At 49.1% G+C, this 61,448-nt stretch overlaps 2 protein-coding genes across 3 annotated transcripts; one reads left to right on the top strand and one right to left on the bottom strand.

The window, feature by feature from the left end:
* Positions 1-15,947: 15,947 nt before the first annotated feature.
* On the bottom strand, positions 15,948-21,638 carry LOC114790163 (prostaglandin reductase 3-like). 2 transcript variants are annotated; one of them, XM_028979956.1, is made up of 3 exons: positions 20,016-21,638; positions 17,796-18,678; positions 15,948-16,475 (listed from the first exon to the last, which is right to left on the bottom strand). In XM_028979956.1, exons 1-3 carry the CDS (start codon positions 20,255-20,257, stop codon positions 16,470-16,472), a joined length of 1,131 nt encoding a protein of 376 aa, XP_028835789.1. In that variant the 5' UTR covers positions 20,258-21,638; the 3' UTR covers positions 15,948-16,469. The 2 variants fall into 2 exon arrangements, with proteins under 2 accessions (XP_028835789.1, XP_028835788.1); XM_028979955.1 differs by lacking the exon at positions 15,948-16,475 and having other exon boundaries at positions 17,571-18,678; positions 20,016-21,637.
* A 206-nt stretch (positions 21,639-21,844) lies between these two features.
* tshz1 (teashirt zinc finger homeobox 1) lies at positions 21,845-48,791 on the top strand. The gene is made up of 2 exons (XM_028979954.1): positions 21,845-21,972; positions 44,052-48,791. Exons 1-2 carry the CDS (start codon positions 21,933-21,935, stop codon positions 47,456-47,458), a joined length of 3,447 nt encoding a protein of 1,148 aa, XP_028835787.1. The 5' UTR covers positions 21,845-21,932; the 3' UTR covers positions 47,459-48,791.
* Positions 48,792-61,448: the final 12,657 nt, after the last annotated feature.

Here is a 61,448-nt window from a genome sequence, read left to right as displayed (position 1 = left end):
ACACGTTCGGCGGCTAATCAAGGAGAAGACTCCTCTCGCTCTCGCCCTCCACAATCCCCGCGCTTTTCACCCAAACAGCATTGTGCGCGTTCCTCTCCTTCTTCCACGGAGCAGGTGAGAAGGAGGAAGGGGGGGCGGGAGGTGGCATGATTAAAGTTGTCCGGTGAAGGACGCCACCGGTGTCACGCCACCTTTCGGGACTTCTTTAAGTGGTCTTAAATAAGATAATAAGGGTGGCGGGCGAAGACGAGAGGACGGTGTCTGCTCACATTAGCGGCGTTGCCGTTTGAGTGGTGATATCTTTGAGGGTGCTGGCCTGGCAGTAATGAGACAGGGTTGCCTCTTCCGTACCGGCCTCATTAATCCCATATTTTCACAGAGCATAATCACCGAGCCAACAAAGCCCTCGGTGGTGGCTTTAATGCCGAGAGTTGCCACGTTCGCTCCCACAACCACCCCCCCGAAATACAATTTATTACACCGGCATCCAGTCTCCACCGAAACCTCCCAGTATGGAACTATCTGTCATCTCTACATTATCAGTGGAGCACACCGCCTTCCATATTGTGCTACAAGGGCCCCGGCAAATTACTATTTTTATGGGACATGATAAAGGAAATGCAGCCTTATGTTCAAATATTTTACTGTCGGGTGTGGCGCCAGGATGGAGTGCTCTGCCTGCGAACGGCGCCGTACGGAGACGTACAGCAATATCTGCTCCGTGGGGGCCACCAGCAAGGTGTTAATTTCTGTAATTCGGCTTTATTTATTTACTTTCTTCTGGGACATGGGACACACCCTGGACGTTTATTGATTGGTATCACGCGGGGTTATAATAAACGGCGCATTCCGGTCGAATGCGTTGGTGCGGCGTGAAATGGCGGCGTTGTCATGTCGCGTTACGTGATAGTCAGCGTTTGCGCGGGAACAACCTCGAACCCGCTGTTCTAGGTTACGTCGTTCGGGCGCTCTTGGCGCGGCGAGACATCCGCGGCCATTAGCCCTCTCGCTGGCGCACGGAGAGCGCGCCAAACCGGGTATTTATTACCCTTGTGTTGTGTCTGACAATAGCGTATGAAGATAAATGATTGCCACGAACCCATTACACTAATTTCTCGCATATTCTGTCACATCCACGCACTCATTAACAAAAGCTAGAAAAGCGCTCGGCAGCGGAGAGCATAATCGCGCCGGAATGGATGACAAAATGGTGGGGGGAAATGGAAATCTGGCGGGGAGTGTGTATCTCCGTGTCCTTGTCTTCCTCGCTCTTTCTCGCCTCCTCGTTTCACTCTCCATCCCGGCTGGCTGACAGATACCACAGACCTGAAGTGACAGCCCCTCAAACGGCGGGCGAGGGAGCCGAGCATTAATTAAGTCATTGCCGGACTGTAATTTCCTTGAGAAGTTAAAAAAAAAAAAAAAAAAAAAAAAACGCACAAGAAAAGGTTACTGAGACCTTTTCTGTGTCAAAATTACCATTCGTCATGAATATTAATGCTCCTAATGAAGACAACCTTTGCTTCATCAAGAATGTTCTGGAGCAGGTGCCAAGCTGATAGACTCGTGGTCTGTTTTCCTGCCTCAGTCCACAGAAAAACTGGCACACGGAGAGATTTACCCATTTATGTCAACCCCCCATCACCACCCTCAGCACACACACACACACACACACACACACACACCTTCCCGTTTCAACACCTTTCTTTCTCTCTAAGGAATGTCATGTCTGTTGGAATGTAGCTGCTAAACGTTTCCTTGTGTGGCGCAATATGACTCTTTGTATTAGTACCGGATGGGTGTTATAATTGACCTTCAGGGGGACGGAAACCTTTTTCTGTGACCCAGTCTGCGTTCCTGCTCGCTGGCGTTTGTTCCCCTCGCCGCCATTGGTCAAGCGCGAGCGTCTGACTGCGGCAAAGTCACGTGATCTGACAAGTTTTAAAATTAACCTGAAAATAAGAGACGGGGAGCCTTTTCTCGCCTTCTTTCTATATTTTGCTTCTCCTAATTGGCTCATTTTTCAACTTAGCCCATCAGCTGTCGGAAATGATGGGCACGCCGGCTCCTCCCAGAGAAAGGGAGCTCAACCCCGCACCCAAAATAAAGTCACCGCGCCTCACGCAAACAGACCTCACCCGAGACAGCCATGGCGCGGGCCTCCGTCTTCCCCACCCGAGACAAAAGTCCCTTCCCCGCCGCATCTCCCCACCTTTTCTCCTCGACATCTCTCTCCGGCTGTCACATGCCTCTCATTAATGCAGCCCTGTCATGCCGAACCCCTCGCCAGCCGCCACCCCGCCCTCCGCCCCCACCTGAGGTGTCGCACCAGAAGGGTGACAGCCTTCCTGCTGACTGACAGCGGCCCTTTTGTGGTACAGGAGATCCTTTGCTGCCAACACTTTTGTAACGTGCCCCTCACCTGTCACTTTTGGCAACGGTGAAAGACCTTCTGTGTGTTGGCGTGCCGCTTCCCACATGATTCCGTTTCGCGGGGAGGGGCACTTTCCAAGTCGCACTCGTACGTATGGCACATATGCACCTGCCGGTGTTCGCCGAGCGTCTATACCGCGCTCCATGCATCCGTCCATGCATCCACGCATCCATAAATCCATCCATCCATCCATCCATCCATCCGGCAGCTGTAGTACGGTAGGTGAACAGCGGGTTTCTTTAGCAGTATGTCTACCGTACTACAATATTTCCAAAACTACATTATGCCAAACCTGTTCTTTTTCTTTAAAATGACTTAATTACGTAAATACCCAAAAATATATACATACAAATTCAGATAATAGGTCCAAGTTTTTGTTGAAGGCTGTTTTCCAAGCTGCCTTATTTCATCTGTTCCACTTGATGCTAAATTTCAGCCTATTATTTGTGCTCATAATCATTTTATAATAATCAGTGTCGGATTCATTAACAACATTATCTTTTGTGTACAAAAATTGACATTATAGTCAATAATGTCCTGTTACAAAAAAAAGCTAATATAAGAACCATAATAAATCAAAGTGCTTTTGATATGCAAGTACGTTTGACCGCCAATGATCTTGCCCTTGTTTTTACTCCGGCGGACTCCTGGTTTTACTGGAGTAAAAGTCGGCTTGAACTCGGGTACGTGGCTTGTGTACCTCGTCCACCGCTGGTAACAACCCCTGAACATCCGGCTGAAACAGAAAGGCCACAACAGAGACCCGCGTAAGTCACGTAGCGCTAACGTTCGCTTTCACGCAGCCAGCGACGATTTAACCAGGAAATAATGGCGTATTTACGGTGGGGAAGGAAGAACGTTTTGTCGTCTACATAAAATGTATAGAAAAATGCACCCTGTAAATCGCGGGGCCAGTGGTGGCCTAGCGGTTAAGGAAGTGGCCCCGTAATCAAAAGGTTGCCAGTTCGAATCCCGAGCTGCCAGGGTGCCACTGAGCAAAGCACCGTCCCCACACACTGCCCCCCGGGCGCCTGTCATGGCCGCCCACTGCTCACTCAGGGTGATGGGTTAAATGCAGAGGACACATTTCACTGTGTGCACCGTGTGCTGTGCTGCTGTGTATCACATGTGACAATCACTTCACTTTATATAAATCACAGGTGGCTGTGGGTTGTGATGTCCCCGGCGTGATGATCTGTTGCACTTCTGGATGAAGAACCACCCCCCCGGTTCCATCGCGCGACTTTCTCTGTTCAGCCCGTATTGTGTTGCAACCCGGCGCTGCCCCGCATAATCGCAGTCAAACTGAACGTATGCCTCTACCTCATTAACACGAGACACACACTGAGAGTCAAACGAAAGCCGCGAAAAGGGGCGGCGCCGCCGTCGGCGGGGAACAAAGCCACCCCCCCCATCACCGCGGCTTAGGATCAAAAATATACATTAAACCTACTAACTACAGCGAGGCGGCCCCCGCATTGGCTGGGCTGCGGTGCACCGGGGACGAGGCCGGGCCGACGCCGCTCTCTCCTGGTTGGGCCTCTGGGAGCCCGCGCCCGTCGTATCCACTGGATTGTGTTAATTTAACGAGGGTAACGCGTCCACCGTCCTTTTACTTTTGGTAATTAGAGTAAGGTAGGTGCCCGCAGAGTTGGGTGGTTTGTTGGAGCAGGACGCAAGCTGCGTGCGGCTGTATTCCTCCCTCATTGTTCCACTAAGAGAGGCAAATGAATAATTGGATTGGGCCTTTGCTCCCTAAAAGGCACGATTTGTAATTCAGAAACTTTTTAATCCACATTGAGATGCAAGAGAGACTCACACACACACACACACAATTTGCTGCTAGTGACTTTATTTGTTTGATTGCTGGAATAATTGCACATTCGTGATTTTGGGATATGGAGTGGCCGTTGTTTTTTTTTTTTTGCTGTTCTGTTTAGGGGCGGGGCTAGTTTTGAATAGTACCTCCCAGTGCGGTAAAACTTTGTCTTTTTACAATTACAGAGGCCAGAGGCTAGCTCTCGGTTAGAATGTCACCTAGTGTACAAGTCAATACTGCAACGTTTTATTGCAATAAGTTCTCAGATTCTAAATACAACCATTTGTGTGTTTGGAACATAGAACACACAGAATAAGTGTTAAGTGACATCATGCAATGGCCATGTTGAATTCAAAACCAATTATCACCCGCACGAAGGTGGGGTACCTCCAGTTCGTGCCCAACAGAATCACTTTTACAGAAGTAAAGACACTCCGTTTGGCGTTATAAACGTGAGAAATTCTGACCGAAAAACGTGTCACCGCATCTCCTGACACTGGAGCTGCGTAATCATCTATCACAATGGCCATGGAGGACCAATCATGACACCAGCCAGGGACTTCGCCGCACCGTTGCCATAAACAAACAACAAGGGCGTTGCGTTTCATGGAAAGCGTAAACGGGGAATAATCGCGGGTCCTGACAGGTTGAGAGAGGGAGACGGAGGGAGAAATAAAGCGAGGGAGCTGCAGACGGAGAGGAAAGGTGAAGTGCAAAGTAATAGCGATAAAGAGAACAGACAGGGGAGGGGGGGGGGGCGCAATCAATGTCATGTCATTGTCTCTGAACTCCGTTTCCCCTTTCCCATGCAACTGACCTCCCCTGCCGCTTATGGTCCGTGTTGCCATGGAGACAAATGAAAACAAGTTTGCGCCTCCTCTGCCTCCGCAGTTCTGAGGGATGGAAATGAACGCAGCGCCTTGGGCTCCCACCGAAACCGTATTGGCAAGAAATCAATCACGGATGGTCCCGGCATCGCACCGGACCACTAGGCTGTAACATATCAATTCATATGTGCACACATTTCAGTTTAATCTTCCCCCGGCACACAGGGAGAAGGCATAAAATAAAAGAAGAACCAGTCCTTTTTTCCCCATTTGCTTTTTTTTATTCTGCATTTAATTTTTTTTGTGAATCCAGCCCTTAAAAGCACATTTTATTTTTTTGCATTCATACAGATACCCATGCACACACACACACACACACACACACACACACACACACACACTAGTGTCATCTCTGAGTGTGTCTTGTTCTGTTCTGTAAATTATGATTAGCATTATTCCTGCAAAGCCCCGAGCGCTGAGGGAATGGCACTGTGTTATGGCCCACAGGCCTGCTGGAGCCATGGGGGGTATTCACTTTGATGGAGGCCTGAACATCATTAAAGCAGCTACACGCCACGGGTCAGAGGCAGCACCGTCTTCAGAAAGCGAGGGAACAGAGGAGAGGCTCACAGACAGATAGATAGATAGATAGATAGATAGATAGATAGATAGATAGATAGATAGATAGATAGATAGATAGATAGATAGATAGATAGATAGATAGCTCTTTCTCCTAAATTAATTATTTTCCATTAATTACGCAACCCATTACAGTTATCTTCTAAAGTTCATTCTTCATTAAAAAAAAATAGTGTGAACTACCTCTTCCTTTATGGGCCCCATAAAACTATACCGTTGTACTTAAATAGCTTAATAAAGAGGCCTGGAACATTTAGGAAGACTGGCATATGTTATTAGCTGCGTGAGCTACTGCCTGTCCAGAAGCCCACCCCACCCCTGCTAAAAGTCCACCCCTCTACCGACATACCCCCGTCTCCCAAAGGTCAGTAATATTTTTATATACGGCCATAATGACCCCCTTTAGATCTGCCTCAGATCAGAGAGGATGGACATTAGGAGAAGGGAAACTGTGTCCGGCTCTTCAGAGATGGATCACGTCCACCAGGCACAAAGAATCCTCTGGAAAGGATTTTTGCATATTTCTCTCGTTGTGTGTTTTAATAATAGTTATAGTAAATATAGTAATTTTTTTCCCCTTTTTTAGGTGATGCTTACGATGGTAATGTGGTGATAAAGATCTATTTAAATTCCGAGTATTTTATGGGTTAGATTATTTAAAATTCATATTTCTAGGACTAAGCCTCAAAATACAATTCGTGAATTCGCCATGTGGCCTCAGCATATGGCCGCGATCGGCTGTGATTGGCAGGAAAAGCCGGCGTGGAGATTGCATCAGGGATCCCGCGCCAATTTCCCTGATCCCGGGATCTGGGGGAGGGATTGTGCGCGTGTTTCCGGGCGAAGCCCCCTGAAGGACTTGCCTTTGTACCTCCGGTCACGATAAGGCCGCCACTCTTTTGCTCCGACAAGATCCCACACAGTTAAGGTCGAGGCCTACAGAATGTCAGGAACGACGACACGTTCCCTCCCAGGATGCACCGGCGCACTCAAAAAGACTCCGGTTGTACAAACACTGACGTTTTCAACACGTTATCAAGGGACATGATGAAGGAATTAATAAAAAAGCGCCAAGGCGCATGAAAACTTCCCGGTTCCAGACCGTCCGGGCTGCTTTTTTTACACAGTTAGCGGGATATTTTAAATTGCGTTACATTCAAATGGCACAAATGAATCGAATTACGGCGCCGCGAGACGGAACGTTATTTACACGCGGTGAAATTACCTGGGCCGGGCGTCCCGGGGTTGCGAATAATTGACAAACAGCGTGTGAGTTCTAAGTCGGGCGGGCCCCGTATTACGGCGCCCGCGACGACGGGTTCGCCCCCTCTCAACGTTAACGCGGCCCGGCGTCGCCGTCAGTAAACAGCCTGCCGCCGCCACGCGGCTAATTAAACATCCAAGTTTTGTCGCAAATTCGCAGCCCCGGCGCGTCGGGAACGGCATTTTGGCGGGAAAACCTCAACGCCGTCCTCACGTTAACCCAAGTCAGGCGCGCCACCTGAAGGAGGGAGGAGGCGGAGGAAGGTAAAAAACGCGGCGGTGGCGAGATGATAACGAGGGAAGAGGAAGACGGTGCCGGGAAGTGCAGCGCTTGACAGTAACGGCTTGAGATTAGTGCCGTGGGGGTACAGCAGCGACTCTGATTTGGCTGCGGTGCCCCCAGCTAAATGCTGAAGGCCTTGTTGCCTGAAGGAGCCGGCTTTCACCCGCGGGCGCCGAAAGATTGTTTTCCCGCTGCCGCTGCAGCCCCCCCCCGACCCAACCGGCTCCGCCCTGCCGACACCTGACGTGTCCTCTGTCAAAACCAGAGAGAAAGGAGGGAAAAAACAACCGCCTGGTGACGGAGAGGAAGAAAAAAGCAGCAATCCTCAAAAATCATACAGTGCACACAGTGAAATGTGTCCTCTGCATTTAACCATCACCCTGAATGAGCAGTGGGCACCATGACAGGCGCCCGGGGAGCAGTGTGGGGGGACGGTGCTTTGCTCGGTGGCACCTCAGTGGCGCCTTGGCAGATCGGGATTCGAACCGGAATCCTTCCACTTCCTTAACCGCCCCAAGTCGCCACAACACTGATGATTTCCCGGTTAAAGGGAGGTTAAAAGTCGGCCTTTTCCACATCCTTGTGCACCTTTACCAAGCCCTTATGAAGCATCTGACGGCATCGTGCCCGCATCCTCGATGGTTTCATTCCCCGGAAGGGAAGCGCACGTTGCGTGAATTGTTATCTTTTATTGGGAGGGCGAAGCCATTTGCATGAAGCGCGGAGGAAACCTCCGCCGTTCCAATCCCAATTAAGAGCGGCTCAGTAATGAGCGTAATGTATTCTGGGCTCCGCGGCGGAAACGGCATCAGACGGGTGCTTCGGTTGAGGCATGGCGGAGATAATGTTGACCTCCTGACGTTTATCTGCGCGGCTCAGGGGGAGGTGGCGGAGTCAATGGGGGGGAGAGGACATTACGGCGAGGAGGAGAAAACCTGCTTCATGCCATCGGGCTCCAGATGAGGCATTTCGCCGTTTCCCCCCCTTTTGTCTCCGCGCCCGTGTTTTTTTTTTCACCCTCAAATTCATTTTTTTGTTTGTTTGTCGACCTTGCCCTGTCAGCTGACCTTCCTACACGCCGGACAAAATGGAAAAGGAACGGGGGAAAAAAGGAAAAGGGAAGTGCCTGACAATTCAGTCATGCCAGAGAAAGGAGGAGGGGGAGAGGAAAAGAGAGAGAGAGAAAGAACATTGCAGATAAACGTATTAAAGTATAAGTGTGCGTGTGGAACGTCAGCTCTTCTCCGGGACTTTGGCCGCCATTGCCAAGGAAGTGTCAGCGTGTCGTGACAACTTCAGCGACTGTAGCGTGAGATGTGACCCCCGGCCAGGGAGGGGGGGCCGGGCACTTCTCCTCCGCCCCGGATTCTGACAGATGTCATATACCTCCTCCATGGGCGCCTTCTGTTTCCCGCTCACCTTTCTCCATCCTGCGGTGTGAGGGCTCCTGTCGCCCGGGCATCAAACCCGCTCGGCGCTCGGCAGACGCGGGGAGGTGCGCTGGACTTCTAAGGTTAAACAAACGAGCCGCGAGAATGATAAAATCCCGCTGCCTTAAGAATATGCGTTTGTGGGGGGATGAAAGCGGAAGCCTGGAGGAAGGCCGAAGCACCGTCCCGGTGCCGAGAAAACTAAGCGTTGTGTTAAAAGATCAGAATTATTAACGGTATTGACCGAGGCAGCGATGAGCTGGAGTGATCTGACAACGAGGAGACAGCCACGGGGTAAATCCGCCTGGCGCCGGACCAGCTTCAATAGGCCTGCTGGCTATTAATCAAAAGTAAGAAAATATCGCATCTTTCATTTCACATCTCAGCAGGAATATTCTCCCGATCCGCGTCCCGGGATGGACGTGCAAACGCGCCGCGCCCTCGGGACAGGAGAAGGAGACACGGGTGTGGGGGGGTGGAGTGGAGGGGTGTCATCTGACGGTGTATTGGCAGGAATCTGACGATACAATACGCAGCTTCTATCAATGCATCACGATACGTTCCAATGCGTACGGTGTTCCGTTCTTTCTGATTGTACGTTATGAGAGCCTTTCGTGGAGCGTGCACAGAGACTGACTGACTGAGCGGGTTCCTAGCACGTTCTACGTGTAGAACTTGTCCACTAGTGTAAGGTGAGGGGACCTCGGGATGAGCAGATCCACTTGGAAGTCATCTGTATCTTGATGTTACTCGGAAAACGACCTTTTAATGTGTTTTTAAAAGCGGTTTGAAATGGGAGGAGCCAAGCGATTGACAGCGTTCACACACGCTACTTCCTGATTCTGCATTATCTAAACCTCTGCCAATATGTCACTTGCACATAATTAAAGATCGTCTTTCTTTCTAATTTTTTATCTATTTATGTCCTGAGGACCTAGCACTAACCGTCAAGCCACATGGTTAGCTCATAACGCTTAGCTCAATGGCAGTTCAGCAATAGTGTGTAATGTGTGTATATTTACATGTACGCCATTCATCAGACGCCCTTATCCAGAGAGACTTAAAGGGACAGTCCCCCCCCTGGAGACACTTGCTCAGGGACACAATGGTAGTAAGTGGGATTTGAACCTGGTTCACAGGCGAGTGTGTTACCCACTAGGCTACTATCACCCTATATACAATCTATACACTACATATATGTTATATTCATTTACATTTACATTTTACATTTACAGCATTTGGCAGACAACTATGAATCCATCTATTTTATTCGCTCTGTTGTAGATTCTGTACACAAAGTTCGACAACAAGAAAATTACAATTTAATCTAAATATTCTTTAAAGAGGAAGGTCTTGAGCTGCTGTTTGAAGGTGCTCAGTGACTGAGCTGTTCTGACCTCGAGGGGAAGTTCATTCCACCACCGAGGGGCCAAGACGGAGAAGAGTCTAGATGAGCGTCTTCCTTTTACCTTCAGAGATGGAGGGACCAGGCGAGCAGTACTATTCAAATTTTATTTGTCACATACATAGTCATACACGGTGTGATATGCAGTGAAATGCTTTTTGCGACTACTACAGACCACAGTATTGCAAATGTTGCAAGTATACAGTGAAACCCAATATGCAAATATTGCAAACATAACCAAATATTACACTTTTACGTCTTTAACATAAAATATGTGTAACTGGTAGGGTGAAGGTGTGCAAATGAGTGAAAGACAATGTTTAAAAACAAGAGCAGTAAAGTAAAAAGCGCAAAGATTTTGTGCAAAGTGATTGTGCATAGAGTCCAGAGTGAAACATAGTCATATATTGTATGTTATCATGCTTTAAAGGTTCTTATTCTGATACAGCATGACATAATGGAATATTTTTTATTTCACCATGTATTGTGGAAGTTTCTGGCTGCGAAGCTCTGTTGTAAAATGGGGGCGTGTACAGGCGGCAGAACATACGTAACGTTTTTGGGGCTCTTGCATGTTGGCGTGCTGCTTTCTTTTCATCCTCAGTCAAACATGCCGTACACCAGACGCACCCTTTGACCCGCTTTGGCCACGGTGGGGGAAGAGATGTTGTTGCTGCAAGCCTGTAATCTTCCACGTTGCCTAATATTTTCCTCCCACACCTACTGCACGGTGCGAGGGAAACAATTCCACTCAAATTCCATCAACCACGCTGACAGTCAAACACAGACCACTGTACAATTCTGCATGATTCCTCTGCAGGAAGGACAGGCATGAAGAATCAATGGATTATATTAAAATACAGTGAATTATAAGAGCATTTCTGTGGAAGAGAGTAAAAAAAAAAAAAAAAGAAAACTGGCATTCATGTTTACAGCTTTGAATAGATTAAACGTTGCATTATTAATGAGGTAAACAGGATTCACATCAATAAGGAGTGAGGCAGGTACGTGGGTGAGGGCGAGTGTATGCTCGGATTTTTACTCGCGTGCCTGGGAAAGTGAAGCGATTACAGCCGTCCAATTTTCAGTGACATTTCCAGTTCGCGGGGATAATTCGGCAAAACTTTGTTTCGTTTGAACAAACTGAATAACGGGAGTGAGAGAGCCATTAGAATAATGTGAATTAATGTTGTCAGGCTACAATAAAAGAGCAGGAATTGTTCCAAGACTGCGGATGCTCCCTTCTTCTTTTCTCCCCCCATTCAGAATTCCAACTCACGGTCCCTTATTGGGTTCATTATTATACCACATCTTACGGGGCAGTGGTGGCCTAGCGGTTAAGGAAGCGGCCCCGTATTCAGAAGGTTGTCGGTTCGAATCCCGATCTGCCAAGGTACCACTGAGGTGCCACTGAGCAAAACACCGTCCCCACACACTGCTCCCCGGGCGCCTGTCATGGCTGCCCACTGCTCACTCAGGGTGATGGGTTAAATGCAGAGGACAAATTTCACTGTGTGCATTGTGTGCTGTGTATCACTTCACTTTATTTATTATTAAAACATTTTACTCTTCTCATTTGCATTTTGTGTATTTCGACAGAAGGCCTACTTGTCAATCGGTCTTCAGACGTGTACCGTCTCTGGTTTTCTGAAGGCCCACGCCCGCCCCGGAGTAACAGGAGCCTCCGAGTTCCACTCGTGCTCCGCGAGTACCCGGGATCCGGCTACGATGCCCATTACCACTGTTTTTCAAACAGCGGCGGGCTTTAAATAAACATCCCAATCATTCCCGCCGCCAGTCGCCGGCTGCCACTTTGCGGAGGTTAAACTATTTCGCTGTACTAATTGGCCAGTGTCGGGCCTGACATGAGGGTAAACAAACAGAGGAGTGGAAAAGTGAAAGAAACGCGGGCTCATTAATAAAAGCGATGAGAGGGACGGGGACGGGGGGGTAAATCCCTGTGATGAAAATCGTCTCCTCCCGTTTAGAAATTTTCAGGCTTCTAATTGGGCTTAATTTAGTGTGAATCAGGAGACGGTGACTCCAGTGAGCCTGGAGCCGAGCGGATAGCAACTCGGAATCTGTTCGCCCTATTTAGAAAGAAGATACGCAGCACAGCACACGGTGCACACAGTGAAATGTGTCCTCTGCATTTAACCCATCGCCCTGAGTGAGCAGTGGGCAGCCATGACAGGCGCCCGGGGAGCAGTGTGTGGGGACTTGGCGGATCGGGATTCGAACCGGCAACCTTCTGATTACTGGGGCCGCTCCTTTGACCACTAGGCAGTTTTTGTAGCCCATCTCGTTGTTATTTGTGAAGAGGCCTCTGATGACGGAGAGCCGTTATTTACGAGGCGTCTGGCCACGTTCGGAGATCCGGCCTGAGCTTGTAACGTGTTATATGGCTCTCCGGCGGGTCCCACCTTTACGGGGCTGTGGAGAGAAAGCCGCTGATTAATACCGGCACTCACGCTGGACACACAATGCCACGCTGTCCGCTGTCCAGCAGCTTTTACCGCAGATATGATGTCCGCAGGAGGGGCCCTGACAGCGTCCGGCCCTTCCTCCCTCTCGCACTCAATCTCGTGCACTCGTCCCCCTCGCTCTCTTTCTCTCCCTCTGTCTGTTTATTCTCTCGCCCCCTTTTTTCCTCCCCCTGTCTCTGCTTGTCCTCCCGGCCATCTGTCATGTAATGTTTATGGGGCCTTTTGCTTTCGAGTCCTGATGACCACTGTCACCGGGAGGTTCCCATTACGATACGCCCTGATGAACGATGTCTCCCCGACGTCTCGCTGACACCACTGTGTCCTTGGCCGTGATGGCATCTACTAGGGGAGAGGAAAGGGGGGAAAAATAGGTACGGGGGGATTTGAGTGAGGACCCGTCCGTCACTGCTGGGAAGGAGAGCCTCTACGTCTCAAGTCAGCAACTGCTATGAAGAAGAAAGGCGTCTCTCGCTGTGTTATACGTGCGTCCATCGTGCGACTTGACTCACATCGGCCAACGCTGGCGCCATCGAGGGAACTTTTCGAAAGGGAAGCATTAACAAAGATGGGTGCCTCGCTGGACTTCCACAAGGTGGAGGGACCCAAGCTGCATTTACCACGCGGAGACGAGAGGAAAGGCCGAGAGACGAATTCACTCCCAGTGGCCACAGGAGTGGGCGCCGCCTCGCCATTACGCCAGAGCTCCTTGGCTTCGACGTGTCAGCTCGGATTCTGCGCTTTGTCACACTTCCCACCTCCTCCGCCGCAGTCTCGGCGCGAACGCACGGCGGGCGCGGGGCTGCGCACTCGCTGCTGAATCCTTAAGCAGATCAGACGGATAATTGTATATCATAACTGTCAGCTTTGTGATGACTGTCTGTGGAGGCTGTCTGTTCTTTGCGGACCTATTTATGTCAGCGTGTCTCCCTGCAACATCCCCCTCAATAAAAGACCAATCACCAGAGATGTGTTTCAAGTCGATTGCCAAGATTATTAAATTGAGAGGGAGAATTTATTGATAACACCTTTATAAGAATTAATCAAACGTACTTCATTAATAAAGTTATTTCCTCTCTTCCAGGGCCTCTGCCGCATTTGTGTCATCATTCTTTTTGATCAATGTCAAATTAAGGTCTATTTTGGAAGATTTTTCCTGTTAGTCTGAGCTGTGCTGAATGACCTCCAAATGCTGCAGTAATCTGAGCGCTGACGCAGTAAAGTGGTATTAAGAGGAAGGAACCGAGCAAAAAATAAATAAAAAAAATACAGAATATAGAAACAACTTTGTGAAAGAGGAGCAGTCAATCAAATACCCATCATGAAATAATAAAAACCAACCTCGTCTTTGACTTACTGTGACTGTAATATTACGCGCGTATGTCTCTGGAGCAGAATATAAAATGTGCAGGAATAATTACATTACTATATTCCATGTCTACAACCAGAGTAACGTAGGCTATCACAAGCAATGCACAACGTGTTAAGCTTTTATTTTGAAATATAACTGCGGTTTTCATTAAAGGGACTCAGGAAGAGAAATAATATATAACTCTATGTGAACATGTATTTCTGAGACCTTTAACTCATTTTGACACGCTTTAGTGGTGACACAGATAATTAAAGTGAAAGAAAAATGGATTTCTTAATTATAAGGCTTTGGTTTAATTAATTAGTTCATTAGCACAAATTCTTCAGTACAAAAAAAAAATTCAAAAAAACAAAATGATCAGATGTGGTTTATTGTAATCTGTTCATAAAGCAGAATTTTTTTTATATTTTATGATGCTATATTATTTATGTTTTATACATAAGTATTTGGGAGTGCCATGCTACGATATGCTAGTTGCTTCACCTTTAAAAATGTCATCACATGAACGTTCACTTCTGTCACCATTTACTGGGCACTCAGACACTCAGGTGCCACACGGACACACGATACATTATTGATCTTCGTGAAAGAAACCAGGTTGTCCATTCAGCCTTGACATGTAATATAATTGGGGACATAAAAGGCCGCCGGAAACCCTCTGTAAGTGTGTATGAAGAACAGACGACCAAATCACCGAATCTAACTAAATCCTCTTCCCCACCATTGCCAGAGCGGGGACAATAAAGTCGTGTGAAGTTCACAGTAGTTTGCTCAAAGGTTGTTTTGGCTCGTTCTGGCAGGATATGACAAGACAGAAAGAGTTATTAATAAATTTTGTATGTATTCTTAGGTCATACCCACCCCTACACAGTTATAAACTAAACCACGTGTCTAGACACCCACATACATGGACGTTCAGAGCAGGTTAGAATCTCAGAATTCTAAAGTCTGCTTCCATGCGGCCATGGCATTAATAACAAGTAATTAATCAACAATTAAGAGGAGATTGCCCGTTATCTTTGGGGGTGCTATAATTACCTGAATGACTACACAGCAGAGGTTTTTATTAACATACTCTGAAACCGCCATCCAAAACAGAGCAGATATTTTCGACTGGTAACAATGTAAATCACTGTGTACTTGTACATAACAAGGGTTAAAACATGAATACGCGTGACACTTTATTTTACTTACTGGATGTCTCTGTGTATCAGGTTATAATAGTTATACAGCTGGCCATAATAGCTAGAATGGAGGACAGCGGTTTCATTTTACAATAAAATTATGTTGTTGTTTGTCTTATTTTATTCAGAGCATGGATAGGATATCAGGCATCACCCAGTTCGCACTGTCATCGAGTTCACATTTGGCATCGGCAATGATCTCACTTCGCACTGAACAATAATGAAAACTGTACACTCATGCATCTGAAGTGACTGGATGTCCGTATTTGTGTAATTTCAACAGAAGTGTTTGCTTGTTTGCAAACCAAATGTGTCTCATTGCCAATTAGCATATTTCATTAGCCAGCTAACCATAACTACACCTGACTGTGTGGCGAACAAACACTCTAATACCATGAAACAGAAGACCGCATCATAACATAATGCAACGTAATGCAGGTGTAAAATGTGGCAAGTGGGTAATTAGAGTTGCCATCCATCCATGACTGATCCTTTAAACTTCCAAATATAGTCTGGATATATAGGGGCCCTTAAATCAAGGCTTACGGAAATAAGAAGCTCATTTCCTTTACAAGAGTCTTTATGTATATTTTACTCTGCACGTGCTTTTTAGGGGCGTTTTAGGGGCATCTTGGCACACTTGCCAATTGCCAACCCACAAAGAAAGGCTACACGCCTTTATCTGTCGTCTTTGGTCACACTGGCCAGTCAGGGGGATCTTCCAGCTGACCCCTGACCTTGCAAAAAAAAACAAAAAAAAAACAAGTATATGGTGACGCATTAACAGCAGTGGATGGATGGATGTATGGACAGATGGAAAGTCTTAAGACAATGCCTGTAAATAAAGTGTAAAATAATCCGAATATGTTAGGTTTTCATTCATGAGACCAACTTGATAATGGAGACGCCGTAAGTTGCTCCCTTTGAAAATAATGTAACTGTGCACGCAAAAAAGATTCTTCACCCGCTTGTAAAACTCCATCTTTACGTATGCATTGTCTCCGGCTACGATGAATACGTTTAACGTCGCTAACCTTAAAAGAACAGGACAGGATGAAGCGTTGCCTTTCTTTTCGGGTGGGGGTGGGGGGTGTTTTTATGCGGGTTCGTTTGCGCTTTAATTGGCTCGTGACTGCGCGCTAGTCAGCAGGTACAGGTGCACCCAGGGGAGCAGGGCGAGGTCTCGGCTGTTAATTGAAGAGAGACACACATTGGCAGGTACGGTACACAGGCCTTCATTTCACTTCTCGTGCACTGTTCATGTGAGCGGAGATGCTCGCAGTGATGATACTAACAGCAAGTGGGGGGTTGCACCCCGTCACACTCGCGTTCAGGCCTTCGTAGAGAGAGAGAGAGAGAGAGAGAGAGAGAGAGAGAGAACAAGTCTTAAATTAGGAAAAAGTGACAGGATTCAACAGGCCACGCTACCGTCGGAGCTGGTGGCAGCGGTGCCACGGGTTCAAATGGCTTTTTCCGCGGGCCATGTCGCGTTCCTCCCGCTTTTTCATGCTGGGGTCACACCTGTAACTCGTTTCACACTGGGACATTTTTTCGAGTGGCCACCTGGAGGAGGAAGTGACATGTTCACAGTGAATGAACGTGCGGCCCTGCCTACCACGTGGAAACAGGTTTTTTTTTTTTTTTAAATAAATCAGCATATTGTCTTACCTTGAATGATTTAGTAAAATGTCCTCGCCGTACTTCACAGCAGAAAATAACCCCCATTAGATAACGCCCCGTCTCCCCAGAACCCGACAAAAATACCTGCAGTCATGCTGGGAATATTTTCAGAGAACAAATGATGTGTGCAGGTCTAACACTGCTGTGCGATTATTTAAGTTCTAAATTATTAATTCATATCTGAGTGCGACCGGCCTTACAATGATAATGTGGCTGGAATTAAAATGTGTCGTGTCATTCATAATTTTTATTACTTGTGCCAGCAAATTATTTGTTCGTTGGCACTTCGTGTTTTCTTTTGTCCGCATTTCATTACATTTTGATGCAGCCACAGCCAAAAACTAGCTTTACTATGCAGCGTTACACCTATAACGTCCACCAAATAAATGATCTGAGCACAAATGCACGCAGCTTCCTGATCTGGTTGTATTTAAAACAGAAATCTCCACCGCCAATTATGAATAAAGCAGTGGTCTGTGAAAAAGTCCAATTCTGCTGGGAAATGTGTGTGTGTGTGTGTGTGTGTGTGTGTGTGTGTAAGAGTGTGTAAGAGGAAAAGGCTTCACTCAAGCTGTGTCCAGTGTCGGCTTTAGGCTTTATTCTGCTGCTTTAGGTGATAAAGACAGGACATGCGGGGACGGGGGGGGGACGACAACAATGATTCGGTTACTGTTTGAACCAAGTGGGCATCTGAGTGCATCAGGGTGTAAAGATTTCTCACAAATGTCACATATGCAAATGACATCTAGAATTATGCAAATATTTGACTTTAATATGCAATAAAAATACATTCTTGTTAGACGCGCAATACAAAAACAGCGAGAATAGAATTCAATGATTAGCTTTTGAGAATATTATTGCTGTAGAATTTTAATCGGATTGTATTTTCTGGCCCGCGAGAGATGCTCGTACGGGAAAATCATCTTGAGTTAAGTCACAGTTTACTCTCTGCTGACGGGGTCAGCTCAGCCACTACCTTTCCGAGGTTCCTGCCGGCGTACATGTGGTCCACCGCGCGGAACACGGACTCCAGCCCCACGAACCTGCCCTCCGGGTGCCCGTCCCCTCGGTCCACCTCGCACGTCAGCTTGCCTTCCAGGAACATCCGCATCATGCCGGCTAGCGACTCGCGGTAGTCCGGCAGGAAGTGGGGCAGGAAGAAGCCGCGCACGCTCGCCGACTTCTTCAGCAGCTTGGCGGGGAGGGTCCGGCCCGCCACCGGCGGCAGCCCCGACGCCGACCGGTACCCCGAGATGAAGCCGATCACTATGAGGCGCCCCTTGGTGGCCAAGCAGTCGACGGCCAGGTCGAAGACGCTGCCGCCGACGGACTCGTACACCACGTCCACGCCCCGCGGGTACTCTTTACGCAGCGTGGCGGCCAGGTCTTCCGCCTTGTAGTTAATGGGCCGATCGCAGCCGATGGTCCTCAGGAAGCCGGCCTTCTCGTCCGAGGAGCAGGTCCCGATCACATGGCAGCCGGCCATCTTGGCAAACTGCACGGCGAACTGTCCCGTGCCCCCGGCGGCGGCGGTCACCAGGACGGTCTCTCCTTCCGCCAGGTCGCCGAGCCGGCGCAGGGCGATGTGGGCCGTGGCCCCGCTCACGAGGAGGGTCAGGAACTCGGGCTTCACCTCGGGCACGGCCACGCTCCTCTCGGCAGGCACCACCGTGTACTCAGCAAAAGCCCCTTCGCCAAAGTAGGCCACGGTGTCGCCCACCGTGAAGCGGGAGCTGGCGCTCAGGCCGAGGCCGACCACCTCGCCCACACCCTCGAACCCCGCACCAAAGGGAGGCTTCACCGACGGGTCGTAGCGGCCTGCTGAGTAGTTGATGTCAGATGCGTTAATTCCGACAAATCTGAATAGACAAGAAAGTAGATATGAGCCTCAACTCACAGAAATCTGCAAATTAGATTTCCCTGTATTATTAGATGATCTCTTCAGCTTGTGAAAGATATTAATAGAAGCATTTATGACAGTGCCCCATCGTAAACGTAATGCTTTAGCGTGTGTTTAATCACGAGCGCTTTAATATGTTTTCATCTTACAGGAGAACGGTCTGGGCATAAGGCAAACATAAAAACGTTCATTCATATGTACCACACATGTACCACACACAGTGTAATTCTTCAGATTTTAGCATCACTGCTATGGTATTCCAACAGAAAGCAACACGAATAAATTATTTTCCACCATTTGCGCGTCCACATGCAGCTCAACCTTAGTCACCTATACACTACACTCAATGGCATATATGTATATAAAATTTGGGAGAGATGAAGGGGGAAATTGTGATGCTATCTGAACTGTCCTTTTGTTGCATTATTAATGCAAATGGTTGAGATTATAGAAATATAAGAATTGCAGCTACACAAAAACACACATGATAAAAGATCACCAACATTACACTGATATTAAGCCTTGACTCATTGGTTGACAGTAGAACATTGTATTTCCCTAAACCTGCTGCAGCAAAGCCAAACAATTGCACCAAATTCAAAAAGAAAAAGTGAACGAGAAGCCACTGCCCAAGTGGGTGGGGAGAGGGTGTAAAATAGGCTTATAAGTCGTGGCATGGGTGTAAAACCAGAGTAAATCACTTTCACTCATACTACTAGAGATAAAACAGTAAAGTTTCATAGGAGCAAATGTTACTGTATAAATCTGTAGAGTGAAGAGGAGATAAAATCTGATAAAACACTGAGCACATGAGGGGTTATTTTAGCCTGCGACGCAAAATTGTTGCATGCAATTACTGCATGCAAAATATTATTACAGAATTAACACAATTCAAATTACAATAAAGCAAGTTGGCCCTCGTGCAAAAAATAATGATAATAATAATAATAAAAATTCGCAAAGCGTCAGAAATTCAGACTGCAGGGCTGGTGACGTCAGCGCCCTGGAGATGAAGATGCTGAGATGATGGACTGATGAAGACGACGGACCGCTGGCGGAAGTAGATTTGTTGTTGGTTTTTTTTTTTTTTTTTTTTTTTTTGCGCAATCAGCCCACGGTCCCGGCGTGTAAACAGGAAGAGGTGTCGCCGGGTTCGAGTCCAGTCCGCGGTCGCATGTGACCAGTGAGTTGCAATGACAGCGACGCGCACATATACATACATACATATATATATGTGTGTGTGTGTGTGTGTGTGCGTGTGTAAATAAACATGAATATATTTGAATGTCGCCTCACCGGTTCCGGATCAGCAGGTCCCCGTCGTCGGGCGTGGGCACCGGGACTCTCTGCACCGTCACGGCGCTCCTGAAGTCCTGGCTGAGCCTCGTCACCACCAGCTTGCGCATGGCGCTCGGTATGCGCGACCCGCCGAAGTCCATGAAGCAGGCGGAGTAGGACAGGTCGACGATGGTGCGCCGCCAAACTTCGCCGAGAAGAACGGCCCCCCCGCCCTTTGGCCCCAGCGCCGAGCGAATCATCGCTTATCGGCCGAGGGGGGGACGCGAAGTTCACTGTCACCGCCGCCTGTCGCCTAAAAAAAAAACAACCACGAAACGAACGAGCCGCCCCGAGAACCGAGCGAGCGGCATTAATGTGAAATAATACCAAAAAAAAAGACGGGTCGGAGGGCGGCGAGTCCCTCCCCTTCCCGGCCGGAGCGCTTCCTTCCGAACAAGGTGAAACAAATCAATCTTTGAGCCGCCAGCCGGGATCCTGGCCGAAACGCGGAAGGAATCGGGCGTCCGAACGCGAGCCGAGTCGAGCCGAGTCGATCCGAGTCGAGCCGAGTCGATCCGAGCCGAGCCGAGTCGGGCCGCGTGCGCGCGCGCGCGTTCACGCGACATAAACACTTTCTTTTCCTCTTTATGTCGCCGCGAACGCGCCGCCGGCCACGGCGACCGGCTCGCAACTTGTTCTTCACTTTCGTTGCGGCGAGGAGTCGGTCGTTAATGTCTCCCCTCCTCCCCCTTCTTCTTCTTCTCTCCCTCTTTGTTTTGGCTACGTTTTACTTGTAGGCTTTCAATCCACTTCGTCGTGGTCCAAAGCGGGAGGAGGAGGAGGAGGAGGAGGAAGAAGAAGGGGGGAGAGAGAGAGAGAGAAAAAAAAAAAAACAGGACAATTAAAGAGATTGACAGCGGGGTTTGAGTGTCAGAGTGACGCTCGGAGGAGGAGGAGGAGTAAAAGTGGAGCAGGAAAGCCACTCGATGCGTCTGTCTATCAGTTGAGGCTGCCTGAGACGCGGCTGGATCCGTCAGGCGGCAGCCCGGCTCACTCCCCGGAGTTTACGGCGAGAGAAATTAGTCCGTGTCGATCTTCCGGCGAGGGCGGATGCTCCCACCGCCTCCAGCGCCGCGCGACATCGCACCCACGGCCGGCGACCGAGGAGACGAGCCGTCGTCGTCGTCGTCACCGTCGTCGTCGTCGTCGTCGCTCACGCCCGTAATGTAGCGCGGAGCGGGCGGCCGAGTCGCGGAGAAGAGGGGGGGGAGAAAAAGAGAAGAAAAAGTCTCCGCCGACGGGGGAGGCTCGACCTGACGTTAACCATCTCACGTCCCGGTCCCGGACAGCGGGGACGCCGCGGCTCCGCGTCGGGAATACCGCCCGCAAGGTGTGCGCCTGTAGCCCTGCCGGCCGGACGGACGGACGCGGACGTGCTCCGCTCCTGCTTCCTTCCGTCTTTCTTTCTTTCTTTTTTTTTAACGTGCGATCTTTCTTTCTTTCTTTTCTTTTTTCCTCCTTTTTTTTGGGAAGGGAGCGAAGAAGTAGCCGCGCGCGACCGCGATTCCCATTTTTCCCGACGGCAGAAGGGGAGTGACTGAGGACAAACGCAACAGCAAGAACACACAAACTTGTGAATCTTAAAAAAAAGAAAAAAAAACCCAGAACATTTTCCAGAAAGCGATGAAGGAAGGTCCCGAAGTTCACGCGTGTATCCCGCCACGCGTGTAAACGACGCGATCAGACATATTGTTCCAGCGGCTGCAGCATCCAGAACATCAAGCCTTTTCCCCCCGTCCCTCGGATAGTTGTGTGTGTGTGTGTGCGTGTTATTATTTTTATTTTAGTTTTTATTTTTTTTCGTTTTTTTTTTTTTTTGATCGACATTCATCGCGCTTCCTGCATGAAAAGTGCTGTGGAAAGTGACGGGTCACTATGCCGAGGAGAAAGCAGCAAGAGCCGCGGCGATCTGCAGGTAAGAGCGCCCCGAGACGCGTCCCACTCCGCGCCGCCCAAAGCCGCCTGTCACGCCGAGGGACGACGCGGGCCGGGGAGAGAGAGAGAGACGATGAATAATTGAACCCTAAAGAGTCAAAGAAAGAAAAGAAAAGAGAGTGAGAGAGTGAGGGAGGGAGGGAGGGAGACTGGCGCTGGACCGGCCCTCTGCTCTTGTTTCGGGTTTTATTAGAGGATTGCCATCCTCGATTTGATGCGTGATTGATCGCCTGTCACGTGGCACCCTTTGATCTATTCATCCCTGATAAACATCAATAAATCTCCCCGCGGAGACGCGCATGCTCCTGACAGCTTTGGCCACTCAAAAGGACAACCCCCCCCCCCACCCCACCCCACCCCACCCCACCCCACCCACCCAGGAAAAAGTTGCTCCGAGGAGGAATCCTCACATCCCTGGTATTTTAAGGAAAATGATAGCAGGAGACAGACAGAGAGTTGTTTTTTTTTTTTTTTGTTTAATAGACGACTAGCAGACCTTTGGGGGTACACTCCCCAAAACCGGCCGTCTGACCCCTTCGCAGAACCCATGTCAGGAACGCCACTCAGAGGCACTTGACTCGCATTCTCACGGTCATGGGACCCGAAAGTGTTTACTTGCCTGCACGACGTTAACAAGCCAGGCTGCGACTGCGGACGATCGAGCCTGAGCTTCAGTGATTTGGTCTCTCTCTCTCTCTCTCTCCCCCCTCTCGTTTTTTTTTTTTTTTTTGAACAAATGTAAATGAGTGACGGGGATTTCTACCTCTGTGCTAATGAGGGCCTGCCTTTGAAGTTGGGCATTAACGACCGGAGTGAACAAAAGGCGGTTATAGAATTTTAAAGGGATTCTGAAATATGAGGCGTAAAAGCAGGCCGGGCGGGAGGCCGGGCCGCCGAGACTTTGAACTCCGCAGGTTTATCATTTTAAAATATGTGACCGTGATGACTGAGAAGGGAATCCGCGAGTGCTGCCGAGTGTGTGTGTGTGTGTGTGTTCTCATCTCATTTTTAAAAATGTTTTTTTCAAGAACTTTTAGAGCTAAACTACAATTCCTATTTACGCCGGCCTTCATATTCAACAATTATTCTGCATTCCGACCAGAAGGAAAGATGGCTGAAGTGTGACTCGGGGCTGCTGGCTCTGCCCCCACCTTCTTTCTTTCTTTCTTTCTTTCTTTCTTTTTTTCTCTCTTAAACGGGCTTTAGTTTCCCCATAAGCTTGGAAAGGTTTATAGGTTGACAGCGATGAGACGGGGCACGGTAATCCGCCCTGGCAGCTCCTGCACAGAAACACGCCGTCACCGCGACCCCCCTCCGCACGCTCGTATCGATCCATTTGTCTCACTTTTGACAGGCTTATACATCATTGGCCTTAATGGTCAATCAAAAGTTGGCGGCCGAGTGTGTTGGTGCACTCGCGTTGCCGCGACGGTTAGCGCCCCCCGAAACGGGAACCTCGGTGAGGAGGAGTACCGGGGAGGGGCGGGCAGGGCCAGCCACCCCTGGTGGAGGGTCTCGTGGCTCCGGCCCCAGCGTGTAATGAGAAGGCTTTACGTTCTCTGAGACCCGTTAACCCCCCAAAACCTGCTTACTACACGGTGTTAAGCCGTTATAGCGCATTAATAAGGCCGCTCAACGCATTGAGTTACGTTGAAATGTAATATAGTTTATAATATGTTTTATTGTCAGACTGGTGTGTTTTTATTCCTCGCGCGGGAATAAAACCGAAGAAAAGGATTTTTAATTATTAGCGATAGCCGAGGTCGCGTCCCCGGGCTTCATTAGACGGGGTCCCTAATTACCCCCAAAGCTGACGGATTTGTGACGGGGGCCCTGGCGATTAATGCCGACAAACTCGGTACGGCGTCAAGTCCGCGGCCGCCTTGATGTAATCAAGTTGATATTATACAGTCCCGTCCCCCCCCGGCCCACGGCGCGGCATCAACTCCACTCTCCCGGCGCAGGTGACAAATGGACTTCGCTACCTGACTAATCATGTCAGAGAGAGACAATGGCGGCTAATGACCCCGCTAATCCTGCGCCTTTAACGGCGCAATAAAAGGCCCCCGCCAAATTCAGCCGCGTCGTCGGTTCTGCCGCTCGGCTGCAAACGCCCCCCCCGCCCCCCCCCCCTCTTTTTTATTCCTCACGTTTTACCTTTTCATCTTTTTTTTTTTTTTTTTCCCATCCTTCCGCCATCCCTCAGTTCTTTTGCTCTTCAAATGAGCCGTGTAGAACGAGGAGTTATAGTTTTTTTTTTTTTTTCTGCAAAATTGCGATTTTTTTTGTGTTATTTAGGGCTATAAAAAGCAGGTGGGAATTCTCAAAAGTCGGAAGTTTTTTTTTTTTTTTTTTTTTTTTTTTAAAGTTGCGCCTGTGTGGGGGGGGGGTTTATATTCCGAGCGGTCGAGCGCACCACCGGCCCGCGATTAATAGGCTCGCTCGGCCGGGGTGGCTAGGATTACACGGCGACCTTTGTGCAGCTAGCCGCTGATGCCGCCATGCGATATTCCGCACTGTAAATAATCGGCACGCTCTGATTTATGCGCAAGGCTTTAAATCAACAGCAATAGCCAGACTCACATGTGACAGGAAGCGTTTCCAGCCATTTTTTATTTTTATTTTTTTTTGGTGAGGGGGGGGGCCTTCTGGCTACCTACCAAGCAAGTGCGCTCCATCTGCATTTAACATTCAATACCTGTTACTTTTACGCCGCAGATCATGCCGGTGAAAGCGGTGATGCCGTTTTCTCGCCGCAACGTCCACTTTGGGACCCGGCACCTTTTTTTTTTTTGTTTTTTTTTTTCTTGGTATTTTTGCTTTTTCGCGCCGTGGCCTTTCAGCCATTTTCCTTCTTGTGTTATTGAGGCCGAAGTTGATCCGGCCTCCACGCCGGAGGATCCTCCTGCGGCGCCGCCGCTCAGAGTTGTTGCACGATCGGCTGCTCTGGCGGCGCGGCGCACGCTGGCCTTCTCCGCGCGTTTAGCAGCCGGGGACCCGCGTCCCTCCGCCTCGCCAGAGGTTACACTAATTGGAGCGCTTGTGTCGTTAGCAGGTGACATCGATCCATTCCGTCGATAGCCGGTTTTGCTCGTGCGCCACACTTTGTGACTAATAGTTAAATTTGCATCTGGGAGTTGAGCCAGTCAAAGGTCGAACGCTCCCTCTCTCTCTCTCTCTCTCTCTCTCTCTCTCCTTTTTCACATAGCTACAGTCCTCTTTCCACTTATTGTCTCACCCTGTGTGTGTGTGTGTGTGTGTGTGTGTGTGTGAGGTCATGCGTGGGCTTGAATGCGTAATACTCACCTGTGTTTCTATGCGTACGAGAAGTAAGCATTATTATTTTTATTTCTTTTTTTTTTGCACCTTGAGGCATAAATCTGCGTTCAGCAGTTAAATGACAAATGTTCTCCGTCCCCCTCCATGAAACCGTCCTGAGGACATGTTATTGCCATCACCTCTTCTCGCTCTATCTCTCTCTCTCTCTCCCTTTCTCACACACACACACACACACACACACACACACACACACACACACAGATAGATAGAGATAGTCATTTAAGCGAGTACATCTGGACACACACACACAGATAGATAGAGATAGTCATTTAAGCGAGTACATCTGGACACACACACACAGATAGAGATAGTTATTTAGGCGAGTACATCTAGACACACACTCAAACACACACACACACACACACACACAGATAGAGATAGTCATTTAGGCGAGTACATCTAGACACACACTCAAACACACACACACACACACACACACACAGATAGAGATAGTTATTTAGGCGAGTACATCTAGACACACACTCAAACACACACACACACACACACACACACACACACACAGATAGAGATAGTCATTTAGGCGAGTACATCTAGACACACACTCAAACACACACACACACACACACACAGATAGAGATAGTTATTTAGGCGAGTACATCTAGACACACACACACACACACACACTCACACACACACACAGTGAGTAATGGTTCGCAGAGTACAGAGGAAAATAATAGTTATGTTATTAAACAGTAATAAATTGTTCTCTAGGCTCCATACAAATGTAGGCTGTCAAATGTTGAATGTTTTAGTTGCCTTTGTTCTTTTTATGTTTTTTGTATTTAATTTAAATTTTATTCTGATGAATGAGATGACGCGTGCAAATGGCAGAAATGCCCTTCATTAGTACCTGAAGCGTGCGCATACTAAATTGATAGCAGTTTGCGAAAATAATTTAAGTGGTATATATATATATATATATATTTTTTTTTTTATGGAATTATTTTATCATGATGCTCTTTTATGAGATTAAAAAACAAAGCAAAAAAAAAAGCAGGATGTTTTCATCACCTCGATTTAATGACTGAAGCCTTTTATCGTATCAAGTATTCAATCTCCAATGCGATTAGCCTGCCTTAAACTGCTAGGATTTTTAAGCGCACCCCATAGTGTTGAAGCGCGTCTCCCCGACCTAAATTTAACATGTTCCTTTCATTAATAAAAGATGAGCAATTACGGAATATTTTGTCTAATAAGTATTTGAATTCCTTGGCGCAGAAAAGCACACAGCTTACCCACTCATTACATCAGTTAGTACGGGCAGAACACGGAACGCCAGGCATTCCTTTGATGCCAACAAACAAACAGACAAACGAGACGGGCCTTCTCCAGAGAAGCCGTGCCATACCCAGGGACCCCTGCCTGCTCCTCCTCCTCCTCCTCATCATCCTCACCTCCTCCCCTCCGCTCGCTCGCCCGACGCCGTCCACGCAACGCGAAACGAGGGGAAAACGTCGCCTTATGAAAAGGCGAATTCTTTCGACTCGAAAGCGCCCCCTTTTTACCCCGTTAAACAAAAGGGCCGGCGTGGACGAGGGCCGGCGAGGAGAGAGAGAGAGAGAGAGAGAGAGAGAGGGAGGGGGGGCAGTTTGCAGGAAGGGTATTAAAGCTGACAGATGAACAGGACGACGGACAAATTCTCCCGCCGCAGCTGTGACTGCGGCCATTATCTTGACAGGTGTCAATTAAGAATTACTGCCCGGCGGAGTGGTGCGCCTCGCCCTCCCCCTCGCCCAGCTGTCTGCGTGCGGAAGAAATAACACTTTACCCTTGCCACTCTGTTAGCCCCCCCACACCCGGCCGTACACCAAACCCCCCCCAGAAATGAGCGGCGCGCCGCGCTGATCGATAGAAGCCGCGTAACGGTGATTATTTCTGCCTGTTGATCTATGGAGGCGGAGATTAGGGCGCGCGTACGTTGTAATTTTGCGGTTTCGGACGCCGCCCGTCGCGGCCCCACCTGTAGCGTGACGTTGTCGTTCGCTAAATTCCGTCCCCGCGTCCTAAAGCGGAAAATCGGGCCGAAACGTCTCTCCTCTCTCACGTTCATTCATTATCTGTTTCCTGTCTTGCCCCCCCCCTCGATTTTTTTTTTTGTACCTTTTTTGTTCCTTTCAGGACAGTTAATCGTCCACAACGGGAAAGCGGATAGTTCTGTTAAATGAGTGGGAAAATGAACAGTTTGGGCGAATGCTTATTACCTCCCGAGCCCGGCGCGTTAGCACCGCACATCTGCGGGTTCGGACTCCTCCCGGCTTTGTTTGCGGGGCCCCGTCCCGACGCGGGCCCGCTTTAATGAAAGGAGGAAAGGGAGGGGCGCGGATGTTCGTCGTCTCTGCTTTCGCGGTGGCGTTTAACGCAGCAGTCAGACGCGGGATCCTGCGAGTCGAGCGCCGGGGAGGCCTCGCTGTGCCACTGACGGCTCTGACTTTATCTTTACTGCACAGCGGGCTCCTGTACCACAGAGAAATGACTGGAAAATGCTGCTATTGGCATGAGTCGTGCGGGGAAAACACACACACACACACACACACACTTTGACTGTGCTTTTGAATTAGGCCTGGTCAGTGTGCCCTACAGTATATTCATGATAATGATCTCCATCACGATATATCATGAGAATATCGCGAAACATTCCCTCTGCCTTTCTGACACATCTTCTCCTTATTTTTCCTTATTTACATCTGAATGACTAAGATGACTTTATTAGTTATTCCTGAGAAGGTATCGTGGAAAAAAACGTGGAATGCTCCAAAATATCATAGTTCCCACGGTATTTAAATAGTGAATGGAATGTTCATTTTGTGAACAGTTGCTGAAATGTCGTGTAGATCAATTACTAAACACGCACGGAGAATTGATCACTGATTAGCAATTCACTGTGTGTGTGTGTGTGTGTGTGTGATAAGCAAAACCACGTGGAATTTTATTCTGGAAAAAATAAATGCATAACTGCTCCCTGATGTATGAATCTGCGCGTGCAGTATATATTTCATAGCGCTGTGCATTTCGCCGTCGACAGACCTGTCAGTGTTGCAGGTAAAACCGGGGACTGAGAATTCGGAATGCCGCCGAGGTTATTATTGCAGAAATGCTGGTGCGTGACCTCGTCTGCGGTGGAAGAGCGGACTCGCAGCTCTCATCTCGTCACCCCGGTTTGTTTAGCGTACTTGCCTTGTGTTGAGAGACCTGCTCAAAGATATTATTAATACAGATGCGTTTTGGTCAGGCACAGAGGCCTTTAGAAATCATTGCGGATTCCTCTTCCATAAATGATCTCTCTGAACTCAAATTTTTATCTTTTTTCTTTTCTTTTCAAATATATATATCTCCCACATTCTTACCCGGTCCATCTGTCTTTCCATCCCTCCTGTTCACTCTGTCTTCCCAACACTAGATGCCTCTGGCTATTGTCTGACCGTAGAATATGATACACTCATGCAAATCAAACCTACCCTACAGACGTCGTGCTCTCCACAAACCTTTGTGCGTTGGCAAACCAAATAGCAGTGGAGGGTGAGGAATAATGATCTTTGTGAAGATGGATGGATGGATGGATGGATGGAGATTAAATATTAAACTTCATACGTTTGTGTCTGACATTACACCTGACTGCACCACCCTGATTTGTTTTTTTGTGCGGAGCAGCTCTTCGCCACCACCACTTTGACCTCCAGCATGTGGGTGGGAGTCAGGGTCAGTTTTTCATTTCATAAAATATCATGCATACTTTGATACATATTTAGCTTGAACTCGGTAGCAATTTTCCAACAACACAAAATACCACTCTATATTTTTTCCATTATCATATCATCACAGGAAATGGTCTAAGAAATTAGTAAATAGTTTATTCTAAATATTGTAAAATGTCTGTAGTTAAACAGATGAAGCATGTGGAAAATACCCACAAAGCCTTTGCAGAATGCATTTTTGTCATGATTACTGTCTTACTTTCTTCCCAGTGCAACAGTTAGAATTAGCCTTAGCATGTTACAAGTTGCTTTATACAACTTTTATATATTTGTTGTTTAACAAAATTTCACTTTATGTAGTTTTGTCAGCGCAATTTGTAGTTTTTACATCTTATTCAGAAGCTATTTCATTAGCTTGTCTGTGGCAGCAGTTAGCACAATGCTAGTTAGCCACACTGTCACGAAGAACAGGCTTATTCTACTACGGACAACATTAGTCATACACTTTAACTAATTTCTTTGTCAGTGCACATTTTGTAAAAGTTGGCCTGTCTGCTAAAAGACACTTCGGCACACCGCAGATGGTAACAAAAGGCTGTAGGTATGAGTGGTGTGGTGAAATGTTTATGGCTACTCTAGCTTCTCACATCTAAGCTGGGCTAATGCCAGCTGTTGCTGTTAGCGGTTTAGCGTGGGATCTGCACTGCCAGATATATAACTTAATATATAGCATTTTATTTAACTTGTTTGGCTGCATTCTCTTGCATTCTTCTAAGTATGAGTCAATTTAGCCTAGCTGGCAAGTCAATAAAAACTACTGTGATATTAACCTTCCTAATATACATTTTTTTTTCATGCAGCAAAAATGTTTGGAGTTTTATTCAAATTCCATGACCACTTAATTATATAGATGTGAAATTTTGTTTTAAATTGTCGTAAAGCAGACTTTTAGAATTTTTTTCTATTTAACCACATGCCAATTACTGATGGTTGTTTATTACAGGTAGCGACAGCGCTGAAATATATGATCAGAGTTTTAACTTTCAGATTTATGTTATGTATGTCAGTGCACCAGAAGAACGAGGGTGAATGGTCTCGGGGCTTGCACATTGTGGAATTTCTATTCGCGATTGATGATGCGTAATTGTGAGTTGTGGTGCAGTTTTTTTCCTTCTACAGACCCACTTGGCCTTGTCTGTGAGAGTCTTAACCAGTTCTTGACACCTTCAGCCTTTTGTATTCTTCTTATCGACCACTTCCTCATATGTGATTTAACACCAAAATGCCATGACTGGATAAAGCACAACAGAAAAAAGCCCAAATGAAGGAATAAGCCTCTCACCGTGATGGCAAACATCCGGAATATTCATAAATTTGCTTCAGCAAAGTGTTTGAAGTACGGCAAAGTCACTTTAGCAAGAGGGAGGAACAAGGGGGTTTTAAAAGAGCTTAATTTAAAAGAATGTTCTTTCATCCTGGTTCACCTGAAGACAGCGCTGTTGTTGAGCGTTAGTGAGGTGAAGTCTAAAGCCGCCGCTTCGCTCATCGGCTGGCGAAGGCAGGCGGGCACAAAAGCAAGGGGTCAAACATGGCCGACGCTCATCACTCAGCCCTAATGATGTCTCGTTTTCCCGCCCTCTCCCGGCCGGCCCGGAGTGCGATCGCACATCTGACGGGGTCACCGGCGGGTCGCGCCCCCCCAGGTGGCTTGGCCGTTCTCTCCGGCGCCCCCCCCCCCCCCCTCCTCCCCTCCATTAGCAGCATATTGTGGTAGAGCCTCGGTGGACCTTCCTGTTGTTCAAACCGGCGAAGCCTCGCATCCGTAACTAAACACGGTCTGCATGTGGCGGGCGTTTTTTTTTTTGGTCCCGTCACTTCCCTCATGCACGGGACGCAGGAACGACACCCGTCAGTCAGAGGCGCCACACCCCGCTCCACCGGCGTTGCCCTGGTAGGGCGACGTTCCCACAAAAGTTCCTGTCACAGCCGATCCACACACGAGTGTGTTTTTAGGCCTTCCATCTCCAGGCCACAGATAAGAGGGTGGTAGTAGCCTAGCTTCGAACCCCAGAAGACCCGGGTTCGAATCCCACTAACTACCATTGTGTCCCTGAGCAAAACACCTAACCCTAAATTGCTCCGGGGGGGGGACTGTCCCTGTAACTACTGACTGTAAGTCACTCTGGATAAGGGCGTCTGATAAATGCTGTAAATGTAAATAAGAGCCTTGTGCTTTAGGAGAGGAGGAGCGAGGGATGGGAAGACAGAGAGAGAGAGAGAGAGAGAGGTGGGCCTGACAGTGAGGTGCTTGTTGTCCAAGCTCAGCCATCCCTGTATGTTCTTGTGTTTGGGCGGAGCCTCCTCTGCCGGGCCGGCTCCGATTGGCTCGGCGATGCAGTGCACGCCGGATCTGCAAAATGTCAGGGATCTCGCTCTAAAATGAAGCCTCCTCGCCGCTTTGCTTTCTCTCCTTCTCGGTGAACAGCCGCGTGGCGTTGGCCTCGGCATTCGTCTCCTGCCGATTGTTCGAATCGGGCGAATCAGAGCAGTGACACCGAATCGTCTGGAAAAACCGGAAACCCGTCCCCTACCACCATCTTCGCTCTTTATTCACCTCGTGGCGTCGTCATAAATCTTAGATTTATCTGCGACGCGGTGCTCAGGTTACAGGTCCGTACACGACGCGGAAACGCGGAAAGCCCGGCTCTCGGCCCGGGCGTCTTCTCTGCAGGGAGGGCAGGAGGAGTAGGAGGAGGGGGACGAGGCTCGGAGGGCTGAAGGGAAACCTAAATCCTCATCTAAAAAGGCCAACGCTCTCAGTCCAGGCCAAGAAAGAGAGTGGGAGAGTGAGAGAGAGAGAGAGAGAGGAGGAGAGGGAAAAAAAAAAAAAAAAAGTTGATTTCCTTTTTCAGCCGAGCCATACATCACAGGGCCTCCCAGCTGCACTGTCACCGGCTGACAGAATGACATGTGTCATTTATCAAAGGGGCCAGGCGGGGGCCTTGGGAAACGTGCACCACAAAGCCTGAGAGAGTTCATTCCACTGCACGGCTCCTCCCCCCTCCCCTGCACACACACTCTCTCTCTCTCTCTCTCTCTCTCTCTCTCTCTCTCTCTCTCTCTCTCTCTCTCTCTCTCTCTCTCTCTCTCTCTCTCTCACACACACACACACACAACACCCCCCCCCCCTTCTCTTCTACTCGCCTCGCTTTGCCTGTTGCCAAAAAAAGGGCCCTGTAATGTTTTCTGTCTTCCCAACACCAACGTGCGCGCACAGCCTGAACCCTCCACTGTGCCGTGTAGGTTTGTGTAGCGCCTCCGGCTCATTTTTTTTTCTTCTTCTTGTTGCTTCGGTTATTTATTTATTTATTTGTTTGTGTTGTTTTTTTTTTTCCTTTTTTTTTTTCTTTTTTATGCCGTAACCAACTTTTTACATTTATATGTGTATGTATTTTATTAGATTTATATATTTTTGTCCCACTCGTATTGCGAACGGGTCCCCGGTCTGGCCGTGGGAGCTCACGTGAGGTCTTTGGGCAAGGGGGGGGTAAAAACAACACCTTGCCAGGAGCAAGGAGTAACGCGGCAACGGCCGCCCCCCACCGGAATCAATAAACGCATCTCACCTGGGCGGGGCCGCCGCGGCCTCCTCCCCTCGCGCTCGGCCCGGAGAGCCGGGCGTCGAGCCGCTAATGACATTACGTGTAATGAGATATCGGGCCGGCGATACGCCGGCAACCCACGGCTCAGATGAGATAATGTGAACAGATGTGGTCCGCGGCGAGTCTCGTCCAACTCGCCCCTCAGTTTACCGGCACCCCGAGTCGACCGAGAGCTGGTTTTCTACGTTCTTTTTCTCCGCCGATGCATTGAGCTGTGCCGAAATATTTGAACATAGAGAGGTGACGATCAAATGGCCGCTAAAGAACGGTGGAAATCCACTCCAAATCTAAAACACGGTGGAGGCACACGTATATGTTTAATAATTAAGAGCCTGAGTCGGGCGGGGCGGGGCGGGGCGGGGCGGGAGAGCCGGAGCCATTCATTTTGCTCCGTTAAAGGCCTCTGTAAATCATTAAGGGAAATATCCACCCCCCCCCAGACAGGTCAGAGATAGTTCAGCCCGACTCCCACCTCCACTTTAACCCAAACGGCCACACACACTTTCACACAAACACACATTTTATACACACGCACACACACACACACACACACACACACACTAACTCACTCATGTATACAGTCTAATATACCCACATGCACAACGTGACACACACGCAAACACAGAGAAATGGCTTTCTCACGGCAACTGAATGCACACACACCACACACACACACACACACACACACCACCTGTGCTTGGTGACTTTTTTTTCCCAAGCAGGTGATTTTAGGAACATAAAGAATTAAAGAAAGGGAAGCGAGGGAGTGAAAGAGGTTTTAAAAAAAAGTGTGATCAGGCCTGTGCGATGTGACTACATCAAAAGCCTCTCTCTCCCTTTCTCTCTCTCTCTCCCCCCCCCTCCGTCTCCCTCTCTCCACCTCTTTGTCTGGGCCGTTCTCGGTGGTTTGTCAGAATGGCCCTTTTCATTTGTCTTCATGAGCCTAATTTATTTTCGTAGCCCAGATGTGAGTTGACAGACATCACTCAGTGCTCTACACCCACTCCCACTCCCACACACACCCACCCCTCCTGCGACGAGGTCAGGAAAACAGTCACGTCACCCCCCCCCCTTCTCCTGTTCCACTGAATCCCCCCATCAACATTACCGAAGATGGATGTGTCTTTAAAGCAGAGATTGATTGTGGATATCAGAGTTATGGTGTCATTTATCATGGCCAATATTATTTAGACTAGAAGGATAGAAGACGGGGGAGGAGGACCTCCTGGGCCTCCCGGGTAGGGGACAATCGGAGGGAAGTTTAATAGATTACACTAAAGTGTGTGTGTGTGTGTGTGTGTGTGTGTGTGTGTGTGTGTGTGTGTGTGTGTGCGCTGGGTGTCTTTGTGTCCATTTATGTATATCTGTGGAGGACTTTAACTGTGGGTGAGGACACACACACACTCACGCATTACACACACTGTCTCGGTGGGCATGTTCGCAATCTGTGAACTCAGGTCTCAAGAACTCAGGTCTTTTGTGTGTGTGTGTGTGTGTGTGTCTCTCTCTCCGTTCCTATTAGACGTCTCCATTGATCCCCGGTCACGTGTTTCTCTTTGGGAGTCTTTTCCCGTCGGACGCTTGATTTACGGATTCATTAGGATCCTTTGCTCTCTTCTCTCCTTTGTCCCTCACCCATGACTGAGGAGAGGACGTCCTCTCGGAGACGACGGCCCATTCTGTCCACAGCTCAAGGACGTGGCGGCTCTCTTCACCGTCCGTCCGTCTTTCTCTTCCTTTCTTGCCGAACCTGAAAATGTTACTGAAGCTTTTTTTTTTTTTTTTTTTTTAGTCTTTCACCCGAACACTTTGGCTTCAGAGAGTTTTATCTTCCAGCTCTCCAAGAGTTTAGTGGGAGAGTCTCCTGTCCCCTCCCACTTTCTCTCCCCACTGAAGGAAGCCATTGTTGTCTTTTATGGTACACTTTTGGAAAGAAGATGGACGTTCCCCATCTGACGTTCAAATGCAGCCAATGCGGGTTTTCCGCCTGGCACTTGTGTTAAACTTTTCCTGAATGTCCGCCGTCTCCCACCTCACCCATAATGCCGCTATTATCTGCGGTGAAGTCGTGCAGAAATATATAAAAACAGGACGATAATCACACATCGTCACCAGACGATGGAAATGGTTGTAAATACGAGATTAAGAGCTGCCACCGACTGATGCTGTTAGCTAGATATGCCGTACACGCCACTATCTCCCAGCCGGGGATTATGGCAAATTATACAGGGAGACAGACTTGCGTCTTCCTTCTTCTTCTCTCCCCTCTTTCCTGTGTAGATGTGGGCATCCGAGTCTCCCTAAGTTGACGCCGCCTGTCTCGTCTTGGTTCCCCGAGACAGGTTGGGTGACGCTTGACGCCTGGCTGGGGTTTAAACTGCGCGAGGCCGCGGCGAATTTTCTTCCCTCCGACGAACGCCCGCCCCGTAGCGGCTGGTTTTCGCCAAGTAACTGGCGTTAATGCGACTTCAAAGACGAGAGTGTAAAGTCAGTCCGGTAGAACCTGTTAAATATTGATTGGCCATAAACTGGGCATGAGTGGGCCAGGTGGGATGCTGGGAAACGTTACAACACTCATGTTTACACTGAGAGTCGTTATGTTCTCACCAAAAATATATATTTGGCTGTGCGAGTCACAAATACAGTCACTTACAGTACTGTGCAAATGTCTTGTAAACGTCCCACTTGTTGGGCTAGTAAAGGATCCTCTTGCTGAATATCTCTTGCAACAGTATAGAACAATAAAGCAATTGCTGTTCAAGCAATTTCAGAAACGAAACTAATCAAAGCCTCCCAGATTTGCGTCAAAAATTTATTCACTTAAACAAATGACATTTGTTTTGAAATGGAAAAAAGAGTGAATGTATTTTCCATCTGCGGACTTTTATTTGCAGAATGTCACGAAAAAGATTTGATAGTTCAAACTCGTATTAAATGAATGTTTCTTTTGGTTTTGGGTCATTATGATTTGTGTGTTTTACCGTCAGGACGTAACTGGATGTTTTCACGACTGCCGACAGCGTTTGCATCGTACTGTAAAATACGCCAGACAATTGAATATACAGATACCGATAGCTCATCTGGAATAGCGTAACTCAGTAAAACGTACTCATTTGGCAGATAAAACAATAAATATGTCCTGTACATGCTTGGCACTACAGTTTTTGGCTCTCATTACGGCTGCCAAATACGAGAATAATTTTTACTTTCCGAATTTCAGTAATTCGTCTGTGCTGTCGTTGCATCATGCCGAGGGCGTCCCCAGCGAATAAGGCGCGTTTCTGCGCTGGAACACGCGGCCCGCGGACCTCTGCTTGTTTGGGTTATGATTTGGCGTTGCTATGACGCTGTCCGGCGCTCGGGGAGACACCGGGCCATGCGGGGGGGGGACCCGGCAGTGCGCCCGCCGGGCCTTTTTGATTTGTGTCACACGCGCGGCGTTTAACGCGCCGCTGTAAAACTTTGTAGGGGATTTTTTTTGCGAGTAAGGCCCTGTTTCTCGCAGTGCAAACACTCCCGCTGGATCACATGACAACTTTAGTTACAGCTCCAGTCGGGGTTATTTACTGTCAGCTGACTTTGAATTCGTCTCTTCCCTTCTCGCCCGGCCTCTCTCTCTCTCTCTCTCTCTCTCTCTCCCTCCCTCTCTCTCTCGTTAACGCCTCCTCGCTCCCTCTCTCTTTATGTACACGGTTGCACCGGCTCCTCTTCTCTTCCTCCCCTTTTCCCACTTTTCTATTTGATCCCCTCTCGCGCAGTGTGTGTGTGTGTGTGTGTGTGTGTGTGTGTGTGTGTGTGAGGGAGAGAGAGGGAGACGCTGAGACCGCGTGAGCGAGCGAGTGAAGTACGTGGCAGCCTCACACTGAGCCACACAGGCTGTGGACAACACCTGCTCCTGTCTCCAAAGGCCCTTCACTCTTCTCATTACCTGTCAGTCTATCACAGGCACACGTATCAGATGTCTTGGAGCGAGGGAAGGAAAAAAGAGAGAGAAAGAAAGGCAGGGGGAGGGACGGAAGAACAGCTAAGCTGTTGATGAGTAAAATGCAACTTGATTTAGAAAAAAAAAAAAAAAAATATATATATATATATGTATATGTTTATTCATTTACATAGTTTCCATAGGATGAATGTTCAGATGTGTGTGTGTGTGTGTTTGTGAGAGAGCTTTACTTTAGTTAAATAGTTAATATCGTTGTGTCGTTTTTTTATTCTTTTGCATCCACCCCCCCATCCCATCTGGCTTTTGGGACGGTCCGGTCCCTCCCTCCCTCCCTCCCCCCGCCACTGCTGGATTTGAGATCGCCTGTCTAGCCTTTGATTGGCGCCTCTGTGTGAAGAGGTGAGGCTCTTGACGAGCCGCCGGCTCTCTGGTTGGGCGGGGCCTCGGTGTCGGATTACAGAGGCAGGGCCGTTGTTGCCGTGGCCCTGGCGAGTGGGGGTCCCGCCGCTCATCAAGGTGCATTAATGTATGCCCGCTCTCTCCCTCTCTCTCTCTCTCTCTCTCTCTCTCCCTTCCCCTCCATTCTTTTCCTCCCCCTTCCCCGCACCGCCTCTTAGTGTCTGAGCTGGTGTGATTTACGGTAATTATCCATCTTCGGGGTCATCTATCAGCCCGGCCGTTGCTAGGTGATGGAGCCGGCTGCTGCTGGCTGTTGTCTTACTGGGGCCCGTGTACAGGTGAGAGGTAAAGCCGCGTAAAGTTTACCACATGGGGAGATTTCAACCGCTGGGTTTTTAGCGCGACTTCGTTTTTTTTTTGATTTGCGTTGTTGTTATTGCAGTAAAAAGTAAACTTACGTTTTATACTAATCTCTAATGGTGACAAAAAACACATTCACTCTAATATATATTTCAGCAGTTGCATCAAAGTGTAGGCGTCCCTTTTAAAGTGAATACACAGTGATACACAGCAGCACAGCAAACGGTGCACACAGTGAAATTTGTCCTCTGCATTTAACCCATCACCCTGAGTGAGCAGTGGGCAGCCATGACAGGTGCCCGGGGAGCAGTGTGTGGGGACGGTGCTTTGCTCAGTGGCACCTTGGCGGATCGGGATTCGAACCGGCAACCTTCTGATTACGGGGCCGCTTCCTTAACCGCTAGGCCACCGCTGCCCCAGTCGTTAATTTATTTTATTTTGCATTTTTTTTCCAACTGTTAATGATAGTTAACACAACATCCAAAATGCTCGCATTGTAAAATATGAAAATAAGCCCTTTTGAGGTGTTTGGACGAATTAGTTTTAATAAAATTGATTGATCGCGTGACAGGCACTGTGTCAGATTTATATACGTGGCGTGTCAAGACAAGCTCACCGGCGAATCGCATTGTTTCACATTTACAGCGACGAGTTGTCTCTGACGTGCTGGAAGTTCTTCACATGACAGAAGTACAGACAGCTGCCAGATCTGCTGGGTGTTTCGTAAACGTCACGTTCTGCTCTCCGCATGCAGCGGCCTGCACCCACTTCTATAATGCGGGTGTTTTACTACAAACTCCTCAAAAACAAAAGGCCTGTGTTCCGCCTCAACACCCGTGATGTTCCGATTGATGAATACGCGTGTTCCTCATCAGAAGTGAAGAGCCAAGTTCGGGCCCCCGGCCTTGCTTTGCTCTTCTGATCTTCAAACCCTAGCGCGGTGTAGCGCCCCAACCTTTATTTTACTTTACTTTACTTTACTTTACTTTATTTAGCAGGCGCTTTTATCCAAAGCGACTTACAAGAGGAAGACACCAGCAATTCTCGTTCGGTTTCTATAGAATATCGAGTCTACAAACTAAGAGCCCCGATAAGGCTCAACTTGTCAGCGAGGAGCATGCTCAGAGATTGTTAGGTGCTAGATGAAGAAAAAATTATAATGTATTTATACATTCTTGTATTGTTTGTGCAATGTGTACCCCCAAGGAAGCCAGAAAGGCACCCCGCTCTCGGTCCTCGTGTGGCAAAGCTAATTACCTACCAGCACTTAACTGCATGTCATCGAGTCGAGGAGAACCATCTAAAAAAAAAAAAAAAAAAAACCCCACACCTCTTCCGATTAGTCCTTCATCTCCAGTTCGTTAATAAGCCGACCTGTGTGCAGGCGCCGTTCAATTAGGCCCGCCGCTCCGGAAGGGTCCGGCCCGCAGCGCTCCGAGTCCGGACCTCCCGCCGGGGGGGGGCAACGAATCAATTACGTCTCGGGCACAGGAGAACCAGATCGGTCCTGGAGAGTGCCCTCTCTCTCTCCGTTTCTCCTTCCTTTATCCTTCCCTCCTTTAGGCCTCTCGCGACGTCTGTCTGTCCCCCCCAACCCCCCCTTTTTATAAGTATTCACTTCAAAGGCATTTGTTTATCCTCCCGCCGCCCGGCATTGTGTGGCGTAATTAAACGAGCGCGTTGAAATTTACGGTTTAATTATAACGGACCAGTTGTGCCAAGGAGGGACGGGTACGAGCCGACGTGCACCCTGAGAATGAACAAATCCCGTATGGTTTTATTGGACTCGCCGACTGTCCTGGTTGTGTTTGTTGTGTGCACGGTTATTTGTGTCTTTTTTTTTTTTTAGCGTTCGCCGCGTCGGATCCCGCTTACCGTAGGAGGGACTAAAACAAACAAGGCAACAAAAAAAAAGAAAAAGAAAGAAAGAAAGAACGAGTACAGAAATGAATTGCAATCGATCTCTGCTGGTTCAGCCTATTGATCCGGCAGCGCGTTAAAGCTCGCTGCGAAGCACGAAGTGCGAACAGCCGAATCTCCTCCCTCACACCGGCGCGGATTTTCACTCTTATTTCCTGATTTTGTTTTTTTTATTTTCCACCGAAAAAAAAAAAAGCCCGAATCGATACAATGGCTGCATATTCCCCATTTTTATTTGTGCGTATGTGTGTGTGTGTGTGTGTGTGTGTGTGTGTTTCATGCTGAATATAAAGCCTTTTGTAATGGGAGTCAGTGTAAATGTGTGTGTGTGTGAAAGATCGATTGAAGCATCTTCTCCTCTTGATGGTGACCGTTTCTCTGAACTGATCTTTGAGTTCTTTGGTATAAATAAACCCGACTCTATAAATAAAACACAAGCTTCTCTCTCTCTCTCTCTCTCACACACACCCACCACGCTCGAGGCAGTGAGAGAGCGAGAAAGACACCACCCTTTGTCTTCCCCGGGCCTCGGTGTGGTGGAGAACGGCCGGCCGCGTGCCGGCGTCGAGGACGGAGACGCTCGCTCCGACCGGCCTTCGTTTTACTTGCGTAGCGAGGGACTCGCGGCGCGGGTTTATTCTCTCAGCTCGACGTGGATTATTATTTTACTTTTTTTTTCCTGCGTCGTTGATACTCGATAACTCTCCATCTTGCCGTCCGATGCCACCTTCGGGAGTGTCGCCGTGTCCCTGTAGGGAACCCTGAACCCTCCGGAAGCCTCCACTGGCCACTTGGTGCAATCGGCACATCTTTTAGAAAGTGAAGGGATTGTCACTGTCATTGTGATACACGGCAGCACAGCACACGGTGCACACGGTGAAATGTGTCCTCTGCATTTAGCCCATCACCCTTGGTGAGCAGTGGGCGGCCATGACAGGCGCCCGGGGAGCAGTGTGTGGGGACGGTGCTTTGCTCGGTGGCACCTTGGCGGATCGGGATTCGAACCGGCAACCTTCTGATCACGGGGCCGCTTCCTTTAAGCGCTAGGCCACGGACACGCGACTGGGCCTGCGGGGAAGTAATACTTTACGCTCGGAGGGCCCGCCCGCAGCCCGCTGCCTGTTGGCACATCGTGGCGCGTTAACACGAGTCCGATCCATTGATAAATGTGAACACCGGCGAGGGAGGAGCGCTTGGGTTACTGCGCACACGTTTCCGCCGCAATAGGGTGCCGAACCGGCCGCGCCGTTTAAAAAAAACAAAACAAAAAAAAAACACCTTTTGGCAGGATGTATTTTATTGATAATCCTCAGCGCATATCAAAATGTAGCTTCATACGACGCTGCAGCCTGGCATTCGCTCTCCTGAATCCTATCGCGAAATTACCGGTTTGGCACGATGCGGGGACGCAAATATGGAGAAGCATAAGCTGCAGCGTGAGAAGAAAGAGCAGCCATCAAGCATATCAGATCTGTCTTCGGCAGCTTTTTTTTTTATTTCATTTTTTTTGTACATATCTACTTTACAAATGTACTATCTTCCTGCGCGTGTGTGTGTGTCTTCTCCTTCCTGCTGTTGATTGATAATAGGATGGCGAGGGCCTTCTGTTGCCTGCTCGTGTTATCCGTCCACAGGCTTGTGTGGGTAGGGCCCCCACGCTGGCGTATCACACTCACTTACGCCGCTTCGGGGGAACACATCCCAGCATTCCCTCTGACACGCCGGCAGCTACATTACCATAATTGGCTTTTCTACATGACGGGACAGGGGAAATAATAATGTCATTTTATTTACAGCCCCCGTGTCCCGGTCCTAGAAAGCCCCCTAACCCCCCCCCCCCTCCCCTTCTCATCCCCACTTTCTCTCCGTCTCTCACTCGGACTCTTTTTTTTTTTTTTTTTTTCCCCCCTTCTCCCCGGTTCTGCCACGCCGCACAGGTCAAGCAATGGCTTTTTGATCAGCTGCTGTCCAAAGCCATCAGCGCCAAGAGGCTTGTAATGGAGACCCGGGTGACAAACGGAATCTGGAGGAGGAATAAGGCTGCCAGTTTCCCATTAAAATGTCCCCTAAACGGCCCCGGGATCCCTCCCGCTCTGGACCTGCCCCCCACCATCTAAATCACATGACTGAAAGGGGCCAGGATTGGGCATTAGTGCTGCAAATGACTGCTGTGATTGCCCCCACTTCCCGAAATCACATCAAATAAATAAAGAAATGTGGGTAAATAAATAGGAAGGGGAGGGGCCCGGGGAGGAGGGCCCGCTTCGCTCTCGTCTCGTTGCCTGCACGGATATCTTATCTGGTTTGTTTGGGTTTGACAGCAGCCAAATGGTACGGCACCGGGAGCTTGACAGAGAGGCTTATTGATTTTACAACCAGCTGACTCGTGCAGAAAAGAAGCATGGAGGGACAGCAAGGTGGCGCCCGATAAACTTCCTGGTTCCTTTTAAACATGTATTACCTGCGTTCCAACAGAGGGAAAATAGTCTGTCTTTTACCGAGACACTAAGAAGATTATGACTCGCCCGAGACGTCTTCTCAAAAAAAACAAACAAAAAGACAAAATGACGGTGGCCCCACCCACTTTTTTATTTTAGCGGGTTAGTGTGGAAACGTCGGGGTCTCTACATCTGCCCGCTAATGGAACAGGGCTGCAGACATTTGTCGGTGTGGCGCGACCTGGCACGGCCGCTGGTTTAATCCCCGCTGTTCGTGACAGCCAGCCGCGGGTCGCGTCTCGGCGGCGGCGTCCCCTGTCTCGTTGAGCGCCGGGTGTCCAGGAGCGGAAGTGACAGGCGCTTCTTTCGCCCGCTCTCAGCCATGGCGTCCCCCCGTCCCCCCCCCGCAGAAAATGGAGCGGTGACGGACAGCACACGACTTGTGCCTGGCTGCGTTGTCCCTGCCCCCCGCCCTCCTCCACAAACAGTTTGTTGCTTGTTGAGGTGTTTTCCTCAGGCCACCCAACTACTGGTTCAGTCCCTGGTAATCTCACGACTGGACTACTGTAACTCCCTTCTAGCTGGTCTACCTCTATATACCATCCGACCTCTACAACTCATACAAAATGCAGCAGCACGACTGATCTTCAACCATCCCAACTTCTCCACACCACCCCTCTGCTACGTTCCCTCCACTGGCTCCCAGTAGCTGCACGCATCAGGTTCAAAATACTGATGCTGGCCTACAAAGCCAAACATGGAGTAGCCCCATCCTACCTCACAGCCCTTATTACACCTCGCACTGCACCTGGTATACTCCGAGCCTCCAGTACTGCTCGCCTGGTCCCTCCATCTCTGAAGGTAAAAGGAAAACATTCATCTAGACTCTTCTCCGTCTTGGCCCCTCGGTGGTGGAATGAACTTCCCCTCGAGGTCAGAACAGCTCAGTCACTGAGCACCTTCACACGGCAGCTCAAGACCTTCCTCTTTAGAGAATATTTAGATTAAATTGTAATTTTCTTGTTGTCGAACTTTGTGTACAGAATCTACAACAGAGTGAATAAATAGATGTATTCATAGTTGGGGTCCTAGTGAACCGGAATTGATCTCTTCATCGATGGTAACTTGAAAGCGCGTTGTAAGTCGCTCTGGATAAATGTAAATGTTTTCCATGCGTGAACTGAGCCTATTGTCTAGTTAGTTTCTATGGCAACGGGGGTTCTGAATTTTGATTGGCAGCTGTCCTCGCGGAATGCCGCCCTTCGCTGTCACTTTTAGCGTTGTGATCTCACCACGCGGCGCGTTTTTACCGGCGGCACAGCGACACAATGACCTAGCGGGGTGCTGTTCACCCCCGGTGAATAAACCGGGCCTCTCCTCATCACCGCCGCGCCCGCAGTGGCCGGCAGGTCTCCAATTCTTACCCAGCCGGCAAGTGCGCGGTGCGACGGAACGGATCCGTCGCGATCCGTTACCGCGTCAGGACGTGAGCAGCAGCCAGGAGACGCCGGTGCAGATGCTCGCCTCTTCCCCTCCCCGTCTCCTTCCAGGCGGCGGTAAATGTGCCGGCGTACGTACATCAGGTATTACGTCCACTTAGATTATGATATGACAGCTTAGCGTGCCGTTTGAAGCTGACAGCACATCTGTTTCGTCGGGAGAGACTGATGCTGGCATCTAGGACACACATCTCACCATGGTGGAAGGAGATAAAGGGAGAACTAAGGGGCTGTCTTTCCTGTCTCTCCTGTCCCTCTCCCCCACTCTCGTCTGTTCTCCGTCTTTCCCTCTCCTCCTCTCCCCGTCTCTCTCTCTCTCCAGGCACATTTATTTTGTTTGTTGGGCTCGCTCATAAATTAATATTTAACAGTGGCTCCAGGCACTGACCCTGGTAAATAAGAAATGCTCGTTGTGATCGGCGCAGCGCGCTAATTCTCAGGCATCGGCGCCGCCTGCTCGTCTTCTGACCGCCGCGGCGCGCGGACGCCGCGTTTACGCGAATGATAGTCGGCTATTTCGGAGGTGGAGCGTGCCTGGAGAACACAGTGTGTGTACACACACACACACCGAAGAGTTTGTGATTTCCCCGGGGACAAGGAAGCAGGCGGGCGCAATGAAAACTGCATTAGGTAGAGGACGGGGACATCGGAAAGTCTCGCGCTCGTAGGGTTGACTGTAGCTGCAGAACGTGTAAAATGTCATCATAATTCGAATGTACGCATTTATCTGGCAGCGGTAAATAAGAATGTCTTTTTTTTTTTTTGTTTTTGTCCCCTGTCCCGCAGCTTACGTGCCAGAGGAGGAGCTAAAGGCAGCAACGCTCGACGAGGAGCAGCTCCAGGACGACGGCCTCTCCCTGGACGGCCAGGACGCCGAGTATCTGTGCAACGAGGAGGAGGAGGACGCAGTGAGGGGCTACCGGGACTCGCCCCTCAGCAACGGCACCAACCCCGACGCCGGATATGGCTCCCCGCTCAGTGACACCAGCGACCGCCTCACCGACTTCAAGAGCACATCCTCCAGGGACGGCCAGGAGAAGGAAGAGGCGTCCTCTCATGCGGACAACAGCAGCAGCGTCCTCTCCGACAGCCTGGCCCAGATGAAAGCCGTCTATGCAAATCTGATCTCCGACGCGTCCTGGTCCAGCATCACCATGGACATCATGAAGTCGAAGACGGCGTCCCCCTACAGCGCCGCCGCGAACGCGCCGTCTACCGTCTCCACCGCCTGTCCCACCGGCAGCAGCAATAACAGCAACGGCAACAGCCAAAACGGCGGCACCAACAGCGGCCACGCCGCCAACTCCAACGGCGCCGCCGCGCCAAACAGCACCGGCGCTAGTAGCGGCGCTAGTAGCGGCGGCTCCAGCAACGGCGGCGGCGTCGCGTACGACTGGCACCAAGCGGCCCTGGCCAAGACGCTCCAGCAAGCCCCTTACCACCTGCTGCCGGAGCCCAGCCTCTTCAGCACGGTGCAGCTGTACCGGCAGAACAACAAGCTGTACGGCTCGGTGTTCACCGGCGCCAGCAAGTTCCGGTGCAAGGACTGCAGCGCGGCCTACGACACGCTGGTGGGCCTCACCGTGCACATGAACGAGACGGGCCACTACCGCGACGACAACAAGGACAAGGAGGAGGACCACGGCAAGCGCTGGTCCAAGCCCCGCAAGCGCTCGCTCATGGAGATGGAGGGGAAGGAGGACGCCCAGAAGGTGCTCAAGTGCATGTACTGCGGCCACTCCTTCGAGTCCCTGCAGGACCTGAGCGTCCACATGATCAAGACCAAGCATTACCAGAAAGTGCCTCTCAAGGAACCCGTGCCAGCCCTGGCCACCAAGCTGGTGCCCTCAGCCAAAAAACGCGCGCTTCAGGACCCCCTCATTTCGCCATGCTCCCCCGAGTCCCTCCCCGGCGGCATGGTGGCACATGGCGAGCCCGGGAAAGATCCTAAGACGGCGGCTAACCCGTATGTTACGCCCAACAACCGCTACGGCTACCAGAACGGGGCCAGCTACACGTGGCAGTTCGAAGCCAGGAAGGCGCAGATCCTGAAGTGCATGGAGTGTGGAAGCTCCCACGACACCCTGCAGCAGCTGACCGCCCACATGATGGTCACGGGTCACTTCCTCAAGGTCACAAACTCCGCCTCCAAGAAGGGCAAGCAGCTTGTCTTCGACCCAGTGGTGGAGGAAAAGATCCAGTCCATCCCCTTGCCGCCCACCACCACGCGACTTCCTGTTCCCAGTGTCAAGTCTCAGCCCGTGTCCCCTGCTCTGTCCTCTGCTTCTGAGGAGAAGAAGGAGGTGGAGGAAAAAAAGATGGAGGCGAGTGAACCCGAAGAGAGAAAGATCAAAGAGGAAAAGGAGGAGCCTGGGGAAAAAGACGTGGACTCGACGTCCTACAAGTACCTCCGGGAAGAAGACCTGGAGGAAACGCCGAAAGGGGGGCTGGACATCCTGAAGTCTCTGGAGAACACTGTGTCCAGCGCCATCAGCAAGGCTCAAACTGGCACCCCCACGTGGGGCGGTTACCCCAGCATTCACGCCGCCTACCAGCTGCAGGGTGCTGTTAAGCCGTCCACCCTGCTGTCCCCATCCATCCAGAGTGTCCCCGTGCAGCCGGCGTTCAACAGCAGTTTGAGAGGACTGGTGACTGACCCAGGGTCAGTAATTCAGTCTCCGAGAAGCCCCCCGTCCCCACCGTCTCTGAGAAGCAACGTGTGTGCCATGGAGGAGCTGGTGGAGAAGGTGACCGGGAAAGCCCTGGTGAAAAAGGAGAAGGAGGAGAGGGTGGTGAGCGGGGACCGCTGCAGGCCCGCGTCCTCTGCCAAGTCCCCCTCGCCCGTGCGGAGAGAACAGAAGGACGGCGCGGCGCGGACCGGCAGCCCGCGCAAAGCAGACTCGGAGTTCGTATGCAAGAAGGAGCCCAAAGACGGCCCGGCGGAGAACCCCGGCCACGCGAGGAACGGCCCGGAGGCGTGCAAGTCCCCCGTCGCCAACGGCAACAGCTTGGGGATCATCACCGACCATTCACCCGAGAGGCCTTTCGTCAACCCCCTCAGCGCACTGCAGTCCATCATGAACACGCACCTCAGCAAGGCCTCGAAGCCCGCCAACGCGACCTCCGACCCCCTCGCCATGCTCTACAAGATCAGCAACAGCGTGATGGACAAGCCCGCCTACAACGCCGCTCAGGTCAAGCCGGCGGAGCCCATCAGCCGCTACTACTACGAGAACAACGACCAGCCCATAGACCTGAGGAAGGCCAAGAGCAGCGGCCACGGCGGCGCCTCGGCCAGTGACGAGCGCGGCGGCGCCGGCGGCAACGGCACTTCCTGCTCGGCGCTCCACGCGGCCGTCAATGGAAATCGCCACCTCCTCCCCAGCCTCTCGCTCTCCGACGCCGTTTCGTCGCCGCTGCGGGAGAACGCGCTGATGGACATCTCCGACATGGTGAAGAACCTCACGGGCCGGCTGACCCCCAAGTCCTCCACGCCGTCGTCCATTTCGGAGAAGTCGGACGTGGACGGCAGTGCGTTTGAGGACGCCTTGGAAGACCTCTCGCCCGTTCAAAAGAGGAAGGGCCGGCAGTCGAACTGGAACCCCCAGCACCTCCTCATCCTCCAGGCCCAGTTTGCCTCTAGCCTCAGGGAGACCCCAGAAGGTCGCTACGCCATGACCGACCTGGGGCCCCAGGAGCGCGTCCATATCTGCAAGTTCACCGGCCTGTCCATGACCACCATCTCCCACTGGCTGGCCAACGTCAAGTACCAGCTGAGGAGGACGGGTGGCACCAAGTTCCTGAAGAACATGGACTCCTGCCAGCCCGTGTTCCTCTGCGGGGACTGCGCCTCCCAGTTCAGGACTCCCTCCTCTTACATCAGCCACTTAGAGTCGCACCTGGGCTTTAGTCTGAAGGACCTGTCCAAGCTGTCTGTGGAGCATATACGGGAGCAGCAGGCTGCCTCTAAGGTGATCACAGACAAGATGTCATACGGGAGCCCTGTGGCACCCCTGACAAGCCTTGATGATGACTCTGGCACTGGAGCTGTGTACCAGTGCAGGCTCTGCAATCGGACGTTTGTCAGCAAGCACGCCGTCAAGCTGCACCTGAGCAAGACACACGGGAAGTCACCGGAGGACCACCTGGTGTTCGTCACGGCGCTGGAGAGGCTGGATAAGGAGAAGCCGTGAGAGCCGTCGACGCCGCGGCGCGAGCCAGCTACGTAACTGACCAGATTTCATTGCACTAAAAAGTTATATTGATCACAGTTACTGCACTGGGCCAAAAACTGAGCCGTCAAGAAAAAGAAATTCAAAAACAATAAATAAAAAAAAAACCTAAAAAATTAATAATAAATCAAAAAGAAAAGAAAAAAAAGTCTTACTTTTGTTGTGAAACTGCCTGACTGGACCATGTCTTTTTATGTTCATGTTTATGTTTTTTGCCAAGCTTTTAAACTCTTATTTTGTAATGTATTTATATCCTATTTGTCTGATCTGTGCATGTCTTTTAGTGATGTTGAACAAGTTTTCATTCATTTAATGCTCTTTAAAAATGACTACTGGCGAATATAGTTGAGGATTAAGGAGAAAAAAAAAACACATTTGGAAAGAGGAAACTAAAATGTAATATGAAGAAGTTGAAAATAATTGTATAGTTAAAATGGAAGCCCTTTGGAAGACTTAAGTAGCACCTTAATGACAAATTTAATTTTGTAAAGAGAAACTTTTAAAAATGGGGTCTCCATATGGCAAAGCAGATTAATTTTATTTGACTCCTGCTCATTTTTCTCCTTTGATTATTTTTTAAAATTCAGCATCTATATTAACTGAAAGCTCTGATCAGAGGTTTGTGTGTTGCATCAAGGAAAGGATCCTGTAAACATTTGAATAGTTAACGTATTGCTGCTTTTGGTTCAATTCAATCAGTAAGAAGGTATCGCAGTACAGTATGCAAGTTTGTTTAAAAATATGATGTTCCTTTCAATGTAAAATATCACTTTATAGTAATTTTCAAAATGTATGGTTTGTTACAGTATCCTCTTTCTATATTGTGCCGCTTTGATTTCAACCCATAGAAGATGATATTAGTCTGTTATAATGGTTAGTAACAAACTGTAAAACTCACATGACATATCTTGCCATTTGCAACAGCTCAATGTTGTTTGTACTTTAAGATGTGTGCATTCTTTAACTTTTATATTGTCATTTTATATATGAAAAATAAATAAACAAAACAAAATAGAACACATTCTGTAAATAGCTATATGCTGTAGAGACACTAAATTTCCCTTTTTTTGAAAGAAAAGAAGCTTTTCTGGCTTGGTTTACAGAAAAAAAAACTATACTGCATCCGATCTGATGCATGATAAAGTGTGGAAATAATTGAGCGATGCACAATGACTATACATTTCAATGTTTTATCAACAATATTGTAAAAAAAAATCTTTCTAGCGCCAATTACTTTGTTTTTTTATTTTATTTTCTCAATTGTAAAATAAACCCCAAAGCAGTTGTTAATGCACATTTGTGTTTTTATTCTGTTTTAAAGTAAAATTAAACTGACGCTTATTTGACGTGCTGAATTCTGTGTGATGCAGCAGTCGTAGTTTTACAGTGAAAGGGTGTGGAAGGAAAAACAAAAAAAAAAGAACCCATAGGAAGTTAAGCATGCGCCGACGGGTTTATTTCCAGGTAGCTAAAATATTATTGGAATAATGGAATATGTATTTATTGTATTTCCTCATTGCTGTATTGATAGCAGTGTTTTATTACGATCGAAATACACATGCTTTTCTTAATTAAGCTTTTTGAGCTGAATGGTTCTATCGGCTTGTCTTGTTTAGTTTAAGCAGCTTTATGAAGGGATTAGAGACCAACTTCTTAATAGAGTAGGAAGTGAATTGTTATTATCATTATTATTATAGATTATGTAATTATAGAATGTCGTACTTTAGTTAAAATATTTTAAGTTACGGATGAGAACAAAATAAATTTTAAATAGCATGTGCTTGAAATTTCTTCCTCGGCAGCTGGTCTAACTTGCAGGGGGGGGGGGGCACATAATTGGTTTGTCAGATACACACAGTGAAATTGGCTCATAAAACAGATTTCGGTGGTCCGTAGTATCAAAAGTAGCAGCGAGGTCGAACTCGATAATGAGCTTCGCTATCTGCATTGCTAATCTTGAGGTCACTGACCATTTACTCACTCGACCGCTTTAAAGGCGCGTGTGTTATGTCATCTGATAGAAAACCGAACGGTGAGTATTTTTAAAAGACACCCTTCGCCAGCACTTTGGCTAAGAATAGGTTACTTGTGGGAGTGTAATGGCGAAAGACAGTGCTGTTCGCTCCGCTTTCCTTCAGAGGTGCTCTTGCTGAAGCAGTCTTCAGCAAAGCGGCCAGTTTCAAGTCAACAACTGATCATGTTTACCACGTTACCGGATGGAGTGGAGGAGGCATCTTTTAGACAGTGCGTGGGGCCGCACACTGCGGGCAATTTCATTTTTGCCATCTTAAGAAAGGCTGTAAGCACCAGCTTTGGAGCGGCAGCTCAACTTTTTCACGCCGGAGTATCTAAGGCGCGTCTAAACTTAAGACCAGAAATTTGTCAATTGTCCAGTGCATATCTGTCCCCAGGTGATTTACATACTCGCCTCACTGTCCACCTGCTTCCTTTTTGGTCCAAGGACCAGGCCTGAATCGCATGCGCTTATTCAGTATGCACTGCTCACTAAGGTGATGGCTTAAATGCGGGGGACGCATTTGGTGGTGTGCACCATGTGCAGTGTGTCACTATCGCAATCGCTGCACTGTCACTTCACTTTCCTAATCCCATTCGTTGGTTGTTCATCCTTGGGCTACTGCAGACCAGGAACATTACACGAGAGCTGCGGTTTTGGAGCCTAGATTATATTTACCTATATAATATTTGATTACTATTATTACTGTAGTTCTAATTGCTATTGCCACTGTGCCACTGGTGGATAGGACGCGGTCCATTAGTCGAAAACACGTACCCAGCGGCTGTGCTGGGCTTAGGAACAGACCGGTGGTGCTGAACACTTGCAGGGCGAGCGGGTACCGCTGAATCGGGCTGAATGGTTTCATGCTGCTGCAAAAACTATTTTGATGACAAAGACAATTTTAGAAAAAGAAAATATTTGAGGAATGAAGACTCGGACCCTCCAGCATGAGAGTGGTGGTTTTTGAATGAGCATCATCAGAAGGCGATGGTGGTGATAAGCAATAAGAGTTCCTATTGTGTTCGGAGCCTCATGCTCGGCTTGTGACTGGCCTTCAGAGAACCTCGGCTGAAAGAAGCAGTGTTAATACACCAAGGGGCTTCCTACTGTCTGTCTTCAAATCACCAAATGGGTGATTTGTGAGCTTAAAACCTGGTCTGGTGACTCCAAGCCAACACATAACCAGCGGTGGGTGGTGATTTGTTAATGCCTCGCTTCATGTGCCGACTGAAGAAGCAGAGCCTGCCGCGACCTTTAATCAAGGCTCCCCTGCATGGAGGGTCCTCGGCCAAAGGCCGCACAGGGTGGGGGCCCACGAGCTGCATCAGCACTCGGGCCCCAGCGGTCGGGAGAGCAGCCAGATAAACACACACACACACACACACACACACACACACACTCCACGCGGGGACCGGCGTCCTCGTCCGGCGCGCAATTACACGGCCATTTCACACGGCGTCACCTCGCTGACTGATACATGCACCCATTCGCGATCGGCGGCGAATGAGAGTCGCCGAATCTCGAAAGGGGACGGGTTCGGGGGTGGGGGGGGGGTGCACGTAGAGGCAAATAAATTGCACAGATAAACACGGGGACGCTCGGAAGGAGATTGCGGCGCTCACAAGGAAAAGCTTGTAGTTTTAATACCCCCGCGGCTAAACCTGTAATTTTGCTCCGCCGTCAGATGGCTGTCGAGCCGATACAGGCACTCCCCGCTTTGTTAGGGATCAGCGCGCCGCTTCCTGTGCGCATTCTATGTAAATTACACGTGATAATCGGGCCGAGCAGCACAATGCCGGTACCTGCGGTGAGGAGCGGAAACCAGGAGTAGATAAACGCAGTCTGGGGAGATTTGCATAGCTTTTGTGTTGCTCGGGCACGCGGAGCGTGCGCCTTCGGGATTCGTGGGGATTTCCTCGGGGTTTTAGCAGCCCAAGAATCAGGCCATTTATTGCAGGCCAAGGCAAACCACTCAGCACAACGGCCAATGAACGTGCAGAATAATGCGTCATAATTAGCAAAAATTCGCTCTTGTGTCTTTTCCTAAGATGGTTAAATTCGAGACACAAAAAAAACCCCAAAAAACTAAAATCCCAGGATGGGAACAATTGCTCAGACACAGGGGGTTCAGCCAGGGGATATTTTATGCACTTTACGCACACACGTGGCCGTAAAAATAGTTTGGTGTAAACACCCCTCGCTCACACACACACACACACACACACACACACACACACACTGCAGCTCTGGCAGGAAGGCCCTGTGTGTTCTTTAAAAGCTCTAGGGGGGGGGCGGAGGTAGCAGCGGTGCTAGACTGTTTGTTCTTTTATGTCAATATGAGTGGGACTAAGTGACGACCTCCCAGGTGTATTTTATAACTAAAACCCGCAGTCACTTCCACGCTACCGGAGAACAGCACACACACACACACACACACACAAACAAGTGCAGAGAAGCGTCGGGGCAAGTCGGGGTTTTTTTTTACATTTTCGCTCTCTTTCAAATAACTTTGCTTGAACACGACTGCCTGGAAGATCAGTGAAACAAAGAGGCGCCGCCATTGTGGGCCGACGCGCTCAGAACCTTGAACGTGCACTTTAATACCCCCGCACGAGAACTTCCTCTCGCACACACACACACACACACACCGGGGGACAACAAATTATTACAAAGAGCGTCCCGTCTGCTATCGGTGACGGGCCCCCGGTGAAAAAAGCGTGTTCGTCGCCAGATAGGGACACCTTTGTGAGCTCGGGAGGCGCGGCGGGGCGCTTGTGCCGGGCGATAAATCTCGCACTTTTGTCTCCCTGCGTTTTTGTATGCTGATCCTGAACTGATCCGGGCACAATGTGAACGGCTCCGTTTAAACTTTTCCTGCTCGGAGCGTTGGCGAATTAAACGGAGGAAGTGGGGGGGGGCACCGCTATGAACAAAAGTTTCGCGTTTAAAGGGAGACAAATAAAGGCTTCGGCGGCTCTGCTATTGGCAGGTGTGCGGGGCCTTGTGAAAATGGCGCATTACTGTTCACTTGCGCCGCACGCCATTCATCACAGCGAGGTCGCGCCCTCGCAGGAGACTGCGGGAAGAATAAAAAAAGTTGCCTGCGCAGAACGATGGTGGCTGACAGCTGAAGCCGGCCGATATTGTGTATTAATCTCCACAAAGCCCTTAGTTATGATTTCAGCCTCGACAAGGACCGCGGCGTTGGAATAACAGCCAGCGTCGGCACCCCTTCATTTATCACCAGCTGAGACAAAACAATGAAAATGAAATGGTTAGGGGCATGAGGGATGCCATTTTCCAAAGCTGCTCCCTTTAATATCTGCTCATCGGCCTCATCTGGGACTTTCGGGGGGGAAGTGCTGGAATAATTCATTTTCTTTACTGTCCCCATCCGGACCGAGAGCGATGAAAACATTTTTACGGCGAACGTTTTAGGTCCAAAATGATTACTGGGGATATAAAATGCGCGTTGTGAGAAACAACACAGGACCACGCGAATGTCAGAGTGCGGCACGACTTGAAATTTTGCACGTGAAATTAAATAAAGCAAATAAATAAGCTACAGGAGGAGAAACTTGTTTGAATATGCTGATAATATTATGGCATAAATTAGCACATTCAGCCGCAGAAAAGCGTCATGCTGAAAACAATGGCTATAATTATTACATTTATAATTAAATATATACTGCCGAGTTAAAAGAGGAATCCATAATCATTTACATAAAGTGTTTTTTTTTTTTTTGACGGAACAGCAACTATACTGCCCACTTCATTTCACACCGTTATTAGCCGGATCTGTCCATTGTCTGTGCTGGGTGAACAGTAAAGTGCTCCAGGACCTGCTGCACCATCACTTCAGCGTGATGTTGGTCGACTTTGGTTAATTGACATTTGCTTTTTCGTGCATTTTGAAAAAAAAAAAAAAAAAACAGGCCTCCCCCTCCATTAAGGGATTATTCAAATGACCTTCAAAAAGAATGTTTTCTCCAGTTTTGTTGCAGGAATATGAGCGTGTGCTGACATCTCAATTACTTATGCACGGCTCCGCGTGCGCCCAGTGGAGGCAATCACCGCGTGTACAGGCCTCAGTCATCTCGAATCAAATATCTGCCTGGACAGACACACATGTTCAGACAAGTCAGACTGTATTTGCATACAAAGACTAAAGCAAAAAAAAAAAAAAAAAAAAACATAAATAAGAAATGTCTTCTGCTAGCGATGGGGGAGGTGAAGAATGAGTGTGTGTGTGTGTGAGGTGGGGGGTGCTGATTTAAAAAAAAAAAAAAAAAAAAAAAGTGTCAAGTTGTATATATAACTTCCTCACACACCCTGATATTCACGCCAGGGCCAGACAGCGTTGTCCGCCGTCTGTATCCCCGAAAGAAGAGGGTCTTCCCCCCTCCGCCCCCGCAGAAAGTGACACTTGGTCTAACGTGGGGTGATGGAGGGGAGGCGGAGGCCGCCCGGCTCCACGTCATTAGCATGTGCGGAGACGCGGGGCCTCGGTGACACATGTCACAGACCGCACAGCGCGGCCCCACGCAGGAACCTGACACGGCGCGCATAATTTAAACACTGACACAATCTGCATGTAGAGCCACTGATGTGTTTTGTTTGGCATGGACATGGGCTCTGGCAAGAGAGACTGAGGGGGTTATTATGGACTTATGGAGGGTTTGGTGGGGGGTGGTGGAGAGCGAGAGAGAGAGAGAGAGAGAGAGAGAGAGGCACTGTGGTGACAGGGCTGCACAGATTGGGGACTCGCTCCTTCTCAGTGCTGGAGTTGCGCATTTGTCATGTCCACTGAAAAGTAACAACCGCAAACAAACAAACAAGGAAAAAGAGGGAGAGGAGGAGGAAAAGGAGAGAGAGAGAGCGAGAGAGAGAGAGAGAGAGAGAGAAACAGTAACTCCACACTCTCCTACTACTGCAATCGCCCAGTCATACAAATGCCCATTGGCACACATGGGGGACCAGCACATGTTTGAACACTTTTAAATTTTTACACCGGCATTAAACACAGCCACACCCACGTGTGTTAACATGGCAAATAAAAAAAGGCTGTCGCTTGCCCATCGATTGACTGGCGGGCCACCACTTTACTGTCATTAGCTCTAATTCAATTGAAATTTCATTGGGGTTCACTGAGTGGATTACATATTTATGGCTGATGAGACATCACTGTGTGTTTGTATATATTCCATCACGACCATGTTTGTCAAGTCCCCGCCCGTCCACCCCCCGCCCCCCTTGCCAGAACCAGCTCTTTTACATGAATTATGCATATGAGTGGTCTCATTAGAGGATCTGTCCCGTGTCTCTCCGCTAATCCCCGTCGTTGGAGGAATAACAAGATTAGAGGGAGAGCCGCTAGCTTTTTTGGTGGGATTACAGGGACAGGTCGGCGTGACCTCAGCGAGGACACACACTTTCGGAGGCAGTAGGCCCATCACCCATGGCTACAGACCTGCCCATTGCTATCAGGTAATCGCGCTGATTTGAAGGGGGGAAAAAAAAACAGCACACGTGCGTTTTGCCCGACTGCTGACATACCCTCAAACCACACTGGCGTGGCATGACAGAGCTTCCATTAACATACAGTAGATGCCCTCTAATTTGATTTTGAATAAAACAGAAATGCGTACAGTCCTTTGGTCTTTATTTCTCCGGCCGAGATCATAATCAAGGGCGTTAACTCCCTGACAAGACGGCATCTGCTTACCGAGTAAAAACTTAAATCCACTCTGCACTTCGCTGTTCCACTAAAGTAAATAATTCCCAATACTGCACCACTTCACTGTAGTGAAATATGCGGCATGGGCGTAAACCCAGCATGTTTTTTACTATTTGTAATTAATTAAATATTTTTTTATTGTTGTGATTATTTTGTGTTACATAATATGTAGAAAGGCTTCTGAATTTTGGAGCAAAAATTAAATAAAATTTACATTTTTATTACCCTCACACACACACACACACGCAAACACATATATTATCTTTGAACATGAGACATTCACAAGGTCAAAGCCACAACCACTGCTCTTGTAAATGCATTATTTTAAACAAGTGTTTAACATATTTATATGTAGGAAATATAAACAGTCATAATGATGAATATAAGAATATACTGAAATAAAAAAAAAAATCGCACAGTTAAAATTCTATTATTTCGCTTATTAATTGACCAGACTGGAATGCATGTGGCTCTGACTCGGCAGCCTTGTGTACATCTAGTCAGGGCCGGCCCTAGCAAAGCATGTTATGTCTCATTAGTATTATTACTACTACTTCTTAAAAGGTTTTTTTTTACCTAAGCAGCTAAATTCATGTTGGTTTGTTCTTGTCATATTAAGACACATTAATACCGTTGAAGAACGGTTGATTTTTTTCTCCCCTCCATTCGTGGATGGACGGATGGCGGCCGTCGCGTTTGCCCATGCTGCCTATGCCGCGGTCCGGCCCTGCACCCAGATCTGTTCGTCCCGTGCTAGAAGAAGACAGCGGCCATGGCGGCGTTCTATATGTTGCCGAGCCGGATGCTGTCACCGCTTACGCCTCATTAATTTTATAGCGCCATTGCGAATTATTCATCTGCTTAAAGGTTAACTGCTTCCTCGTCGGTGAAATTGCCTTTTCACACTCAAGACGGTTTTCACAACAAGCCGGCGCGGTTTTGACACTCCAATAAAGTTTTCTACCTCCCCGGCAGAGACGGGAGCGCGGCATAATGTGGAGAAAAGCGGGCTAATTGAATAAATCTCGCCCGGCCCCCTCCGAACACGCCGTTATTAGTACACACGGAGACTGCGGCGAGTGCGCGCAACCGAGGGCCGCGCGAGTGGGAATACAATCCACTTAACGGCCTCCTTGATGGCGCTTTCATTGGCATAGCGAGGGGGGAGGGGCCCTTTTTATGGCTCCCATCCTTGCAGCATGTAGATGGCCGTGATTTACCGCGGCGCCCGTCATTTCTGTGTCACTTGCGCGGGATAATCTCTCTTGACCAGATAAATGAGCAGTGGGGGGATTCTGCTTGCTCAATAATATGGCGCCCCGGCATAACGCCGTAATTCAAGGCAACCCCCCGCCCCACCCCACCCCACCCCTCGTTCCTTCTCCGCCCCCGTCTTAAAACGTGGATTTCGAGGTTCAAAGTGGAATGGCTCTTTTGTGGAGCTGAACACGGGTTGTAATTTAGCCAGCCTTAGCGCCGGTCTGGGCAAGACTCTTCGTCACCGAGACACGGTAATACCCGCTGGGGAAATTTTCACCTGTAGGGGCAAAAAAAAAAAAAAAGAATCCGAATAAAAAGGAGAAGCCCCGTTGTCCAATCAGAGCTCAGATAGTGCCGGGCCGTCCTGGGTCTCGTCTGGCATTGGCTGCTCCCCTTTTCCGGCAGGAGCGGGCGGGGCGCCGGGTTTTTGACACGATGTGACTTTCACGACAGCGGCGCCCTCCCCCAACCGCTGACCCCCCCCACCCTCCACCTAACACCCTGTTCCTCGTCCTTGTCCCCCCTCCCAGTGCTCCGTGTTAAATCAGCCACACGGTGGCGGAGGTAGAGATTAAGGAGCGGCGAAGGGCCCCCTGCCACTCTTCCCCGCTCGCATCTCCTCTCTGATAGGCTGTCATCACGCAGCGATCGGCGCTGTCAGGGAGAACATGAGCGCACATTCAGCATGGTGAAAATCCACACCAGCCGCACAACAACCACGAACCCAGTCACAGCTGTCACTTCGGCTATTTTTACCCGCCAGCAGACAAATCACAAAAAAAAAAACCCTCTCCACTCCGGCAGAACATTAGGCCGCATCGTGGAGCCCGTGCGATTAAACGTTGCCACCGGTGCGAGGGCTGATAGGGTTGATGCGGCTTTTTTTTTAATGCTAAAAAACGGAGGTGGGAAGAAGAACCGAAACGCTTCCAACAAGTTCCGGGGAAAAATGTCTCTGGGGTTGCAATGATGGGTGACACTGACATTTTCGTGGACGGATACTCTACAGCTGCCATGGCGGCTCAGTGTGAGGGGCATCATCTTCAAGCCCCATAACCGCTCTTCACCTCTAAAGCTCTTGTCTGTTTCTGAAAAGTAGACCTTGCCTCCTTCGGCATGTCTTCTTCGCCCACCCTTTGATACCAGACAGTTGTTCCGTGTGGTTCCCCTCTTTGTTACGACTCCCTTTGCGGCCCGATTACTGAAAACCACCCCGTTGCTACGAAGCGACGTCTTCTCAACCCACCCCCACCACTTCCCCCTTTCAAGTTCAAATTAAACACTGTGTTAAAAAGCGTTGCGTTCAAGACTGTTTTCATGCGTGACTAAATAGCCAAATGAAGCCATTGCCCCCCCCCCTACAAACCCCTCGCTTTTGCCTAAAGCGAGGATCTCCGAGTCGTCAAAAGCAGCGGGCGCAGGTCAGCCATGCCTACAGGCACCGAAGCCTCGGAGACAAGCCGCCCGCTGCAGCAAGGAGATCAAGGGTGAAATCAAAGGGAAAGAAAGAATACAAATCGGTGAAGTTAAACCAAAAAATAAACAGAAGCACCTTTCCAGCGATATCTGGCGGCGCCGAGGCAGCGGCGTGAGCTGCGAGTGGCCCAGCAAGGTCAAAACTTTCCCTCTAGGGCGCCTTATTCCGAACCTCGGGCTCACAGGCTGCAGCAAACTGTGCTCAGCCAACACTGCCAGAAAAGAATGCATGAAATGGTTATTGAAATTCGGCGCATTTAGGCAGGTCAATCCAAAACAAAATGTAATGCGGTAGATTACAACTGATTCTTAAGGCTAAAGCTTGAGATAATGCATATTAAAATAATGACTGAGACAAGTGTCCATCTTGTCACTGGCTAGGATAACCAGTGACAGACAGCTCGTTCCTTCGATAGCTCAGCTGGTAGAGCGGAGGACTGTAGTTGTACTGCCTGGACTTTCAAAGGACTTTTGGGGGCCCCGTAATCAGAAGGTTGCCAGTTCGAATCCCACTGAGCAAAGCACCGTACCCACACACTGCGCCTGTCATGGCTGCCCACTGCTCACTCAGGGTGATGGGATAAATGCAGAGGACAAATTTCACTGTGTGCACCGTGTGCTGTGCTGCTGTGTATCACATGTGACAATCACTTCACTTTTTTTTTTTTTTTTTTTTAGGAAGAATTTCAGATGTGGGTCAGAGGTCACAACCACACAGGAAAGCACAGCTGTTAAAGATATAAAAATATTTAGAAATGAATTAAAAAGATTAACGGTTGATTTTGACAGCCCTAATAATGTTGTGATTCGTAATTAAAAAAAATTAAAATTCAATAAAAGAAATAAAAAAACTGTAGCATTTGTGGGTCTTTAGAGCCGCAGCTGAAGTCAGCCTCCCGCAAAGCCCTCCACTTTGCTCCCCTCCCAAAACACACACTCAAACACACATGCGCCCCGAACCAAAGTCACACTTTTTCGGGGTGGGGGGGAGGCTGGAGTGTCATCGACGCTGCACTAAAATTTCACATCATAGAATTCATTTCACAACATGGCATCTCCTGTCTCTGTCTGGAGGTGTGTGAAGTGTTTATCCACCGAGACTGACAAGAGGCGACAGCTTTAATTAACAGCCCCACTTTACACACTCGTATTGCATAACGTGTTCTTTTTCTTTATTTATATACCCGCCCCACCACCGGTTCCAACCACTAGTTCAGAGAATGTCCCTCATTTGCGTGCAATAATTAAAATCAAATGACAATACCACTCGGCTATTTAATTAACCACTTAAGATAAAAAAAGAAAAAAAAACATGCTTTTTTTTTTTTTTTTTTTTTTGCACTGTGCTGTTTATTACACGACCGTTTAATAAAAAGCCGCTTGACTTTGATGTCATGTGAAGGAGGAACCGGCGACGTCTGTCTCCTCCTGTCTGGCTCCTTCTCACTCTCCTCTCCGCCTCTGACGCCACTCATCTCCACGTGCTGGAAATAATCTTTCAGGTGCCGGTGTGAATATTTTACTCACTTATCCCACTCTCTGTCTCCCTCTCTTTTTTTTTAAGTTTACTACAATCATTTGCGACTTCCCCCCCGCATTAATGATGAAAGGTTTAATTCATCATAACAATATTCGCACAACCTCTAATTAGCAACAACGATCTCACAACAATGCTGCCGTTATCTCAAACATGCAAATGAGCTCTCAGTCTGTTGCGTTTGCTAATTTTATGAAACGGTGATAACTGTGCTTGCGTTAATCTCCTCTTCATTTAACCCCGGTTTACTTCCTAATCTGCCATCCATAACAAACAAACAACAAACAATAATCCTATTATCTGCCCAATTCTCTCTGCCCCCTCTCCCATTTTTAATATCATCTCAATTAAAACCGATATCAGGCGAGGTAGACTTCTCCTGGACTCGAACCCTCCGGTTGGCGTCTGTGGGGTTACATTTACGTTTACAGCATTTACCAGACCGCCTTATCCAGAGCGACTTGCAGTCAGTAGTTACAGGGACAGCAACTTAAGTGTCTTGCTCAGGGACACGATGGTAGTGAGTGGGATTTGAACCCGGGTCTTCTGGTTCACAGGCACTACCACCCTGACGGCCAAGATGGTTCGGAAGCCCGCCAGCTGCCCGGCTCCACCCCTCCGCTTTATCCGGTTACTGTGTGCCGGGACGGAGTGCCGGGACGGAGGTGTTGCTGCGACCGTGAGTGCTCCTTAATACATCCGAGTGTTTACGCGTCCCCGCGCCTGTGCTGCTGTTTATGTAGGAGGTGTCCCTCTCCGTGGGTGTGTGTGTTTACATAGCTCGGTTCGAGTTTATATTGGATATGAAATGGCCAACCCCACCAATAACAGCTGTGTGTGTGTGTGTGTGCGCGTGTGTGTGTGTGTGTGTGTGGGAGCAGTGATTACGGGAGGCGTTGCTGCAGAGTGACAGAGAGATGCTCTGTTATGACAAGTTATTTGCATTAACTCCATAAACTGAACACCAGCGTTCTGCTCATGAAGCCATCAAGCCCTTGGGCACAGGCCACATTCGCACACGCACACACACACACACACACAGGCGCACATACACACGTCATATCTGCCACCACAATTAAGGCCCAAAGTAGCAACACCCAGTATCATTACCTGTTGAGACAAGGGCTTGAGTTGAAATGACAAGCTGCTGGTATGTCGAGCTAACTGGGTCAGACTGAGCAATTATGAGGGTTTTAGGCAATGAAGTGGGGGTGGCAGGATGGGGTGGGGGGCAGTGGTATGGATCGAGGGCCTGGAATATGAGTTCGAAGTCATCTCAAATCAAGCCCAGGAGCCATTCTCCTTTAAGACGTAATGGCACCTCGTAATTAGCATAATGTCCCAACATGTCTAATGCTTTCAGCTGTCACATGGGCGGCGTTGGCCATTTCTGGCAGAGGCAGGATCCCCGTTCGCTCGCGAAATCTGTCACGTCCCAGAGTTGCGTGCAACATGCGACTCGGAAGGCATCTGCAGTGACCGCGGGTAACACTTTTCTCGCGCTGTAACCCCGCCGCTATTGTGACACGGTGTAATATGTGACTTAAGTAATCAGAAGGTTGCCGGTTCGAATCCCGATCCGGGATTCTCAGTGCCACTGAGGTGCCACTGAGCAAAGCACCGTCCCCACACACTGCTCCCCGGGCGCCTGTCATGGCCGCCCACTGCTCACCAAGGGTGATGGGTTAAATGCAGAGGACAAATTTCACTGTGTGCACCGTGTGCTGTGCTGCTGTGTATGTCACAAGTGACAATCCCTTCACTTTCTCACTTAATTTGATATGAACACGGTCACATTCCCCTCTGGAACCTGTGCTCACCTTCAGATGTGGCGCCGAACCTCTGATGGAATTCCCTCAATGACGCCACATTGGACATATTCTCTCGGGCCTCGTGCCGCCATTAAATATTTTAAACAGCCTCT

Source organism: Denticeps clupeoides, chromosome 5 (assembly GCF_900700375.1).
Source record: "Denticeps clupeoides chromosome 5, fDenClu1.1, whole genome shotgun sequence".
Taxonomy (NCBI): Eukaryota; Metazoa; Chordata; class Actinopteri; order Clupeiformes; family Denticipitidae; genus Denticeps; species Denticeps clupeoides.
This window is presented reverse-complemented; position numbering and strand designations above follow the sequence as displayed.

Excerpts from the sequence above, each read along its gene's own strand:
- LOC114790163 (XM_028979955.1), bottom strand. The coding sequence starts at position 20,257 with ATGATTCGCTCGGCGCTGGGGCCAAAGGGCGGGGGGGCCGTTCTTCTC. Across the intron at positions 18,679-20,015 it reads GACCTGCTGATCCGGAACCG|ATTTGTCGGAATTAACGCAT; the intron begins GTGAGGCGACAT and ends TTGTCTATTCAG.
- tshz1 (XM_028979954.1), top strand. The coding sequence starts at position 21,933 with ATGCCGAGGAGAAAGCAGCAAGAGCCGCGGCGATCTGCAG. Across the intron at positions 21,973-44,051 it reads AGAGCCGCGGCGATCTGCAG|CTTACGTGCCAGAGGAGGAG; the intron begins GTAAGAGCGCCC and ends CCTGTCCCGCAG.